The 67919-nt window shown below is 32.6% G+C and overlaps 3 protein-coding genes, 1 non-coding gene and 2 pseudogenes across 6 annotated transcripts; 3 read left to right on the top strand and 3 right to left on the bottom strand.

Moving 5' to 3' along the window:
• Window positions 1-9525: 9525 nt before the first annotated feature.
• On the top strand, window positions 9526-14070 carry LOC125813328 (uncharacterized; annotated as a pseudogene). Its single transcript, XR_007442058.1, has 2 exons — window positions 9526-9753; window positions 12463-14070. The product of XR_007442058.1 is annotated as an uncharacterized LOC125813328 (transcript).
• Window positions 14071-14867: 797 nt separating this feature from the next.
• LOC125813321 (protein RRC1-like) lies at window positions 14868-32014 on the bottom strand. Its single transcript, XM_049492816.1, is given in 17 exon segments — window positions 14868-15405; window positions 16394-16560; window positions 17210-18099; window positions 18102-18329; window positions 18609-18746; window positions 18860-18944; window positions 19274-19332; window positions 19702-19923; window positions 22534-22605; window positions 23068-23180; window positions 24780-24945; window positions 25036-25152; window positions 26088-26237; window positions 26321-26381; window positions 31324-31369; window positions 31513-31648; window positions 31734-32014. Coding segments are annotated over 17 exon segments (2940 nt in total). The 5' UTR covers window positions 31797-32014; the 3' UTR covers window positions 14868-15178.
• A 5066-nt stretch (window positions 32015-37080) lies between these two features.
• LOC125813337 (rRNA 2'-O-methyltransferase fibrillarin 1-like) lies at window positions 37081-40213 on the top strand. The gene is made up of 7 exons (XM_049492839.1): window positions 37081-37170; window positions 37285-37625; window positions 38161-38256; window positions 38348-38425; window positions 38509-38685; window positions 39680-39748; window positions 39896-40213. Exons 1-7 carry the CDS (start codon window positions 37152-37154, stop codon window positions 40070-40072), a joined length of 957 nt encoding a protein of 318 aa, XP_049348796.1. The 5' UTR covers window positions 37081-37151; the 3' UTR covers window positions 40073-40213.
• LOC125813354 (small nucleolar RNA snoR60) lies at window positions 39164-39234 on the top strand. The gene has a single exon (XR_007442060.1). It is a non-coding gene; the product is annotated as a small nucleolar RNA snoR60 (small nucleolar RNA).
• Window positions 40214-43152: 2939 nt separating the features above from the next.
• Window positions 43153-44577, bottom strand: LOC125813330 (E3 ubiquitin ligase PARAQUAT TOLERANCE 3-like; annotated as a pseudogene).
• A 3009-nt stretch (window positions 44578-47586) lies between these two features.
• On the bottom strand, window positions 47587-50634 carry LOC125813326 (protein DETOXIFICATION 35-like). 2 transcript variants are annotated; one of them, XM_049492822.1, is made up of 7 exons: window positions 50317-50634; window positions 49321-49946; window positions 48887-48943; window positions 48569-48807; window positions 48362-48480; window positions 48076-48162; window positions 47587-47783 (listed from the first exon to the last, which is right to left on the bottom strand). In XM_049492822.1, the coding sequence occupies exons 1-7, from the start codon at window positions 50596-50598 to the stop codon at window positions 47688-47690; spliced, it is 1506 nt and encodes a 501-aa protein (XP_049348779.1). In that variant the 5' UTR covers window positions 50599-50634; the 3' UTR covers window positions 47587-47687. The 2 variants fall into 2 exon arrangements, with proteins under 2 accessions (XP_049348779.1, XP_049348780.1); XM_049492823.1 differs by having other exon boundaries at window positions 50340-50602.
• Between the last annotated feature and the right edge of the window lie 17285 nt (window positions 50635-67919).

Genomic DNA, 67919 nt, shown 5'->3' with positions numbered 1-67919 from the left:
GTGGAGTTAGGGTGATGGTACTCGCGCAGAGGCGAATCCAGGATTTCAAGAAAACTGGTGCACCATTGCTTTAGAATTTCATTATTTTTTTTTGAAAAAACGAGTGTTATTAGTTACTAAAAAAATTTGAAGTGAATTGTGGCTGGCTGGGATTGAACTCAGGACCTTGGTGTTAAAATCTGGCTGTCAAACCAGTGAACCATCCAACAACTTTAAGAATGGGTTCAACAAGTGTGTATTTAATATGTTCTTTAATAATTATACAAGTAATATATCGAGTTTAGTCGGAGGACCACGGGTTCGGGTGACCCAATTTTTACACATAAATTCGCCACTGTACGCGCGGTCCCAACATGTGGTATCAGAGCCCAGGTTCGGGTGTGTCGGAGTAGTGGACTGCGTTTTGTGAGAAGTTCCCGATGTGACAACAAGACCAGAGATCTGCAGGGGTGCCTTGTGTCGAAAGTCTTCCTGGCAAAGTGGTGGTCCAGGCGGCGTGTCCCGTTATGTGATAATGGCGGTGCAAGATGATTTGGCAGATCAGATGGTGTGACCTAGTTGAAGGGGAGGTTACAAATTGTGTGGTCTTGGTTTGAGGGGAGGATTGTTGGGTAACAAACCTATCCCACATCGGATGGAGAAGAAGAAATGTACCAATATATAAGTGCTCACCCAACTCCATTAGTATGAGGCCTTTTGGGATGTGCCCAAAAACAAATCCGTGAGGGCTTGACCCAAAGCGGACAATATCATACTAATGTGGAGTTAGGGTGGTGGTACGCGCGGTCCCAACATAATTATCATTAAATGTTGGTCACAAGTGGTAATTAACTAAAACTATAGCTATGATGACTAATTAACTGGTATATGTTTGTTTAACCATGTAATTTTTCGTCATTAGAACTTAATTTATACTATTAGATAAGATAATAATTTGTGATGAAAAAAAATAAGAGATTAATCAAAGTAAAATAATCGTTAAGCCAATAGCAATAAGTTGGATAATCCCAACTTAATTAGTGTATCCTCACTTTTTAATCAAGTATTGTTGTTGAAGTGTATCAATTTGTTTAATAATACTCTTTCATATTCATATTTCAAAGATATATTCAACTCCTATATTTTTGTCGAATTTGAGATTATATATATAGATATATAAAAAAACTTCAATTTTGAGGAAAATAAAGATGATACAAAAAAAACTCAATGAAAATATGGAAGAGCCTTACCTGAATAGAATGCTGAAGAAAGGAAAAGACCTTTAATGTGTACAGAATGGTGCAATATAAGTTGATGAAGATAGACATCTAAACAGAGTGAAGTGTAAATTGTAAACATAGGAGGAAGATACGTAGTTGTAATATGGAGAACTGAAAAGACCAAAATACCATTTAAAGCTATGAAACAGACATGTTGAAACAAACCTTTTCTAATAAAAAGATTTAGGAAAGCTAATAATAAATTAGTTTTCCTTAGCCATAGTAAAAAATAACATGTTATTTTCACTAACTTCACTGATTTACATTTCAAGGACAATAGCGATCAGACCTCATTGAATGAATAGGCTACAAGTACTAAGACAAAATTCACAACAATAAGTAAGTGCACGTTATTGGCTTTTTGTCAAAATTAGTTTACCAATACTAACTATATCAACAAAATATTTTGAAAAACAAAAATGAGTACAAGTTAATTTAGGAATTTCTATTAGGGATAATATTTTTTTAATTGGAAAAATGCTCATTGAGGATTTCTAATTTGTTACTTTAAGGAAGCCATACAACGGCAATCCGTCTTATGTTAGTAAAATAATGACATTGTAAACTTTGTTATATATAAAAAATTGTTGATCAAATCATGATTATTTTAATTAAAAATTTAAATCGTCAATATAAACATAATTTAATCTTTGTTAAATACTGAAGCGTGTATAATATTTAAGATGAGGGGTGGGGGTGGGTTTGGGATCATGTAACTCATTAATTGAAACAAGTCTAACAATTTGATGATTAATTCAAAAATTAGCTCATAAGGCGAGTTACTCAACACTATATAAGAGACCAAATATGCACAATTATTGTGGGAACTTAACATAGAAATTGCATGTAGGCTAAAACATGCATTGATGGAACCATGTCTAATTAAGTTCTAATAAATGGAAACCAATATGTATGTGAATTAATTGCTTATGTTCAAAATAAAAGAGTTTGCCAGAGATAGCATTGAAAATATGAGTCTTAGAATGAGGCAAGACAAGTAGCTAAACTTTAAGGTACAATGCATCTAACTCATGAATGAGTGTTAGAGCAAATAAAGAAAAGCATGACATTCCAAATATCTTAACTGTTGACAGAGAAGATGGGATTGTGATTTCCTGTATATGTGATGTTTTTGGTAGGGATACCTACCCCTCACATTTTTATTTTATTTTATAAAATAAACAAGATGGTCGAGTTTAATTCAATTTCAAAAGACTGACTAACTTATAAGGTGAGAGTGAGTCAATACGATACGAGAAGACCAAGTATTTCATCTATAGACGACTTGGGACTACTGATACACTACTAAAAAATAGGTCAAAACCGATTGATAAGATCAATTTTAAAGGAAAATTGATGGACTCTCGATTTTGCCTTTGTCACTTTCGTGAAATCAACAGATAAGGTCGATTTTTCAAAAATAAATACATGAAAAGATGTAGCTACTTGGAATCAAACCCATGTTTTTCTATGACTTTGGACAATTCTACCACTCCCACCCCATGCTCTTTGATAAAATTTTATCATCGTTTTTATTTATACTTTGCACTTAGAAACCCGAAAAACCCGACGGACGTTCGTCGGTTTTTTATTAAAAAATAAATTATGTTTTTTTTGAACTAGCTCTATCTGTCGGGTTTCTCATTAATTTTAGTAGTGACATCTTTGTACGCCAAAAATTGAATATCTGAAGCATGGACAATATAACATGAGGGTTCAACATCAGGTAAGTCAGGAATTGAGATGGGTCTGATGAAGATATCATGATAAGAAATTGACATTGGGAAAGCTTAATTTAACCCTAAAAATATATCTTGTGAGGTGAAAATTTTCATAAAATCATATATAATATACTTAAATCTTTTTTCAAATACATATATCCTCTTTAATTAAAATATCTTGTTAAACTTAGAGTGGCTCCACACGCTTATAACTATGTCTTTCAACATTATGAAGATGACTAATCGAACTAATGATGATAGACAAGTAGCAACAAAAAAATTGCTCTAAAGAAATAGAGATCATGAAGTTGAACTTCACATGATCATGTTAGCAAGTAACTACAACAAAATGTCCAATAAAACACAAAGGGTGAATGTGCTTTTGTCATAATAAGTAAACCGTATAAATCAGTGTTTAGTACTCTCGATTCGATAAAAAAAAAATTAATCATGAGATCGATGATCAAATTATCCAAAATCACATAAGGAGATCAGATCTCATCCCACGAACAATGTGGCAAACTCAATATGTTCAACATGTATATATATATAAAGTACAAGTTTGCAATTACTTTCCACACAATTGATAAATACAGTAACAACTTTATAATTATTGACTTGAAACTCTGGATTATTATATATTGATATTTGATAGAATCATATATATATATATATATAATGCATCTGATGTTTGCATGTGTATGTGAGAGTGGAGTAGAAGACAATTTGAAGTAGAAGTTAAAGTGGAATGAATGAGGACAAACACATAAGGTAATGGCAAGTTGTTGACAAATGTTTTAAAGGGATAAACTATGAATTGTAGATAGTAGTAGAAATGTACACGAAAGGGGTTTAATTGGGAGGATCTAACGGCCACCTACTTGGAACATGTGATATGTTGGGCTAAACTTTAGTGTTGTAGGACCATTTACCCATACTCCCAAACCCCAAAACCACACACAAAAAATCTTTTAATAGAGTTGGTATGAATATCGAACATCAGATAAAAAAATCAAAGATATAACTTGACTTTCAATACATATATAATCGCTCGATTAAAATTAGTTATAAGCTTACTGAAAATAAATATTTATATATCAGCTGATTATTATTTTGATAGACGACTATATATATCACGTAAAAGTTTCCGCAATAAAGATAGTTGACAATATGATAGGCTAGTTTTCTTGAGGATACATGGAGTCCCAATATTGCAATTGGTGGTGGCATGTCTTCTTCACTTGTTGTCATGGACCCCCTAGCTATTTAACCCTAATAATTCTATAGCCTTTTTTTATCACTTAGCTTTCTAACCATCAAAATTAGGTCTTGCTTGAAATCTTGATCATCCTTTCTTTTCACGTTAGGGTAGGGGCAAATCCAATGTTTCCATACTAGTTGACGTCCAACTCAATATAGAAAATCTTTTAATTTAAGTTATATAATATATTATTACGAGACAAAAAAAATTGTACTATCATATCATATAATCACTTAAAAATCATTCATATATAAATATTTTTAAAATATGAGATTTATAATTTTGAAAATAAGATAAATTGTTTGTTAAGGTTACCTGATAGTGCAAAAATAATTTAGACGGAGAGTTTATGTAATATAAACTCATAAATCTTACTATAAAAATGAAATAGGTTTAAGTTATATTCACCAATAGTATAACAATGTTCTTGCACTATCAATGAACTTAATTTATTATAATGGGTTACTTATTGTTTGTTTTAAGCTATTAACCAATATTTTAAAATAGCAATTACCTTTTAATTATCACCCCTTTTCACCTTATATAGGGTAGGGGCAAATTTAATTTTTCCATACTAGTAGACACAACCAATACATAAAAAACTTTCCGTATAAAATCATATAATTTTAACAATATTAATCCAAATAATTTAAACTCTAAAAATCATTTACTTTAGCATCTATATCTACTTATATATTAGTGAAACTGCATTGGCGGTGGAGCTAAAAAAATTATTAAGAGGATTTAAAATATGAAAAAACAAATACATCAAATTTAAAAAGTCAAATAAAGTTCAACTTCTACTATATATAAATAAAAAATATTTTTAATCATATATAAATTATATAATTTTTCACCGATCAAATTGATAAACTCCTCAACTCTATCTGACTTCGCCCTTTGAGATTGTTAGTGTGAAAAGGAGAGAGGTGAAAGGAACTAAAAAAGAGTGAATAATTATTGACTTTATTGTTGATGTTGAAGTGGATTCACACTTCGTAATTTCCCACGTATGACGGTTTTGCCTAATTCTTCTTTATCTATGTTAATTAATTAACAATCATTATCTTCATCATTAAACAATAAAGATTTGGTTAAACATGAAAAGGTAAATAGCTGAAAAGGCTATAACTATAATGTAAAGCTAATTAACTTCTTGTATGGAAAAAAAAAGTTAATGTAAAAGTTAAGCAAAAAGTTATTATTATTATTATTATTATTATTATTAATTGAGAAGCTTTTGCTTTCACGTTTCATGACAAGGAAAAAGGCAAATTGGCACTGTTTGGTTTATTTTATTTTTCATGAAAAAAGATTAATAAATACGTAAATTACTTAAAAAGTGGGGGATAATTTATTTTTATTTAGTTTAGAAGGAAAAAAAAAAGAGAAGAGGGTCATTGTCTTAAAAAAGAGAAGAGGCAAGCACACGAGGGCCTCCAAAAAGAACCAAAATTTAAAAAACAACAAAGATGGGGTGGTTCCCCGCACGTGTATTTAGCTTCCCTTATAATGCTCTCGATTAAGTTATTTCGTAATTATAATTTTGAGATTAAAATAATTTATCTTCATAAAGGTGAATTTAAAATTAATTGTATACATGATATAAATAATAATGAACATGTTAACATATGTTCAAGTTAAACGAATTTATTTTTTACATTTTTCTTGTAAATAATTTATATTTGGAAATAATATTATTTTTCCTTAATTAAGAAATAAAAAGGATGGATTACTCTTCCTTAATTAGAGATCTTGTGTTCGATCCCCAAATATGGAAATATCTTTGGTAGGAAGCGCTACCCCTCAAATGGGACCGTATACCTACGAATATGAATTAATCGGATTTTACCAAATACTAGGCGAAAAACTAATAAGAAACTCTAAATTTTTGAATATTTTGATTATAAATTATGATTCATAGTGTTTAGATATATTTCTATAAATATTGTACATTTCATTTTAGAAAAATAAAAATCGATATGGAATTTATATTAAATACTAGATATAAGGTGTCTGTGCTAGCACGGGCCCAACATATGTTACTTTTTTGTTTTAATTAATGTGATACAAATGTAATTTGGAGCCATTCAAAATATTTATATTTTTAAAATGATTTTTAAGTTATTAATTATTGTAACTTATTGTACTCTCTACGTAATTTTTACATAATATATTTTACTCTCTTTTTCTCAATTTATGCTGCACAAGCGGAATTTCCAGAGTCACCAAAAAAATTTAAAATATTTCTTTTAGGTATTTTATGATTTATAATATTTCTTATGCATTATTCACATAATATATGTTACTCCCTTTATCTTAATTTACGTGGCACAAGTAAAAATTCGAGAGCCAACCAAGAAAATCAATTATTTTATATCTTAAATTGTAATTATTTTGATTTATAGTCATTTTTATGTAATTATCAAATATATAACAAATTAAAAAATGAAGTAAGACAAACAAATTGACACAAAGAAATTTTCAAAAGTATTGCTTCTACCACTTATTGATATTTAATAATAACAATAATAATTAATTTATCATTCCTAATTTTTTTTTGAAATTTTATGAACAAATTCTTTTAATTTTAATATTGTGATTTATTGTTCTTTTTATGTAATTATCAAATATATAACAAATTAAAAAATAAAGTAAGACAAATAAATTAACACAAACTTTTTTTTGAAGTATTGCTTTTAGCCACTTATTAATATTAAATAATAATACTAACAATAATAATAATAAATTTTATTATTTCTAAAAATTTGTTGAAATTTTATGATCAAATTATTTTTATTTTAATCTTGATAAAAGACAATGTTAAATAAAGAAGAAATAGTGGGGGATGGTTGGGGACGTGACACGTGAGAGAATTAACTTGGTTGGATTATTGTGTGGTAAAGAGATGACATATGCAAGGGACACTTTAGTCTATACACTCAAAAAGTATTCATAGTTGCTATAGTAAAATTTCCTTAGGTCCAATTATATTGCTACATTCTAATTTCTAAGTGAAATGACTAAAATACTCTTTAAAAGCTAAGCAGGTATGTTGACAAGGTGTGTGCTTATTCCCATTTATAAAATAGTATATATATATATATTATCTTCTCTTTCTTGAATTTCTTTACTCATCTAGTTAGAGTCTTCTGAACTGGTTGAGTATTCTTCATAGATTTCTTCAAAGAAATCTTCACTATCAATTGATTTTATTGATTCTAGATCTGAATCAATTTCTATTCTATCAATTTTTGAAACTTTAAAATAAAAAAAAAATAAAAAATATATATATATATAAGTAGAAGTTAACTCACAGTTCACATGCTTTGAACTTTTTTTTTTTTTTTCATAATATACGAGGAGTAATAATGTAATTTTGTTATAGCAATTGAAATTATGCTAGTGGTGGCTAATGGTTGAATATTTTATTATAAAACTCGACTAATCAGGCATATTAAAAGGAACCATCCAATAACTATAACATCACAAATTATAATTCTAATTTTTATCGAATCTTTATATTCAATTATGCCCTTTTTTTACTCTTTTAATTACTAGTTTACTACAGTATATATGAAATAAAAGAGAGAAAAAAATGCTAATCAAGCAACTAAGATTAAAGACATAATATGTAAACATGACCATTAACTTGGCATCAGCTGATAACTATGACCTTTAACTTTGGGTGTGCACAAGTAGGCACTTAAATTTGTATAAAATTGAACAAATAGACACATTCGTCCTACATGGCACCTTACATGAAAATTTTGTGTCTTATGTGGCGTCCTACATGTATTATGTCATGTAGGACATGTGTGTCTACTTGTTCAATTTTATACAAGTTTAAGTGTCTACTTATGCACACTCAAAGTTAGAGGACGTAGTCCGTTAAAGCCAAATTAAGGGTCATGTTTATGTAATATGCCAAGATTAAATAAAGCGCTTGCATCCTTTTTTGGCGCATATGTTCATGGAGATATTCCAAAAGTGAGTTGGCTAAAACATATTCCCAGCGCGTTACTGTCGTAATTTTTAATAATAGAATTATTTCAAATTATGTTTTATTTAAAATTTTAAGATTAAATTATTATTTTTTATATTATCTTGAATTGTTTTTAAAAAATATAAACACCCTATTACGTAAGAGAGAATTATTGAAAACACTCTTAAATTTGGCGCAAATTATTAATTTTATCCCCGAACTATTGACAGTGTTAAAAAAACACTCCTTTACTTGACTAACTGGACTTAAATACACCTCAATCGCGTAATATGAATGAAATACACTCCCTAAATTCTTATCATGTTTAGGGGTGCTTTCAACATTTCTTTCGTTTTTTATTAACAGTCTCATACTCCTACAAGAGTTTGAAATCATTTGTTATGTCATGTTGCATATCAAGAGTGCATCAAAGTTTAGTTAGTCAATAATATGTCAAGTTTAGAAATGTCTTCAATACTTCTCTCTAAAAAGAATGACAATAAAATAGTTAAAATTTCTTCTTGATTAATGTTTTCTAAAAGAGGGTGACATACGAATTACGATAATTAATTTAAGACTGAAGAGTTAGAAAGAAAAAAAAACATAATACATACCTTTTAACTTGACCTTAATCGATTATATTCATCAATTTTGAGTGTGCATATATACATATAGAAAATTGAATAAATAGCTACACACGTTCTGCTATGTAACAAATCACATATCACATGAGATTTTATTATGTAAACGCATATATCTACTTATTCACATTCAAAATTAAGGCACATAAATATTAATCAGATCCGTTTATATACTACGTATGAAAAGAAAACTAGAAAGCAAACAACTCAGAGATCACGACGGTCACGTGATCCGAGTGAAAAACCTCACGCGGTGGCATACTCTTCTGTCACCCAAAACAACATCCCCTTCCTTAAATGCGCATCCCTGGCGTCAGTTTTGCCATTAATAGCCAAACCTATCTATCTTACGCCGGTTACATAAAATGGCATCTCATTAAATTCAACCACAACTCAAGGTCATTTTCGTCATTCCATCTCTTCACTAATAATTCCAACATTATCCACACCCACCCCCTCGCCCCATCTTATACGTAATATAATACCACAGATCTTTACTTTAATGTTATTTTTGACCCCACTTTCCCTACATAATTACAAAATAACAGCTAGAGAGAGACTCTACTCTGTTTTTAATTTTTTTTAATTAAACTTTTCCTCTTTCCTTCTTCTTATTAATAATAAATAAATCGCTGTCTTTTCTCGATTATTGTGTTTCTTCTTCTTCGAATGTCTCCTGATTTCTTTCTTAATTAGAAAAAAAAAAAGTCCGGCGGTTCAGTTACCGGAAAATCTATCATTCTTCACCGGAGAACAGAATTTGTATTTTTTTTTGTAGTTTGTTTTTTCAAGGATGAGTAGCGTACAGAATACTGTAGATACTGTAAATGCTGCCGCTTCGGCTATAGTTAATGCAGAGAGTAGAGTTCAACCATCTACAGTTCAGGTATATGTAATAATTATGTAACTGTTTGTTCCATACTATGTACTGTTACTTGTAATTATAGCTAAAAGGTAAAAAAGTTGTTTTTGTGTTACTTTTTATCTTTTTAGTTTGTTTGTTTGTAATGATTTGATGCAAATTTCATGTTTTTGTGAAGTTGAAGGTATAAGCTTTTTTAAAAAAAATAAAAATTAGTATTTCTTTTTTTGGACTGGATTGGAGATTTGGTGGTGTGACGGTTATCAGCTAAGATGATCCGAAATCATGAAACGAAGGGGGGAAAAGGAACAGATCGGGTAAAGAAAAGGAAGCTGGTGAAGAAATGATTATTTATGATCGCGAATTATAGTTGTGCACATTGATATAAGATTTTGGGGGAGACGGAAGAGCGTTTCGCGGTGATTAGATATGTAAAATTCAGTCCATTGTGAAATTTGTAGCTTCATTTGTAAATCTGTGACCTACAAAAGCCAGTATATTTGTTGAAGGTGATTAGAGAATGGACAAACATGTGGAAGGAAAAGCTAGAGAGAATTTGGATTGTGTAATGGGAGTTCTGCTGCAATCCTCAGGCTTTTAGGGAGTTGATTTCTCAAAAAAACTCTTGCTTTGTTGAAAAAAATTGGAATCAGGAAGAAATTGACTTTTCTGGGATAATAGTTATTAGTTGAATGATCATATGTGAAATCAACCGGGCTTTTAGGATGTCGATTGGGTAAAGATTAAGAAGTACTTTTATCACCTTTTTAGCTAGGATCAACTGGTGGGTTGTGTAGACTGTAGAGAAGAGTGAAGACTTTTTCAGCATCTGGGTCCAGTTTTGGTGTCTCCTTTTTCTCTATCTCGATAATCATTTAACTTTTAAGCAATAAGCAGTTCTCTTTCTCCTCCGTGATTCTTGGTTCATCGCCTATTATGTTACCATCTGTAGTGCTGGATCATGTGATACAGATCAAAGTCAACGAGGGGAGCAGTGCCATGAAAAGAACATAGCATCCAACTGAAACAGCATATTTTCAAACCTGGCTTTAATAGAAGAATTGTTTGGATAAAAGAGAATTCTCTTTGATTCCACAGTTGTTTAACAAGACCTACTGCCCTTTGAAAATAAGTCTCTGATTTGAATGTTTTGTTATTTATCTGTAAAGAAATCATGTCTTTTTGCCTAGAGGATATTATATGGGGTTGCCATTGTAACTTCCAGGGAAAGGTTGTTGAAATTTATAGGCTATGTCCGTAAAATAGGAGGAAGATTGAGGAATGAGGAAGTATTTGGTCTGCTTTGTCTGCATCACTAGGTTTAATACAATGTTTCGGAAAATAGTGAATAGGGCCTGCATCATTACATTCTATTGCATTAAATAATTTACTGAGATTCTTTTTTAAAGTTTCAATTTAAGATATATATTCATACTTGTAGGTATAGGTTTTCTACTCCATCTTTCTGATATGTAACCAGCTTCTGGGATTAGAAACGGCCAAAAGAAAATGAGAGTTTGCTTACGAAATATCTTGAAGCCGTGAGACTAAATGATGGGTTAATCGAGGTCGGAGCATAGTAGTTGTGATCGAGTCAGTGGAGAGAAGTAGTAGATTAGGATTTTCCTTGGAACTAAACTACTTTGACAATATAGCAGTTCTCTGAATGTTGTACAGTAAGTCAGTAACCACCTCTTCCTGTTCCACTAATTAATTATGATACCCCACATAGCTATAATTGGTTATTGTCTTGACGCCATATTTATATTCTGAATCAATGCCGAAAGTTCAATTGATCTTCTTCTACCTTGTGGGTGTTAGTAAACTCTATTCCATGTGGTTGTGCATTTAGGCAGCTTTTCAGCTGAGAAATTGGTGCTCCACTTTTCCTTCAAGAGTTCTTCCTACGGCTAAAGGTCTCTATGTTGCTAGAAAATTGAAACTGAAATACCATCAAAAGTATAGAGTGACTTATCCTTCTACATAAATAAACAAAAACTTATCCTTGTGCACTTGCTAGACTGGCATTTGCATATGCACTTTTTACTCTTGTTTCTTATTTATACAAGTTATGATTAGGAAAATGAGGCTGCATCGTTGTGAAAATGGTTGCACTTAAGTTGTGCTATACGACATCAACGTGCATAGTGTTTTTGAGAAGGACGAATACCTCTGCACCATTGCTTGTTTTGAGCTATGAGAACAAGAAGTGATCACTGACGTCATTTCTGATGTCCAAAGGATGTATTTCTTTGGGAATACTAGCTCTACCCATGTAATAGATGAAATTGCCCAAAAAGTAGAAAGAGAGGATGTTGATAGTTATGAAAAATTGTAATTGGCCAGTTCTGGGGCACCTTTTTGTAGCCAGCTATTACCATCTTTAACAAGCCTCTTTGGCATATATATTAATCCTGACTAGAATTGTTCAGAGATAATTTAACTAGCAGGGATTTATGTGCTTGTTGTAACATTGAGTATTAGTGTTTTCTACAGTTTGGAGTCTGCTTGTCTTTTTCCTATGAAGATTGAGCAGCGTGAAATTTATAGAACGTCTAGTTTGAAATTCTACTTGTATTCTCTTCACTTGCCTTCTCATTTTGGGTTAACTGACATGGATCTTACCGTGCTTGTTACAATGCTGAGTCTTACAGCTGTCTAAATGTGTAAAATTGTGCACATAATTCTCCTTTGAGGATTTATTATTCACAAACTTTAACTTTTTGGTTCCAGAAGAGAAGATGGGGAAGCTGCTGGAGTCTATACTGGTGTTTTGGTTCTCACAAGCACAGCAAAAGAATTGGTCATGCCGTCCTTGTTCCTGAACCTGCAGCACCTGGACCTGCTGTTCCAGTTACTGAAAATCCAAACCACTCAGCCACCATTGTAATTCCCTTTATAGCTCCTCCATCTTCTCCTGCATCCTTTCTTCCATCTGATCCTCCTTCTGCTACCCAGTCACCCGCTGGATTACTCTCTCTCAAATCCCTCTCTATCAATGCATATTCTCCCGGTGGGACTGCGTCTATTTTTGCAATTGGTCCCTATGCTCATGAAACACAGTTAGTTTCCCCACCTGTTTCTCTACCTTCACTACTGAACCATCTACTGCTAATTTTACTCCCCCACCTGAGTTGGTGCATATGACAACTCCACCTTCACCAGAAGTGCCTTTTGCACAGCTTTTGACATCATCACTGGCCCGCAACAGAAGATATAGTGGGTCCAATTATAAGTTCCCGTTGTCCCAGTATGAGTTTGTGCCTTATCAAGATCCAGGAAGTCCGGGTAGTAATCTAATATCTCCTGGTTCAGTAGTATCAAATTCTGGCACCTCCTCACCTTTCCCTGGAAAATGCCCTATAATTGAGTTTCGTAAGGGGGAGCCTCCGAAATTTCTTGGTTATGAACATTTCTCCACTCGCAAATGGGGTTCAAGGGTTGGCTCAGGATCATTGACACCAAGTGGCTGGGGCTCTAGGCTAGGTTCTGGAACTCTGACCCCAAACGGTGGGATTTCAAGGCTAGGTTCTGGTACTGTGACTCCAAATGGTGGGGAACCTCCTTCCCGAGATAGTTACCTTTTGGAGTACCAAATCTCCGAGGTAGCATCTCTTGCTAATTCTGATAATGGTTCTGAAATTGGGGAAGGTGTAATTGATCACAGAGTTTCATTTGAATTAACTGGAGAAGATGTCCCGAGTTGTAGAGAAAAGGATCCCGTCATGTCACATTCGCAACAGACTCTTCCAATGGATGTCTCCAATTTGTTAGCCAATGAAATGAAAAGCGGTAGCTCTATGGCCGAAGAAAAAACATATGGATCGCCTAGGAAAGCTTCAGAAAGTGGGGAAGATCAATGCCATAGAAAACACCGGAATATTACCTTTGGCTCAAGCAAAGATTTTGATTTTGACAATGTGAAAATAGAAGTCTTGGAGAAGGACAGTATTGACTGTGAGTGGTGGACAAGTGACAAGGCTGCTGGGAAGGAATCAGGTGTTCAAAACAACTGGACTTTCTTTCCTGTGTTGCAACCGGGCGCCAGCTAATGCTTGAGACTAAAGGTTAAAAATCAATGTTAAAACACACCGATGTTACTGCTTCTGGTAATACTATAAACGAGCTGGGAATGCAATTTTCAGGCATAGAATTCTAATTGCAGCAACCTTAGCTTTAAAACTGAAGAATTGTGCAGTAATTGGTGTTTAATTTGGTGCTCAGATAGTCAGTCACCTGAAAATATTCCTTTGAATAAAGGACTTTTGTATACACCATAGAATATGTTTGAAAAGGAGATGTAAATGATTATTATTTCTTAAAAATGAGAATTTCTCACTTCCAACTTGTTTATGGTATCAAAGTAGTGATTGGTGGTAATCTATTACTTACTAGCTTCGTGTTTTAACTTGGGAAAAGGAAAATAAAACCGCTGCATAGATCTCCCATCATTTTGAACAAGTTCATACACTATCTATAAATGAATTGGGATAATTGCAACACATCCTTCTTTGGTCATCTCCTTTGCACAACCAGAGTTGTCATGTCATCTTCCCAGCCTCAGAAACTCTTCGTTCATCCACCTATGTTCCTCCTCGATCACCCTTAACAACTTCTAATTTCAATGTGAACTAAAACATGAAGATGAAATCTCTCAGTTTCCTCCTCATCTTTTCTGGGTATGTTCATTCCAGAGTTCGAATTTTGGGTTCTTTTCTGTGGTAACTTCTTTCCATGACGAGGCTTGGACAAGCTAAAGCATATTTGTAAAATGTCTATTTGAGTTTCTCCGCTTCAACTGAGAAGTTGGACTCTCTCTATGAAAAGAAAAAAACACGATATACCAAAATGCATGGTGAAAATCGACTTCCAGGTGCAATTGCTACCCAGATACCCTGAGCATGGTCGACAAGTTGGCTTAATCTTCCTTAAGGCTACATAACAAAGTAAATGGAAAAACAAATTCAAGAATAATTTGAGAAGATGAACGTTCTACCTCATAACCTTTAATAACAGGGGACACAAGCATGAAGCAACTAACAATACTATCTCAGACAGTACATTAATGTAAAGGAGGTTACATGAAAACTAGGAACCGCTAACCGCTGAAGTCCAATATAGATGGAAGGTACAAAATCTCCAGTAAACGCATTAGCAAATGCAGGAAAAATCTGAAGCATAAAGTAAGATGGAGTTACAGCCATTCATGAGATTCTCTGCAATTGTACAATTTGCTAGACCATAGAGCTGAATACGGAAACATTGTTTTCTTTGTGTGGCGCAGAGCATAGCGAGTACCAAAATAAGAGGACCTTACTTCCAGGGGCCATTGAGGATCATCGTGCAACCTTGCCACCCAGCAAAGATAAAATGCTCAAATGCATCTCTACCGAGGAATGATAGTGCAACTACTCTGTATTTATGGTCATTTTGCACAGTGCATATGTATTCATCTGGCCCGTCTCCTCTCCCTAGATTTGTCTCTATCATGATCATCTCTCTCCCTACTTCCACTCTTCCTTTCCCTATCACGACGCTTTTCCCTATCACTATCACGGTCTCTGCTGGAAGATTTCCACTGAGGGCTTCCACTTCTGCTCCGACTGCGCTGCCGCTTCCTAGAAGCTTCACGAGCATCGTCTCTTTTCTCTCTCCTCTCCGAAGATGACCTGCCTCCTGTTTTTATGAAAGCAGAAATATGAGACGATTTGAATACAAAAAAAAATATCAATAACATAACATAAGGTAAAATTGTTATTGTTGTAATAAAAGCTGCCTGTCCAGTATCCTGCTCAACCAGATATCCAAGTCTTTTTTACTTTCTTTTTCAATAACCTAGAAATCTCCAAGAACCAGCTAGCACATAGTACAATGCTCAGTGGATATAGGCCCACGCCTCTACCCTTCTCTACTTGAACACCAAACTTAAGTCTCATCAAAGCTCGGGCTCGTGACATGCGCCTAATCCATACAACAAGCTACCACTAAACCTAATTCTTTGGAGCACCAGATACATAATCTTCGCGTAAATATGATGATGACCAACTCTATCCAGCAATAAGTGATTCATCTTATAGATGCCGAGAAAAAAATTTGTTAAAAAGGACATTGCATCTAAAACATAATACTGTGACAGCAAAATCCTCACCTAAGTGCTTAAATGTGTGATATGTTATTCGCCTCGTTACATTACAATTTCTTGTACTAACGTCTAACAGAAACAGTTTAGGAAAAATATAGTCTCCTAAGAAGCAGCTTAGTAACCTATGATCCAGAGAATGTCCTCATAGTGTTGTTTAAAGCAGTAAATATTAATTTTTTGAAATTGAAAGCAGTAAATATTAATATGAGTAATAAAACCAGACTGCTTCAGCTATTCTTTACTATAAAATGAAATATACATCAACAAAGGATCTGAGAACTGATCAAAGCAAAAAAATTCTAGGAAAAAAACATTGTAAACAAAAAAGATAGGATTGAAGTATGATACAGCAGTATAAAGCTAAGATTTGACCTGCACATGCAATTAAATACACTTTACTGCTGTTTATCAGCTTCTTCTCTTGATTATTCAACGAAATGGGAAATCACAGCACTAAATGTTGATCTATTGGATTTAATTTTAAATAAATACACGGACATGTCAAACTATTTAGAGCTTTACCTTTTTTTGATGTATCTTCGCTGAAATTCAATAAACCATATTCAGATTGTAGGCATTGCCGATGGATTTCAACTTTCCTCTCAATTTCATCCGGACTTTTTATTCCTTGTTCTTCAAGAGATTCACGATATTCAATCAATGCAACCTCAAGACGCCTCAGCTTTTGCCTGATAAATTAGTTATGGACCATATCAAAATCCAAACAGGAGAAAAACGGAGGCTAGCAAATTGAAAGCAACAGATCCCACGCATGAGGCATAGAATCCCACAAAAATTTGAAACAGAAAGAGAATCTGCAGTATGGAAATAGGGAAGTATCCTAAGCTCCCAACACTTGGCATATTAACATCCCTAATCCTAAGAATATTATGAAAGTCAACATGCAGAGTCTTTCATTTCGTAAAAGTGCACCCTCGTATCTTTCCACAGGAAAACTACTAAAATCATAATGAAGAAAAAAGACATCCATTTGCTGACCTTGAGAGGGTGGGGAGGTATGAAATTCTTTCTTGTTTTCTGGCAGATCAAACTAGAGTAGTTTCTAACTTTTAAAAAATTATCCTTCAATGATTTGAGATACAAAAGTTAGCAGGTAAATTGTAGTAATTTTCATTAAGTTCCTAATCTCTATGCTTGTAAGCAAATGAAGCTTAATCCGACAACAATTTCACTCCGAAGTCGTTCATGTTGATCCTCCAGAACCCAAGGAAGTATCTTCCTGAACTAGGGAAGTACTGAAAGCTAAATGGATGACAAGACAATAAGTAACACCTATCTTCGGAAATAATCCCACAAGGAATGCTCAACTGCCCATACCTCAACTCTTCGTTCATTCCACTTTCCGGGTATGCTGAATTGCTTGTGTCCGTTGTAAGCTCTGCATCCTTGATCTTGCTAAGCCCATCACCAGCATTCTCACTTCCAGAAGATGAATATGTCAACCCCAGGTCCCTAGAACTTCTCTTTTGTTCATCATCACTTTCATCATCCTCTCTGGCCCATTTAGATGTAGGCAAAATTGTCTCACTTTTGCCCTCACTGGAAAAGTCAATTGAATTATAGTGTGGAGCAGAATTTGTTTGGTGTGAAGATACAGACTCTCTTTGTTTGAGTTGTACGTCATAATCCACTTGACTGTTCCGTTCAGAAGGAGCCATCCTGTCCAACTCAAGGTTGCTATCTTTCCGAGTACTGGGGAACCTAGCAGAACTTGAATGGCTTGCAAATTTCAAATCTTCATCCAGTTCATGACCCCTCTGCTTTTCAGCTTCTTCCAGATAAAGTAACCGAGCAACCATCATTTCCCTACCGCCTACGATAGATAAACCATTGTGCCTGCATCGTCTTTCTAGCTCAGTAAGTGGAAGGCTCAACAGTTCCTTCATCGCAGCTCCTTTGCCAATTGCCAAAGCACCATCTGGGTTAATTTTGCCGCCATCACCTGCATCATCAGAGCTGGTCCTTTGTTCCACGTCAGGTGCATCACCACACAGAGAATGGAAGGGGGTCACACCAGAGTTCCCGGTTCGGAGAAAGGTAGCTCGTAAACCATTGACATAGGCATCCGAAAACAAAAACCAATCAGCCCATACTTGAAGCACTTTCAGAACTCTCTCCTGTAACGTGTAAGGAAAAATTAACCACACATTAAAAAAAGGATACAAAAGATGTAGCGAGTGCAGATCAAATGTAGGTGACAGGCACAGCTTACTTTAAGTGCCTCGGCAGTAATTCGCCCTGTTATACTTCGATATAGATCATTGAAGCTTTCCATTATGTCTGGTAAAGAGGCTTCGAATTTGGTGCGATAAGCAGATGCATTCTTCACAGGAGCACTACTATTATGAAGAATATCAGAGACAAGCATGAGCCTAGAAACTTTTGTTGGTATTGGAGTTTCCTTAAGTGTCAACGACTCTGTCAAAACTTCAACAACCTGCAAATTATAATCAGCAGTGCAACTGTGTTAGAATATGCTCATTAATGAGAACCATCCGAAGTATACATGTAACAGATCATGCCAAATCCTTATTTTAATGCTACAAGACAAAAAGATCAGCCAAAACAAGTGTAAAGGGGCAACAAGAAGCATTATGAACATAGACACAACACAGTGCAAAATCAGCAGTTTTGCCTCTGAAAGGTTAAATATGAAAGAAGAGCTTCATACACAAGTGAGCTATTCGACTGCTGCATGAAACCAGCTTAAAGTTACCTCTCCAGCAGCATCAGCGTTGTCCAAAGAAAAACCCATTGCTGCTTTTATTTGACTTCTTTCTAGTGTCAATGAACGGAGCATATCCTCAAATTCATCCCTCTGAGCATCAGTCAATGTCCGTTCAACCTCCACTCGCTGAACAAGGTATAGTAGAAACATCAATCACAAAGAAACTTTTATTCAAGTTTCAAAGTCAAAATCCAAACTCTTAAATGCCTTGGAACAGAAAGCTAATCAAAAGGGCATACCCTGCTTCTTCCAGCAGCATATGTGCTCCCAGCTTCTTTTTCATGATCAGCTCCTTTCGGTGTTGGTAGAGAGGGTGGTATCCACCTGCATATGTGAATTTGTTATATTTGAAGAAAGAGCACAATATTCAAGGAGAACTTCTAAAAAGGCTGCAGGACTTCATCAAAGCCTTGCAGAACTCAGCAGCCTTCGCAAAAATTGAATGATAAATTCTATTTTGATGATTTCATTCTTTCACAGCAAGCATATCCTCAGGGAAATATCGGTAGAAGCTTCCTAAGAAACTGACTTAAAAAGTGTTGCATTCAGGATGAATGACATGCACATGCATCAAATATCTGATACTTCAGCAAGAGGAAAGGTAAATATGGAATGTGTAATGAAAGATGATATAAGTTGGAACAATGCATTACCTCCCACTACCAGTTATCATGATGAAAGGGACTGTCCTCCATCGTTGAAGAGTATCTCCCTGTTTTTTTTTAAATAAGGAAAGAAATTTTTATTAGTGAGGAAAGAAAAGCATGAGAGGACAAAATGTCCAAATTCCTGCAAAGGGTATCAAATGAAGTATTTCACTTATTGATTATATCACAAGTACAATTAGTCATATTGCTTTGCATAACATGGAAAGAGAAACAATAATTGACAAGAACAAAATTCTCGTCAGTTACAATTGCATGAAACTATTGGCATTTGCCATTGAAGCATTGTTTGAAGTATCCACGCGGATTGTAGAAGTGGTCGATGGGGTTATGTCACGAGTACTATTAACTCCATTTAACAGGAAGAAAATAATTGCAGTAACATTCATCCAGACTTTACAGCAGCAGCAAATTACCTGAGCAAAAGAATAGAGCCTCCAAACGTAGTAAGTATGCTCCTTCGAGCCAAGCTCAAACAAGAAACTGAAGAGAGGATTTCCACGGCCTCGCTCCATTATGGCTTGTTCAAAAGCACAACCTCCGTCGAGAACACACAGAGCCATTGTATCAATAACATGGCGAAGATGATCATCCTCTGGTGGAATAACCATAATATCAGGTACATTTGGAGTGAGAACCTGCAGAACCAAAAAAAGCATCAGATGAAATAGGAAAACGGTGCTTAATAATCATCTTCATTATAGATTGAAGATACTCAAGAATGGTACATGTTTACAAAAGGACGCATCAGAAGACAGGCCGATTGTTATATCAGTCAAGTTTTTCTAGCTAACTTAAGGCCCTACAACTTATCAGAATATCTATTTTTTTGAAACTGAACTTATCAGAATATCTATTGAAAATATTATCAGGATTAGTTATCCCGGGATAAACAATGAAAATGACTAAAACACTCCTCTCAAACCCTTTCTACTAAATAAGGTAGATTGTATTTTTGTAAACAAGCAACTTCTTAGAAATTATGCAATCCATGTTAATACAACAAACCAAAAGATAACTAATCATGGCACTAATCTCAGTATAACTAATCTTAGCATAACATGTCTTCAAACCAAACGACCCCTATATGAATACATATATGATATAACCTGTTTGGATTGGCTTAATTCTAAGCCAATCCAAACAGGCTCTTAGTCACAGAGAAAGAGGAATTTCAATATTGAGATTTTTTTCTTTTAAGATGTTTCTTAATAGAGTGCAAATACAGTATAACTTAACATAAATTATACAAAAATCTCAATAGTTTTAAAAGACTAAAAATTTTTAAGTAACAGGAGAAAAAGATATATAAGTAAGATGCTAGTAGCAAAATAGATTAAAAGCTGAAACTTAATTTATTCGAATTGAAGGATAAGAAGAATTCTTTAAATATTTGATATTATAAAAATGTTATACTTTATAAATTCTAATAAGATATTTTAAAACCACACGAAGCGCGGGGATACTACATAGTATTAAATAGTTGATAAATATTTTTTTCGGCAGGAGGAGGGCAAATCTGTATCATTTCAAATAGGTTAAGGGGATTTTTTACTCATTAAGTGGAAGGAGGGGTTTTTTGACCCAATAGGTTAAAAGGAGGGCAAATTTGATCCAATAGGTGCAAGGCCGCATTTTTGAACCATATCTACTATGTTAAGGGCATTTTTCCATTCGTACAATAAAAGGTCAATCATACTAACTTCATTTTTTTTAATGAAGGTATTTCATTAAAAAGCATCGAGCAAGAATTACAGAATAGACAAAACGGCTCACAGAGGGCCTAAGCAAAAGTTGTTAGCTCCTTTACAATCTTCAATCTAGTACTAGAGACTAGAGTTAACAAAGTCAAGATATTGTTCAGTGCTAAATACAGGGGTTAAATTAACCCAACTGAATAGCATAGGTAAACATTTAGCTTTGAGAGAGTGGTTTGGAGTTGAGATCCCATCAGAGCACATACGGTTCCTTTCAGTCCATAAACACCAAAAAATAACTCCAGGGATCATCCCTTCACCTCTTGTAGGCCACTCATATGGAATGCGAAGAAATTTCTCAATCTCCTGCTATTGCAGTCCTGTAAACTTTTCTTATAAGCATGTGATTTCCTGGCTCTCTCATCGCAGATGGTCAAACACTATAGCATCCCTGTTAGTTACCACTCTTAAGTAAATGTTTCCTCTGGAGTGGCTCCAGCACGCCACTTGTCTTCCCAAAACCGAATACCCTTGCTATTACCAATCGTGAATCCTAGACTGTAAAAAATTGTTCTTCCACAAACTAACTTCATTATAGTTTGTCACATCTCCAAAGGACCATCAATTCTCTAAGAATCCATATTTAACAGTTATCAAGTTTCTGATCAATACATTCTTCCTAGGAAAATCTCCATGACTGCTTTTCAAACAATTTCATATTGAACATTGATAATCTTTGTATCCCTCTTCCCCCGATTTTGTGTCCATTAATTGCATCCAATTTTCGAAATGATACTCTTTCACTCCCCCCCCCCCCCCACCCCTTTTCTTCCCATGGTAAGTCCCTCATAATTTTTTCTAGTCTACCTAATGATAACATGAACATTAGCAACAAAAAAAAGGCCAACAAATTATCTACAGATTCTTGGAATTTAGATCGTTCAGCACTGATGAGTTTTTTGCCGCATAAATTGTTTAAATGAGTTAAAAACAAGCCTCAAAATGCATACTGAGAATTTGTTAACTAAAAGAAGTAAATTCAGACTTGGTACAAATAAAATTCATGTGTTCACCTAAAAATCAAAATGATGAGCATAAATTGGCAGATTGGTCAAAAACTCAAAATCCTTCCTACTCATAGCACCCTAGAACAGAATTGTTCACAGCTAAACACAACTTCTTTATAAAATTGCACTTATTTTGTACACTCTCCTCCATGTTTCTTGCCAAACAGGAAATACAGATCAGTCCTCTTTGAGGTAATAAAAGTCCGGGTTTCCTCTTCAGACAGTCTCCTTTTTTATTCAAAGAACAACATACAAAGTAAAATTCCTATTTTATAGATAAAGTATAAGGCAAAAATTATAATTTAAAACGAAGATGACAGAACCCTCTCAAATCTACTCCAATAGACCTAAACTCTGAACATTTTGCTTCACTATCATGATATCTTTCAATAACACGGTAAAGAAGAGCTATAGAGATCTGATAATTATCCCAACAAAGAAAGAATGAACAAGGAAATATAGAAAGATCAACTAATCATCATACCAACTCAGAATTCTGGCCTGAAACAGTAGTAACTGGAGGACCTGATGGACCCGATAAGATAACAGTTGCACCCTGAAAACCAAGAAGATAGACCTCTTGAATAAGTACATGAGCATAAGCTGATATCATAAAGAGAAACCGGGAGGTGACAATAGAAAGCATCTCAAGCATGCTGAAATACAGCTTTAACAGAAGCTATTACATGGGAAACATTTTTTTGATGAAGACTATTACATGGGAAACATTTCCAAGGAAAAGGGTGAGATACACCACTACAGGATGTCTATACATATCATATCAACAAATAAACATGCAAGACACAACTTATTCCAACATGAACACATGCTTCATCCCATTGTCTTTGTTTTTAACATGTATTCAACTGATCGTACAATATTTTAACATACATAACTCATCAAACCATTCACTCTATCACTTATTGATTATTAATACACAAACTCCTCGACTCAACCATTTATCAAATTCTTAACATGTATATAACAGAGCATTGTACTCAAAAAATAATAGACAAACCTCCTTACTCCTGATAGCCATATGTCCTGGAGGAGGAGCAGGGAGTGCTTGAGAAGGCAGAGAGACAGATTTACCCCACCCAATCTTCAACTCATATTCATAAACAATAACTCCTGGATAATATTAACATGGTTTAGATATCAAAAATACATTCTTGCAAAAGATACAGAATATTAAGCAATAGAGCGAGTACACACGGAATAAGTACACATGCTAGCATCCCCATGCTCACGACTAATTAATTTCCAACTTCATGCCATAATTTACATAGGCCATGGAAAAGACACTTATGGAATGAGTACATAGCTGAAACTAGAGGAGGCACCACGTAAGAAGCAAAGTTATTGAAGGCTCAGTTGAGGCGCTTATGCCTGAAGCTCAGTAAAAGGCAGGTTACGTGCTTTGCCACACTTAGGTGGTGTTTTAGTCTCAATCCTCACATGCTAAGACATACACCTCATCACTATGACTTTGCCTTAAACAGGACAGCACTTAGTTATAAATATAGCTGGTAAACTATTTTATTAACTGTTCAAAAAGGTTCTGAACGAATATTTAGTGATCAGCAATTAGATATTATAAATTTAGTACAAGAAAGATAACCATATAAGTTATACTACATTTTTTCCTTCTAAATCAGATATATAAAATGGTTTTTAAACTTTGGACATGATTTTTACTTCATATATTTTGCTTAATTATAGTTTTTTCAATTCTTTAGTCCAAATAATCATTGTTCGTGTTTGTAGATCTTTTTCCTTATATTACATATATATTTATAGTTCTCTCTTCACAAGCGCTTTTTCATTAAAGTCGATACTTCACTTGTGCTTTGCACCTAAAATCCCAACAAACTTTAGCGCTTAGCTTTTTTAATATATATAATAGTGGTGTCTGGGTCAGCTTGCGCGCACCTCAACTTCTGCGGTTCTCTTTTGACTACTTCGTGAAGAAGACTATCGACAAAACAAAGAATGTAAAATCACTGATCAAAACCTTGTTCCTTGTGCATATCCTTCTATTACCAAATGTATATCTAAACAAATAAGGAATCAGAATAGACCCAGAACAAGGAGAGGAAATCCAAGAAAAAGACAAGGATGGAGACAGTCAACTGGAACAAATAAGATCAGCAACATTTGTTTGCATGTTTTGATACAGAATATAACAGCCTTGGCTACAGAATTTTCCTCCTTTCTTCTGCTTCATACATTTATGCATTGTAGACTCCACATGTATGCTTTTCTTTTTCTTTACAGTTCGAAATTTGAATGGGTCTTCTCCACTTAAATACCAGTCTTTCTTTTGCGGCAGGGTTCGAACCCGCGACATGAGTCTACTGTACACATCACACGTTGCGCTCTTACCACTAGAACAAAGCCTTGGGGGCAACTCCGCGTGTATGTTTTTTAACAGACATATATCCTATTTAACTACTTACTGTCATCTTGAGGCTACTGACCACTTGTCATTGAGGATCCTATAACTCTGTACTTTAAAAAAAACATACATAATGTCAACTTGGTCAATCACTAAGAACCTAATGAACAATTCCTAAGCGTCTGAGGGGAAGGAAAAAAAAAAAAAGGGGGGGGGGGGGGGGGGGTCAATAGAAGTGCTCTACAAAGAGGAGCAAGACAATCACACTCATCAGACAAAAAAGAACAGATCAAGAAATAAATTTACATTCAAATCAAGAAGATGAAGCTAACCTTCCATCTCATCCTTTGCAGCCTGAGCATCAGCTCTATTCATGAAAGCTACAAAACCACAATTCCTCTGTCGCCTTCTTTCCTCTTCAGTCCTTGGCCACATTATTTTTACACTTGCAATGGGGCCAAATCTCCCAAATGTGCGCAAAAGAAAATTCTCATCAACCTGCAAGTAAATAAAATAAATAGGTATCACACAAAAGAAACACCTAAAGCAAAAAAACAATGATCTCAAAATTAAGAACAAGAACCTTACCTGAGGTGATAGATTTCCTACGTAGAGATTTGTCGTTTGTGGGTCTCCATCATCAAATGATCCAGGCCTTCCACTAGGATCAAAGTCATCGGGCAGTTCATCAAACCGACTAGATGGCTGAGGAAAGAGTAAGGTTAAAGGATATACAAATATCATCATTATGACACAACAAGATGCCATATCAAACCTCCATTTGGTTAGGCATAACATATTTTAAATCACTATTTTTCCAAGTAAATTGACAAATGATCATTTCCTAAAACATTTTCATGTGTAGACCAGAATTAGACATTTGAGCCATGTTCTGATAGTAGAGGGCTGGGATAGGCCTTTGGGCTGTTTAGTGATCCAATGAGTAGCAGAGCAAGGAGTCTTATATTTTTGTGGATGAAAATGATACAGTTAAAGAAAGGATCATCAAAGATGTAATTGTCTTCCTCCATATAACATATCCATAAAGGAAAATCATCTTTGGATGCACACAGGGTAACATAAAAGAAATTCATCTTAAGATGGCCAAATGCCTGAATGCATGAAAAGATCATTTTATGTTTCAGATCCCAGATGTTAAGAAAGGGAAATGAATCATAGATGCAAATAGTATGACAAATTGTGATAATGTGATAATGTGATAATATCATAGATTCATAATTGTTGAAATTTTGCTCTATTTCAGAGAAAACTGATCGTGCTCACTCATAGCACATCAGCAATTACAACAAGATGTGTACATGTAACATATCTTGTGTACCTACTCTAGAAGTGGTAAAGCAATCTTCTAAGTAATGTATTTAACTTCTCCAGTTCCCACAAAAGATTCAGATCCAAACATCGAGAGAACATGATGTAACTAACTGTCTACAACTTTTTTAATGCACCCAACACTCCTTAAGTTTTAACGCATTCATTCTAAATAGAAGCTATTACAACATACGTTATCATGACTTTTGTCAAATCTTCTCGGATCTGATTCATGAATTCAAGAATAGAAAACAGAAGATTAAAACAAATAATCGGAACATTTTTTCTTTGCAGATCGTAAATCCACTTACAGCAGAATTTTCAGTATGACGATCACGCCACTGTTCACGGTCTTGGTTACGCCTTTCCCTCATTTCTTGCTCATGTTTCAGTTCCTCCATGAAATTATCAATGTTCCTAGCCTTGCCCTTCTCTTTTTCTCTCGGCTTGTCCTCCTTCTGCTAGAAGTAACCAACATATTTAGAAATCAACTAGTTACAAGTTTACAACTCTTGCACCAAAGAGAATTCAAACACCCACTAACCTTCTTTTCATGATCTCTTCCCTTAGTTGCCATAGGAGGTGGTAAGAAAGAAGGCACATACCTGCAGTTCACAAGATACATTCCAGAATCTTTGCTACCAATAATCTTATCCTTGAACAGTGACAGGACCAATAATTTAAAAGGGGAAGAAGGTAAGAGATAAAGGATTAAGGAGACGTGATATTACAAGTAAACCGTAAGTAGCACCACATGATTACCACCCATGAGTAAGTACTATTTGTCTATACAGAGCAGCAATAAAGACGAGTTAACCATTAACAACACATTAATTTGCACCAATATAACCCCAATTAAAGAAGAAAGAAGCCAGTGATCAGCACATTTAATAACAAGCAAAACCTCTTTTAATCAATTCACTGTGTTTCTTCTTATGGGCATAGAAAATTTATTGTTTTTTAACCTATTCTCAGATGTAGGGATATATTATCTTCCCTCACTACACAATTTTTTAAAAAATTGTTCACTGAGTATTTAGGTAGATAGCAAAACCTACCGCAGGATCCGATGGGAACAATAAGGACAACATGGAAATACCTCCAACTTTAGTAGTTAGTTAGCCTTCTCAGAAGAAATACACAGTGAATGCTATACTACACTAAGTGGCCATTTTGTAGCCAGACAAGGGACCAAATCATAGCGAAATGAACTCAAAATGGGACTAGATTTCATATGCTAATTTGCTCATTTTGATACTAGTTTGAGTGTAAAAGGACATCAATCCAAGGTTACAGAACCATGGGATAAAGTCTTAAAAGACCATAATGCATTTCTGTGAAAGTAGAAATATGCGCAACCAGGTGGCAGCCTAGTGGTCAGTAAAGTTGGTGTTGATGATGATGAAATGGAAGAAGGTGAAGCTGTTGATTTATCGCTTTCTGCAAAGACAGTCTCTTCAAGTTGTGGATCAACCGGCAGGAAAGATCCTTTAGATTGTTACTTACTGCAGAACCCTAGATATGGGGCACGGAAAAGCGCTAATAGAAATTTGCATGATGTTGCCATGGATATTTTGAAGGATCGTGCAGTAGCGGCTTTTCCACGGTGGGTGTACAATGCAGGGCTCCCCCTTAATTGTGTCAATTATACAGGCTCCCCCTTAATTGTGTCAATTATACAGACACTTTTGGAGCCTTCATTGAGGCCTTAGACCAATTTGATCTACGAATGAATCCCCCCACTTCTCATGAAGTTAGAGGTCCTTATCTAACTAAAGATTAAAGAAGTGGAAAAAGACAAAACAATTGTGGAGAAGGCATCGGGTAGAATGGAACAAGTTTGGATGTTCTATTATGACAGGTAAGTGGACGGCAAAAGCTGGAAAAATGATTTTCAATGTGCTGGTGAATTATCCAAAAGGAAGCTTATTTCTTGAATCCATTGATATGAGTGACTCGTCCACTGATTCCACCAAAACGTTCTCTTTGTTTCAGAACACTATAGAGAAGGTCAGAGAAAAGAAAGTTGTTCAAGTTGTTACAAACAACACACATGAAAATGTTAAAGCAGGTGATATGTTGAAGAGAATGTTCTCGTTCATATATCAGACTCCATGTGCAGCTCATGGTATATATTTGATGTTCGGGAATATTTTCAAAAAAAAAGAAAACCTTCTCTACAGGGTACATTTTTACATTGCTCAAAGGCCTTTGTTATTAAATATGAGGATATCCACAAAACAAAAGAACTTGGTGAAACCAGGCAAGACTATATTTGTTGTTGTTTTCTTGACCTTTGCATAGTATGCACATGCAAAAGGACAATTTGAGAAGCTTGTTCATTTAAGAAGAAGAATAAGTTAGCAAAAAAAGTTATGGGGAAAGAAGTTGCACGCATAACTATTTCTTATTGGAGTAATGCTTTTTATACTCTTAAAATTGGTGGTCCCTTGATTAAAATACTTTGTTTGGTGGATGGAGAGCAAAAACCACCAATGGGCTATCTTTATAAAGCTACAGATAGGGCAAGGAGGCTACTCAAGCGTCACTTCTTGACAAGCAAAAATATGTAAAGGTATTTGAGATCATTGATAAAAGGTGATTGGATCAACTTCATAAACCTTTGCATGCAGCTGTGAATATTTGAGCCCATCGCTATCATTTTTTATTTATTTATTTTTTTTATTTTTATGACAAGGGAAACCCGCAGCCTCTACCCTTTGGGTGAGCACAGGGTAAAACCCGCTCCTATGCAATAGCTCGCAAACCACACAGGAGAGGTAACCCGCACTAAGCAAGCCCGGTGCGACGAGCTCGACCTAGAAGGCAAACCCCTAGCTTTCGTTGGCAAGGGATTTCAAATTTGAGACCTCCAACATGGAAGTCCCAAGCCCAAACCACTGGGCCACCCCGAAGTCTTGAGCCCATCACTATTATGATAACTATAAGAAGGATTTACACGAAAAAAAGTGTGGAAGGGATTCCATGGTTGTGTTGGTAAGTGGGTCACCGATAAAGATGTGCAAGATACAATAGCGCATAAGATTAGTACTTACAAGCTAAGTTGCACGGACTCTAGAGTTACAAAAGCTCTCCATCAAAGTTCTAAGTCTAACTTTTAGTTCATCTGGATGTGAGGAGAACTGGAGCATGTTTAAACAGGTAAGAACTAAGAAGAAAGATTTAGTATATTAGGATAATTAAATTATCTCCACAACTTATCTGCAGATTCATACCAAGAAGAGGAATACACTAACCCTAAAGTACCTTAACAAGCTAGTGTTCATAAAATACAATAGAACATTGAGTCGTCATTATAACACTTGTAATGTAATTAATCCAATTCTTTTGGACAGTATTGATGATGCTAATGAATGGTTAACACGAGTCCCTCAAAATCATAAAGATGAAGCAATTTTTTAGGGAGATTCTAATTTCACTTAGGGTGTTGTTGTACTTGTGGAGGCAAGTGGAGTTGGGGAGAACCATTATGGTTTAAGGGGGAATAACTCAAGCTTAGATAAGAGAAGAAAATAACTAGCTACAAGTTTATCCCTAGTAGATGAAGTTGAAAGTGATGATGGAGTTGAAGAAGATGATGATCAATATAATGATAATAGAATAATACAATATTTTGACAACCTTGTAGAAATAGAAGAATCAGAATTAGATGTTGACCCATTAATAGCTTTGATTTTGTTTGTCCTATGGTCTGTGGAGGATTTGGTCATATCTACTTTTTAGTTTTAAATTTGAACTTTTGTTTGTAAATATAGTCTCTATTTATTTTGGTCGTTTTTCTTTTAATTGTGTTTCACTTCAATGAAGCAAAGGCATTGATCTTTTTCTCGATTCACACTCTTCAAAACACTGGGGAGATAGAGGGTCACCTTACCTTAGAGCCCTGAGAAAACTCTAACAGACGTCTCATTTATCAAGATAAGAGAATCTTACTGTTGATATACAAAATTTTATCCACTTTCTCCATTTATATTTGAAACCCATGTTTTCTAATAGTCCATCAGGAAATCCCAATTAACATGATTATAGACTTTCTGTCTGTCTAACTTAAATAAACCTTGATCCTCTTTGTCTTCTTCTAGATCCAAAGCCTCATTCGCTATTAGTAGTACATCTTTTATTTGACTTTCTTTGAAGAAAGTCATCTTGTTCATATCCACCAGCTTCCTAATTACTTGTTTTAGTCTTGACGCCAACAACTTTCCTATAACTTTGTAAATGCTCCTAATTAGACTAATTGGCCTAATCTTTCAACTCTTTCACACTGAACTATTTGTCAATCAATGCACTATAAGTGGAATTTACACACTTAACAAAATATTCACGCTCGTGAAAGAGATCTCGAGCTATCATTACTACTTCCTTGATCATCGTCCAGCCTAATGCCTTATCTCCCGCAGGTGCCCTTATTGCTTCCACTATTACTCTCTTCAAAAGCTCTTTGGAGTAATTCGCTTTCCTCTCAATCTAGACATGGACATGCAATTCCTCATCCCCCAATTTGGTCTCCGATATTGGGTTTCAAAGTATAAAGACTTGTAGAATTATTTCATGTAATCATCATTCGGCTCTTCTTCTTTTTTTTTGATAACCGAGAAATCCGTCTGTGAACCGCCGCCCTTTGGACCAATCACAGCCTTCTAAACTCGGTGGATAATGGGTCCGCCCCTCTACCCTTCTCCACTTAAATATTGGACTTCGCTTTGCATGGTGTGGGGCTTGAACCTGCGACCTAAGTCACAAATCCTCCACCTTTTGCCACTCGAGCTAGGCCTTGGGGGTAACAACATCATTTTAAGATAGCATTGGAGATGTTATTGTTTCTTTTTATTAAAAAAAACTAGTAATATTGTATTCCTCCACATTAAGGTATGTTGGAGATCTCCAAAAAGGTAGTAACAAGCTGAATTAAGTCTATATCAAGAAAAAACAGTTACACATTTATTTATTTTTGAAACTGGCAACTTAAACAAACCAGTTACACTAAGACCCGCAAAAGCACGTATACCTTCCTCAATTGACAAAATGTTTTTATACTGACACTTGAACAATAGGGTTGTTATGCTTAATACTAAACTTGTTGAAGAGATGAAATACAACAAAGGTATCTATTTGTATCGGAGGTTGAATAGTTCTAAAAGAAAAAATAGAAAGATGATCATCAAAATTTTGTTGAAATTATTCGTATGGAAATTTCCAGTGTGATCAAACTCCTAATGCAGTATTTCAAGGAAAATTTAGTGACCCCAATCTATAATTGACTTTTTCATAAGATATTGCCCTATAGCAGATAATGGAGGCACCAAGCTCCCTCTCCATATACACATAGTACCAACATAATTATCATTTGAAGGTAAGTCAAAGGAAGACTGAAATCAAATATCTAAAGAGACTAACTGACACAAAACAACCTGGAAACATATAAAAGCCTAATAAGAACAGTGATGATCATCATGAGAAACTTGGTATTCAGTATCCTAAATTACAGTAACATTGCAACATGGTCAATCAAAAGCATTAGTTTACCTACTTCCCTTCTTTAAACCTGACCCCTCATCTTTAGAATTTCCACCTGCCATCCTCGAATGAATAGAAAAGGTCCATATGTTTAATAATTTGTTCATGTAATAAAAAAAAGTCATATTTTATTTGTAAGAATTAATAAAACAAGAATCACAAATATCAAACATATATAGATTCTTGCAACGAACGGACCTTGAGAATCCATCTTCAATTTATCATTTGGATTGATGGTTCCCCCTCTAACAAATGCCTTGGAACCTGGTGTATTGTCCGCTTGGAACGATTCCACAAACTCTTGATACAGACGAGCTGTTTCATCCTCTGCCCTCTGCCAGCCAATACAAGACATACATAGTGAGCTAAATGGGAAATCGCCCATTTCCACATAAAACTAAAATTGCTAAAGCTCATACCTTTTTCTTTGCCTCTTCCTCTTCTCTATGCTTCTGGAAAGGGGTCTTCTTCCGAGCACTCATCTTCTCACCAGATACTACTTCAATTGGAAAGCAGAAATTTGGGTTTCGGTTCAGAAAAACATCAAGAAGAAAGTATTATTCCAACAATTAACTTGAACGGCACTCCTTTTGTTCTTCCAGAGTTTTTCTTTGATGAGATTTGTTCTTCCAAAGTTTCTACTAGCCACAAGGGTTCTTCACCAGAAGAACGGCTCAACCCTAGTGGCTTTAGGCCCCAAAAAAAAAAAAAAGTCCTCAAAATGATTTTTGTTTTTGCTTTTTTGGTTTTTTTTATGATGATTGGATCGGATTTCGCCCACCTTGATTAATTCTACGGAACATATGTCATCTTTCATCCGTAAATGTTTTATGCATGTATTTTCAAAAATTTAATATTTTAATAAAATACGATTGATGTGATTATAATTAAAAGTCATAGTAAATTAAATTGTATTTATTTTTTACAACTTAATTTGTATAATTTGCTTCAATTTAAATTATTCTTGTTTTAGCATTAGTTTTGTAAGACTGTCTTCGATTTTTTAGTGTCTTCTTAAACATTCAAGCTCGAATCAATTAGATCTATTTAATAAAGATTTTAATTTGTAACTTTGAATGTCTTCTAAAACATAGTTATCATTATTATATTGATGATTTAAACTTATTTTTATAATTAAAAGTGTTATAATATATTATACAAGTAAAAAATAAGATTTTATTTAGCATAATCAATCAGGTGAAGTCTTAAGAATATATCTTAACACCCTAAATTTGTTAAGTTTTATTCGGTGTACACTTAAACTTTGCATTGACCTAATTATCTCATTCAATTTGATAATTTGATAGTCAAACCTCATCTATCTCCAATGGCTCATGGATGTGCAACACATGCATCGTCATATGATTTGATTTTATTTTATTTTGGTTGAAAAGGGTTTCTTCATATAAAAAACTAAGTAGTTGTTACATAGAAAGTGCTTGCACCATCTGCTACTTGGCGATCAAGGATATTAGCATCTAGGTTAGCTAGGTGATGATTTGGGATCGTTCTCTCTCCATCAGGGGCCATACTAATGGCTATTGGAATTCAAAATACTTAGATTACCATTGTTGCTAGATTAGTACAACTTGATAAACAATTATATATTCTCCAAGGGAGTCATGTCACATAACTGCTTTTTACCATGGTAGAGGTTTCATAAAACGTCAATTCATTTGTAGTGGCTCTTTTGGGACCTCCAGTTGCTAATATGTGAGCCACATTATTCCCTTCACGATAGTTATGTCGAATTCGGGGATTCCCTAGTCTCATCAAAGCAGACATGCATTCATTAACAATATTAATAAATAAGGGCGGGGGAGAGTCAAACATTTAATCACCTGAGTCGCATCCGTTTTAGTCTTAAGGTTGTGCTTAATTGCCAGTAACAGGCCTTGGTGGAGAGCTTGCAACTCCATATGGGTGTGGTTTATACCCATACTGCACTTATAAAAATCATCAATTCAAGTGTTTTTGTTGTTTCTGAAAACGCCACATATACTATTATAAATTGATTTGGGCATAAAAGCTCCATCAAGATTGAATTTGATGTCATCATCATTAGGTGGGTACCATTTAATCATGATATTGAGTACTACTATTGTTTATTTTTTTAGACTCAATTGAGTACATAAATTCGAAAACTCTGGATATCATATTAGGGATGTGGATAGGTCTAGAGAAATTATTGAAAAAATTTCGATTACAGCTAAAGCAGATATATCAAAAGGCGAAATGATAGAAGATTCCCAAGCGAGAAGGGGATTTTCCAAGATAGGGTTCCTATCTTTGAGTCGGGTATGCCGAAGAGGACCTGGGGAAGGAGAGTCGATATTGAGTGATGACCAAAAGGTTAAAGCAACGGGGCAATTGAGAAAACCATGCTTGACAATTTCTTCCTCCTGGCCACAACTTTTACAAGTATTTGAAGGGGCAATATTAATTCGATGAAGGAGAGAGTAAGTCGGCAGGCGGTTGTGATGCCATTTTCAAAGGAAATTTTTTATTTTCCCAAGTGTATGGGTTTTTCAAATCCAATTGCACTCTTTCAGGGTCTCGTGGTGTGGAAGGATAATTTTATAAGCCGAGGAAGTGGAGAAAGTACCATTGGTATTAAGAGCATGGGAGGGGAAATCAGAGTTATTAAGGCCATTGGTGCGAACAACTGACATAATACTATCAGTAATATCATCGAGGAGCACAACTGAAGTATCGTCGAGAATTCAAGTATAATTGGTAAAAATATCACTAACCTTCTTGGTAAGGTCGGTCTTATTGATGGGATCATAAATTAAGGATCTAAGATTATTATTAAGGGGAATCCAATTAAAATCCCACATGTTAATACTTTGACCATTAACCAGGTTCCAGAAAAATACCTTACTTGTAGATGTCTCAGCCCTCTTTCACATTTTTCCAGATAAAAGAGCAATTTGATAAGTTGGTGCAAGAACCATATTTTTGGAGTAAACAGTTTGCCCATATATGGTTTCAATTAGAAAATAGTCTCAAAGCAAGGCTGGTAAGGGAGATTGCTCTTTGCAACAACTCTCCTAATACCAAGCCCACCTTTCGACTTAGAATTGGTAACTTGACCCCAATTAACAAGGTGCATTATCTTTTTCGTAATGATAGTACCCTAGAGAGAAACTTGTTGAATTTTATCAATAGTTTTGAAGTTTTTTTAAAGAGGCTAAAGTATTGCATAATGTAACTAGGAACGGTGTTCAAAGTGGCTTGGATAAGGACTAAGCACCCAGCCGGATTAAGAAAGTTCGTTTTTCAGTTGGCAAGCTTGGAATACATACTGTCTAAGATGCGCAAATAAATATAATTGATATAGATCCTTGACAATAAAATTTTGCTACAAATCATAATTATTGAATCAATAGTTGTGCTTGGTTAATTGCTAATAAACTATAGCAGTTTATGAAATTTTCCCTAAGAAAATGCGTAGAAATTTTTTGCTTCCCCAATATTGGATATAAATTAATTAATTTTGCTAATGAAGTAGGAATTTGAGACATTTCAAAAATACTGAAAGAATATATCTATTCAATTAGTCATAAGTTTTTCTCATAAATAAAAATTATACGTGTTATTCAATTATTCATAAATTATGACAAACAAACAAGAATTTGTACTGAATTCTACTTATCATGTTAAATCGATCATAAATTATGGAATATTAACAAAAATGTATGTATCATATTATACAATAACTATTCACATTTTTCCCTCCGCTATATGAATAGTCATTCTTACTATTAACAAAATTAATATTCTACACCTTGTTAACTAACTATGTGTTATATTACTTTCGAAAAAAATATAATTGAGTACGATCCTGATCATATTAATCCATTGTAACTTTCAATTCAAAATATAGATATATACTCAAAAGTGGGACTATTAAGAAATAATATAAAGTATATTCTCTTATTATAACTTGGACTTGAGGTTTAAGCAGACAATTGTTGATGTACCTGCTTCAACAAGAATATTTATAATAAAAAATATATATTGTCTTACTTTAATTTAATTAATGCACATTTTAAAAAAAATGACAGGACTCACTTTAATTAAGCCCTTTAGTTTTAAATTTATTTTTCTTTAGTTATAGTTTATTTACTTTGAATGTGCCATTGATATTTGTAAAAAAATTGTAATTGTATTGAGCAAAAAATCGTTGTTCGATTAAGAAAAATACTTAAGTTATGAACATCGCAATGACCCCTCTCACATTAGGTTTTCGAGGAAAAAGATATGATCAACTGCCATATAAATATATATAATTTAGGGTAACTTATAAAAATCTCACTAGTTTAAGAGCTAATTACTTATATTCACACTAGTTTACAATTTTACCAATTCTGATACATGTATCTGACACGTCCAGATACGTCCAATTATGTGTAACTTAGATACATGTGGTCAAATATAAGTGTAATTTGTTCTAGATACATTGTATTCAAGTGGATTCACATGTATCTGACTCTATCTTCTCTTGCCTCTCTCCTATATCGCTCACCACTCACCTCTCTCACTCGTCTCTCTCCCTTTATCTAGTTAGATTTGCATGTATCTCAGAAACTTGCTTTTCTCTCTCCTATCTAACTCGTCTCTCTACCTATCTCGCTTGGCTCTCTCCATATTTTAGCGTATCTTATAGCAAAAATACATATATTTAAGTGTAACTAACTTAAAGTTATTAATTGGTGAGACAATATGTAATTATTTCAAACTATAGGAAGAGTTTATAGATATGATAGAAATGTTTTTCTAATTAAAAAGTTTTTCCTATAATTTCTTAGAGCAAAAATCTAAAGTCATTTAATCGTCAACACTTACAATTTATCAATATAAACAATTATTAGGTACTATTCTACATTTAATTAGCTAATTTAACCACATAAATATATATATATATATATATATATATATATATATATATATATAAAACTTATTTTAGATAATTTTTTTTAAATTATTTAATTAACACCACTTAACGAAAATAATTTTATAGATAAATATTGAACTTGTGCACATCTTGAAATTTTCGTCACTAGTATCATGAGAAACAAGACTTGATGGTACTTAAAATTCTTTTAGAACAAAAAGTGCAGTTTTTACAATATATAAATGAAAACGCACATAAAAATGCTATATTAATAAAATATTACCATTTATAGTAATAATAACATTTATAATATAGTTTTAATACATACTGCAAATAATAGTTTATAAAACACATATAATATAATTTTATTGATGTATAATACATTTATCACATATTTTAATACAAATATAGTACATTGTATCAATTTTTTACCAACAAACATAATATATTTCAAAACACTTATAATACATCTATATTGCATGCTTAATTTACTTTTAATACATAATGCATATTTATTATAGTATTGCTATGTAATACTATAAATAGTAATAAATAAAAGAGATTGGCTGAAGTCAATAATTATTTATTAAAAAAAGTATTGCCCAAGTAATTTTCCACATATAAATTAAGAATAGTCAGTAATTTTCTCTAAATTCTACATTTCATCATCAATTCAGGATTGGCCCATTATGAAAGCATATTGATTTGCTAATGGAAAAAGGAGTTGGCAAGTTTCAGCCAGATCGGCCCACTATGCTTCATATTTACGGCCCAAGCCCATCTGAGCACCCAACTAGTTCCTCTCGAAAAACCCTAAACCCTGATTAGCAGTATAAAATGTCCGCTAGACTGTAACTTCGACATTCAGCATTAGGGTTTATAGCTCTACTTGATAATTCTTCTCTGCTTCCATCATTTTCCAGCAGCAGCAGTAGCCATGGTTGCACCAACTAGAGGTATGAATATCTGGTTCTATGTAATTACTTCTAATGCTTGATTGTATGAATTGGGTTGAAATAAGTAGTAGTTGTATTTGTTCTAATATATGGCTTGTTTACTGGCATTTGCAGGTCGTGGTGGTGGTGGATTCAGGGGTGGTAGAGGAGATGGAGGAGGAAGAGGAGGACGAGGTGGTAGAGGAGGTTTCAGTGGTGGTAGAGGAGGTTTCAGTGGTGGAAGAGGGGGTTTTGGAAGTGGAGGAAGTGGGATGAAGCGAGGAGGTGGTAGAGGGGGTAGAGGAGACAGAGGTGGAGGAAGGGGACGTGGAGGAATGAAGGGTGGTAGTAGGGTTGTGGTGGAGCCTCATAGACATGGAGGCGTGTTCATTGCTAAGGGCAAGGAAGATGCTCTTTGTACTAAGAATTTGGTACCTGGTGAAGCTGTCTACAATGAAAAGAGAATCTCTGTTCAGGTTATAACCTTTCTTTTATCTTTAGGTTAGGTTTTTTACTGTTCTGTTTGTTCCGTGTACTTCGTTTTTTTTACCACTCTTGGTACCAAATGCTTGCAAGGTTGAGTCTTTCTTAGATGTGCATCACTTAGTGCTAGAAATTTGGTTATTAAGTGGATCTGAAAGTAATGTTTTGTTCATATAAATTACACGCAACTTGTCTTAATGAATTTAAATGCAAGTCCATCTAATTGATGTATATAGTTTATCATAGTGTTTTTGTTCTTGCTCGTTTTCGATGGAACAAGAAATTTTGAACAACTATAATGATTCTGTTGTTGTTACTGCGCCCATATTCCCCATCTTGTATACTACTATTGTGTTCTGTTCCGATTATCATCCTTGATATAACCATAAAGTATAAACTTTTTCTTTATCAAAAAATAAAATAAAATAAAGTATAAACTTTTTAACTTCTGTATGTCAGAACTTAACCCAATTCCAGAGTTTGTTTAATGTACACCATTATTGACTTGTGTATTTATTATATTCTTAGAATGAAGATGGAACAAAGGTTGAATACAGAGTGTGGAATCCTTTCCGTTCTAAGTTAGCAGCTGCAATTCTTGGAGGAGTTGATGATATCTGGATTGTAAGTTTGTCTCCTGTCAAATCATGAGCTTTAAAGTAGTTTTCTATGTTTAGAGAATAACACATTTCTTTCCATGTTGAATTTGTTCCAGAAACCAGGTGCTCGTGTCCTTTACCTGGGTGCTGCTTCAGGAACAACAGTATCTCATGTCTCAGACCTTGTTGGTCCTGTAAGTATCTATGTATGTGAATTCATTCATATTTTGTGTTGATGGCAGTGCTGGTTTTTTATTAGATGCTCATATCTTTGCAGGATGGGGTTGTATATGCTGTTGAATTTTCTCACCGAAGTGGAAGGGACTTGGTGAACATGGCTAAGAAACGTACCAATGTTATTCCCATTATTGAAGATGCTAGACACCCAGCCAAATACAGAATGTTGGTTGGAATGGTGGATGTGATATTTTCTGATGTTGCTCAACCTGATCAGGTCTGACCTTTTATGACTGTTGATGTGCAATAGTATTTTGCTGTGGCATATGTTTTTTGATACCATTTTCTCTGTCAATGGAGGTTGACTGCTGTGGTTGTATATCTCATTTACTTGATGACTTGATATTGACTTGGTATCTTTACTTCAATGAAACAATTATGTTGTCCATCTTTTTGGTTGAGTCATAATGTCCTTCAATGAACCTGTGCTATTGTTGGCTGGTTCTCTGTTCCTTTTAGTGCCTTTTCATAATTCCAACTTCAATTTTTTTAAGCCAATTTTTAGATGTTTATTTTCATGTTTTCTTAATCTTAATTTCCCCCCAATCTTTAGTTGTTTAACTTCTTTTTTCTTGAACTTGAATTTTTTTTTCTTCCAATTTTTAGATGTTTATCTTCATGTTCACTTCAAACTTTTTGAAAATGCTTATTTGTCTATGAAATTTCTTTTCCTTTTGGTTCTATACCGAACTGATAGGCAGATGATGATTTACTCGGATTCCCCTTCAAGACTTCATGGATGATGTTAAACCGAGTTTCTGATGCTGTCTTATTTATTTGTAGTTTGAAATATTAGCTTCAACCTCCAGTACTTTCTTTGTTCTCAGTTTTTTTGTTTTTAATAAGACGAAACAGTACAATGTTGCTGTGCTTCTTTTTGCAGGAAGACCTTTTCTGATTTTGTGAATCTGAAACTCCTATTTTCTTCTTTCCCAAAACATCACTTGATTCATCTTACAATTAGTTAATGAATCATTTTGTGTATTTTATTTTTTCTTCTCAAACCTATTGTCTTTTCCATATTATGAAGAGAGTAACTCTGTAGATATTGTATTTGTGGTTCTAAAGGCACACTGCACAGATATTTTAGCCTAAAACAGGGGAGTTTGACTGTGTCTCTCTAGGATTTCATTTCATTGTTGCCTGGCAGCACAGCAGTATGATGTGTATGAATTCTATTCCACTGTTTAAATAAACTTTGTTGTTCACAGGCAAGAATTTTAGCTCTGAATGCATCATACTTCTTGAAAGCTGGAGGTCACTTTGTTATCTCAATCAAGGTTTGTAGCCAATGCTCTTGTCATTTTAAGCTGATGCAAAGATATTGTTGGGAGCGTATCAATTTTAACTTGGGGATATAGAGCCTGTTTGTTTTTTTAGCTCTTCTTTTTTTCTCTATTGTTTACACGTCTCCTGTATTTTTCTAGGCAAACTGCATTGATTCAACAGTGCCAGCGGAAGCCGTATTTGCTCAGGAAGTGAAGAAGCTACAAGCCGATCAGTTTAAACCAGTGGAGCAGGTTACTCTAGAACCCTTTGAAAGAGACCACGCTTGTGTTGTTGGTACCTATCGTGTACCAAAGAAGCAAAAGGCTGCTGCCTAGAAAATTTAAGCTTATGATTTTTGTTAGTTAATGTTTTGTAGGAGGTTTGTTACAGACAGTATTGACACACTATTATATTTGATGGAAGTGTAATGGAATTTTGATTCTCTAAGTTATTGTTCATATGTTTTGTTTCTCTTTCGTTTTGAGTTTGTCTTTATTATTACCTGCTTGATTTTGACTAGGCTTTGTCTATGATTCGATTGGTTAAAAAATGAACTTCTCGAAATTGTGCTCATCAATTTTGCTATAGGTACTATTTTTTTTTGGGTTTAAGTCATCTATGGCCTCTTGAAATTGTTTTGTAAGACTGTCTTCAATGGTAGACTTTTTAACTCCAATGGTTGATTTTTTTTCTTCTTGCAAACTCAACAGGCTGTTTGTTTGCAAATTTAACAGGCAGTTTGTTTACCAAAAATGAAAAAAAAAAGAAGCCAAAACAAAAGACAGAAATTTGAAGTCTTAAAAATAATGGGTTGAAGAAGAAGAGCTTGTACATGGGTTTGAGGGTGGATTTTTTTTTGTGAATTAAAAGATTAATGTTTAATTAAATTAAATTTTCATTTATTTAGTCAATACATGCCAAGTGTCAAGAAAGTAGGTACAAATTTACTTTAAAAAAATAAAAAAAAATGTATTCACGCGCTCATCAGTAGTGAGATACACTTATTTTACAACATCAACATTTTGTGTTTAATAGGTACATGTCTTGAACAATTTAGGTGTTCAATAATCAATAATAGGTACAAGTCTTAGTTCAGGTGTCTAAGTGAATTATGCGGACAACTTTAAGGGGCCGTGGATGACTTAATCTATTTTTTTAAGACAGTCATGCAACTTATGTGTATTGTAATTTGTTGAGTGATTGGTAACTTATTCTGTTTTTCAACTAGTAGCGTCTATAACTTTATCAATAATAATCAGTCACATAGAGGTAATCAATAAATTCAATTAGATTCGGAAATTAAAATGTCCCAAGTCAAATTCATAAAAAGCTTCCTACCAGAACTTAGCTAAACTTTATATAAAGAATTAACCTATATCCTACATGACCTATATGCTGTCTACTTGGCACAAGATTACTTGTAAAAGTTGAGGCAAATAATCGTCAAATGACCAAAGAGAACAGCTGAATAAATTGGATGGTACCAAATCGACAATACGTTCCAGTGAAGACAGATTTCTCCATTTTATATGTGAAATATATGGTTAAACAGAAATCAAAATCACCACCATAATTGAAAAAAAAAAGAAGAAATCTCCTAAACTATACCACGAGACAATTATTAGAACGGAAAAGGGTCAAAATTACCCCCGAACTATATGAAATAGACCATTTATACCCTTCGTTATATTTTGGGATAAAAAATGCCCCTGCTATTATCCTAAGAGACCACAAATACCCTCAAGAGTTGACACCCCAAATTTTTGTTGACGTGGCAAGCCACGTGGGACTAATCCTTCCACCTAAGCGTTGCCAACTAGGATTCACTACAAAAGAACTAGATCTTTAGCGGCAACAACAGCGTCACAAAAGCTCAGAAAATCGTCACTAAAAGTTTTTAACATTAAATTCTAATTTTGTGTTTTTTTCTTCATTGTTTTTAAAAAACCAAATATGATATCGATTAAGTAGGAGTTTGAAGACACTATATGTTTTATTTTTATGTCATAGGTAAATGTATAAAATGTACAATGATGCATTATATATATATATATAGTAGGAGATTTGAATCGAGAAGTAATTTTGATTATTTTTCGTAATAATATTGGATGTTTTTAATATGGATATTGCAAGTTATTTATTTTAGAAAATTAGGTCGCAATCGAAAATTAATTATCATATTTTTTTGTTGAAAAAATAGGTTTTACTAGTGAATGGTTGTTGGAGCCTTAGTCGCCACTAAAAATCACTCATAACCTTTAGTGGCAATATTTTGGGATTTTGTGGCGACTTTGTCACCACTAAAAGTCAAGTTCTTTTGTAGTGAATCTTAGTTGGCAATGCTTAGGTGGAGGGATTAGTCCCATGTGGCTTGCCAAGTCACTAAAAAATTAGGGTGTTAACTCTTGAGGGTATTTGTGGTCTCCTGGGATAACTGCGAGGGTATTTTTGATCCCAAAATGTAATGGAGGGTATAAGTGGTCTATTTCGCATAGTTCAGGGGCAATTTTGACCCTTTTCCGTTATTAGAATACTTACATCTAACAAACTCCAACACAACAAGAAAAAAAATCTGACTGACTATCTGTTCTTTCTATCTTAACTTGCGGCTTCTTTCATCAAAGATAGGTGCGAGCTAGTTTTCCCAACTGAACATAACAATTGCTACCCCATTAACACTAACTACATACTCCATCTAGATGATGCATTCAACAAAACAAATAATCAAGGAGGAATTGGGGGGACAATTAGAAATATTTCTGGGAACTGAAAAAATAAATACTAACTTTGCAATTGGAGCATAAATTATAGCCTTATTGTATGGTTTAAGGGTGTAACCAAACACAATTTAACAACGTTGACGATTTATAAAGACTTTTCTATGAAGGCCACACGCCCTTGCTCCAATTTACTTCATGAATACAGCCACAGGAGATCGCTCCACCAAAGGGGGAACCCCCAAATTAAGAACATAACAAGTTTGCATATTGAAAACCATTATGTTATATGTATATAAGTGACTAATGTTTTAGCTTACACCTAATGATTTATCTACTGATACTGATATATCATCTATCTTTTACCAATAGCATTAATAAACTACAAGTAGAATAGCTTTAATTTCTATTATATGTTCATGATTTACTAGAATGTAAACAAGCCATATATATAACTGAATAAGTGTCAAATTGACCAATCAATTATGTCTCATTAAAAAATGATATGAATTAGTAAATCAGAAAAAGAGACCAGAAAAAATAATTCTGATAAACAATGTTTGAATTTGAAAACATTACAGAATGTGAATGTTTTCATCCCTCAACAACTAACTACACTAGAAAACTGATCAATGCTCATCTCGCGCTTCCTTTTCAAACCTGCTTTTCTAGTCTCATCATACTGTCCTCTAAATGTGCTATGTGCAGGATAATAAGCAGCAACTCCCCATTTCATGTTTACAACATCAACATCACATGGTTTCTTCTGCTGCAGTTCATCGACAGACTCCCCTGAAGTCTTTGTGGCCACCTTCAAAGCTGAACACAATTCTGATGGGAATGAAAGGGTATTATGTGCTGACACCATAACTTGAACTCGAAAAAGAGGAGCACTAACTCCATGCTCTGAACTACTGTTACTGGACTCCGACAACATTCTGTTTACTGTTTTCCTTAGAGTGATATTAGGCAAGAGTGCATCAACAACTACATTTCTAGTCCCACAAACACAACTAGAGTTGCACATTATATGGTTCCTAATGCATTTATCACAAAAACTACTGAAACAACATTTGCTTGCTATAACTGCATCTTTCATCAATTCTTTACACAATGGGCAATAGAACTCTCGTGGTATATCTCTAAAGGAACTCTTCATTGAAGAAGAGGATGCAGACGACAAACCTTCAACACCCTTTGAAGATACAGCCTCATTGGTCTTCAAAACTCCAACACTGCCACCACTTGGGGCTGCTATCAACATGGAATTCGGTAGAGGCTTCACTTTCTTCATGTCATAACTGTGGTCACCATTTGTAGGACAGTGCTGAATATAATGTCCAGGCACATTGCATCGATGACACACGTATCCATAAGGTGGTTTTTTCCATTCCATTTCACCTCGACCAAAACCATAGCCATTAGAGAAGTGTTCAATGTCTGGTGTAGCAATTACATTCTTGATCTTAGTGTCTTCATCATGTTTGCTACTAGTGGGGGCACTTGGCACAGGATTATCTGATTGAACAGGCAATATTTTTGGAATGGCATATACATCATCCCCAAAATCATCACATTCAAAATCTAGACAACAATATTTGGCTGAAACAGACTCATGACCCTCCTCTTTATACACTTGCTTTGACTCAGTAAGGGATGGAATTACTATGGGCAAGAGAGGTGGTCCAGGAATACGACGAATCAAAACACTAGTATTTTTAGCAATCAAAGCCTTTTCATCAACATAGTGTTCGTTACTTTGTGAATTGGTAATAAGAAGATCGAAATCTTTACCCCTACCATAACGCTTCGATTCAAATATTTTTAATTTCAAATCCCAAACAGAAATAAATGGATGGACAATCGGAATAGAATCACAATGCTTCGCACTTTTATACTTGAAATGAATTGCCATAACTGAATAACAATTCTATCAAATATATACAACACAGTAACAGATCTAATCAAATATTGAATACAAAACAGAGAGTAAATTTGTACCAAAACAACACTAAAGAAGCTAAATCAAAGAATCTTCAATCGGCACTTGAAGCTAGGGTTTCAAATCCGGGCGAACGAACACGAAAACGCCGATGGTTCAAGACGACAATAGAATCAACCACGAAAACGCCGATGGTTCAAGACGGCAATTGAATCAACCATGAAAACGCCGATGGTTCAAGATGGCAATTGAATCAACCACGAAAACGCCGATGGTTCAAGACGGCAATTGAACCAACCACAAAAACGCCGATGGTTCAAGACGGCGATTGAATCAACCACGAAAACGCCGATGGTTCCAGACGGCGATTGAATCAACCACTGATTCTTCAAAATCAGGAAAACGAGAGCGATATTGAAATTGCGATAACCAACAGCAGGAACTCAAGAGCGGAATTGAAATTGCTTTGCGGAGAAAAATTGTGTATGGAAGGAGGGTTTCTTTAGGTTTATATAGATTTTCCGAAGATGACTTAACGTCTAAGAAAACAAATCCTTTACCAAAAGTAATAGTTATTCTCTCTCCTTTTTATATTACTTAGATGTTGTGGTTAATTTTAACTATGACCACTCAATTAAGTAATTAAGTTTTATTTTTCATAAAAGTCGCTTAATTTTTATTTATAAAATAATTATTTAATAGTTATAATATATATACTTATAAAAAATCTAATATAATAATACCAAATAGATCCAATTGTGAAATTATTTATCTAAATTGGACCACATCCAAACTATTTACTCTTAATGGACCTATGACCCAAATCATTTACCCGCTTACCCCCATTTTCTTCCTTTCTTATTTCACGCATGATGTCAGCATGACATCAACATCACTGCTAAGAATTAATCCTCTATGATACTCCATCGATATATTGATTATCAATATCATATAGGATTGAGCTGAATCCTCTGTGATACTCGATCAGTATATTGATACCCTATTCGTATCACATAGGAATAAAAAATAAATAAGAAACAATTAAGAGAAAATTATTAAAGTCACAATCTTATGTATTAAACTCTAAATTAGTAGAATCTATATATATATATAAATTTATTTTTTATTTTTATCTTTTTGCAAATTTTAAAAAAATTGTATCTAAATTATGATAATTTTTAAAATTATTTTAAAATTAAAATATTGATAAATTGAAACATACATCTACGACAGTATGTACTATACCGTAATAGTACTTATCGAAAGACTGAAACAAACCTCAATAAAAACATTGTTCAGTTACTCATTGATACCATTAAAATATATTTATCTACGGTAATATACTATGATGGTATTAAAAAGAAGAAAAAGGCAAATGCTGACATCAACATGATGTCAATGCACAAATAAAAATAATTAAATAAACAGATACCATTTGAAAATAAAAAGGGGTATGAAAATAATAAGACATATAAGGATAAATATTTTACTTTTTGGGGTATAAATATTTAATTTTTCTACCTATTAAATTGATATAATCGATCGTGACCCTTCTATACTTGTCGAATTTTATTTGATGTATATCTAAACTTTGTGTTGATTTAATTACCCTCTTAATTTTGTAAATTAATAGCCACAATCCCTTGAATCTGACATTCCATGGATGTGTGACACACACCACTACGTGAGTTTTTTTTCCTGGATTTCTTTTATTAGAATAAATGTATATTTTTTATTTTTCTAAGTTTACTAATTATTTAAATCATCTTTTCAGGGTTAATGTGGTTTTTTTTAAAGCTAGAACAACGATATTTTGATTATAATTTTTTTATTTGGCTAAAAATAATGATATTCTTATTAAGGTCCAAAAAAGAAGAAATGCACCGTTAGAAAGAATAATTATTGCATCTAAAACGAAATAAATAAAATATCAATAAAATATTATATGTATATTTAACCTGAAAAGGAAATAATGCACAATTAAATAAATTGTCTTTGCACGAAAAACACACATTTTTTTTCTTTTTGTACTAAATACTTGTTTTGAATTTCATTGTTTTAGCTAAACCTTTCTTAATTTGGCTAAAATAATTAAATTTTCAACTAAGCTTTGTAAACTTGGGTCCAAGAAAATAAAATATATATTTGAAACAAATAATAATTGTATATAAAAGAGAATAAAAAAAGGAAAATTGTATATAATAACAAACTATTAATTCAAATTAAATGTTCTAACCATAGTTTGATTTAATTGTACCCCATAGCAAACTGTTGCTATTTCGCCTCTCTTCCTGGTGAATCTCGCTTGCCACTCTCATTCTCGCTGGGCAGTCTTGCTCGCCTCTCTCGCTTTTATACAAACACAAATGTATAAAATGCGTTTGTGCTTGTATAAGCAAGAGAAAATTGTATATATACATATATTTTCGTTCCCCTCTCTCCCCTCTTCCAGATCTCACTTGCCACTCTCCCAGATCTCACTCGCCACTCTCACTCGCCTCTCTCACTTTATACAAACAAAAATGTATACATTGCATTTGTGTTTGTATAAAGTGAGAGAAAATTGTATATACAAATACAAATGCATATATTTTCGTTCTATACACTTATGATTATACAAATAGGATCTTTCCCTGCCCAGTTTTCTTTTGTCTTTCTCTCTTTCTGGCTTTATACAAACACATATTATACAATTGATTCTTTTTGTATGTGTATACTGAAACAAATTATACAATTGCTTCTTTTGTATATATGTATAGCGAAATAGTCATAGCAAACATAAAGTTTGCTATGGAGCACAATTATGCAAACTATAGCTATATGACTATATCATACAAATATGATTTTTGTGTTTGCTATATGTGAAAGTTGCTCTAAAAAAACACATTCAAAATAAAACATGCAATGCATATTAAGAAAAAATAATAATAGAAATACAATTGAAACAAATAAATCTTTATACTGATTATGTGGTAATTAATAGTTGAAAATATTCACTTGAAAAATGGAGTTTGCGAATCCAAAAGTGTAAAAGTTTGGGTCCATCAATGTGTGAAACATAAACGAGCCTCACACAGCTAGCGTTAGTGTAAGGCAGGAGAAAGAGCAAAACAAACAAACATCTTAGCCTAATGTTCTAAATTGCAGCTACATTCCTATTAAAACTAACAGCCCCCACTCACAAGTCACAATGTTAGAGTATATACTAGCCTGGTCTAGTTGTCATTAACTGGTTAACAAAAACAAAGATAAAGGCCCTTCATCCTCTGATGTCACTGCAAAATCTCACTTTTATGGTAAGGCTTTCGTAGGCTCTGGAATAAGAGTTTCCTCAGCTTCAAAGTCTTGACCTCCCCACTTGCGTAGGCGCTCTGCCGATTGCTCAACCTGCATTTCATTTTCTTATTATTACACATGACTTAATCATACCGAAACGCAAGGTTCAATAAAAATCAATAGTGTAACTAGTATTGCTTCATCTGCAACTTTTTCAAAGAGGAGGATAAAAAGAAAATTCACCCTTTGGGCAGCGACTTTCAAACAAAATTCTTACGTCGTCTATAGGATAATCATTTTACAGAGGACGTGCAGCTAATACTAACCAAGAACGAAGTACACATTATCAAGCATGATTTTTTTTGGAGTTTAGTTGGATAAAATCATCAACTGTTTCACTTACCTCTTTATTCCAATCAATTCTATAGAGTACAAATGAGAGTAACAGTGTCTGCAAAGCAAGTCCTGCTATCATTCCTGCCCATAGTCCCTGCAAGATAAATTCATAATTGGGATAAATTAAATTTCAATCATAATTTTTTAGGTTCAAAAAGGTTACGAGATGCTAAAACAAGGTGTTTCCTACTCATCACCAGTAGTTTCCTATAAAAAGATGCTTATAAATGCCGAGTGAGATTAAAATTTGATGTACTTATCATATGTAACTTTCGGAATGAGAGATTATTTACCACAACTCCATAGTCAGCCACATAACCAAGCATATATCCTAGAGGAATACCAAAAACATAGTATGATCCTAAATTGATATAAGCCACTAAACCTTGCCATCCACCTCCTATAGCAACACCTGTAAAACAATATTTGCCACAATAAGGACTACATAGACGAACACACTTCTAACCATAGAAACAGTGAAGTTGGAATAAAAGCAATACCTGATATTACAGGCTGAACACTGTTAAGAAGCATGGTTATTCCAAGAAGCCAAGCAAGGTCTGCAACGGCTTGTTGCAAATCCTTGCTGTTTGTGAAAAAAATAGCCAGATGATTTCTTACGGCAAGTACAAATATCATGCAGAGTATCCCAATGAGGAGTGATTGAAACACTGTGATATATACACTATATTTGGTAGCCCTGGGATGTCCTAGCCCAAGCTCATTGGAGACTCGAACACTGAGACAGAGACAATGCATTAAAACAAACCCCAAAATAAATGTAGTACATTTTTTTACAAGCTTTTACACTAAATTACCTTATGGCAGCATTGATTCCAATGAATAACATCTCTTCCCATCCATCAACATTCATACTGAAAGACGAAAAAAAGAGAATAAAATGATTGATGCACGTTTGATAAAAGGAGCTCACGACACTTTCATCTTATTGAAAGCTATACACTAAACCACAAAACTTGCACAGGACAGTTAAACTTAGAATTCTGTGCTCTAAATAATGTCTGTTGATAAAAGTTGTAGCTTCACTGTCAGTGAGCGTTAAAATTTATTTGAATGGGCTTAAGCATTGAGCGGTTAATGTCGATATACATATGCAAAAATGAACTTTTACCCATCTGCCTAAGTCTTGTTAGACAGAGTTCTCGGCACATTGGTTAAACAGGCGAGCTGCACGCAAGTTGGCTTTACACTGCCGTTATAAAACAAAAGAGAAAAAAGACACAAAACTCACCAAATCGAGAGGGATCCAACAGCAATAACTGCATCCTTGAGATGTCCAGTGAGTATAATAATACTCATCATGTACCACATTTCAAGACATAACATGACAGCTGAAGCAACTGAGAGTCTAACAAATGCCCAAATCTCATTTAATGCCGACAAAGACCATCCCGTCCATCCATCCTTACACCAAACAACCACATAAACAAATTGAGCTATTGCGTCCGCCCAACCTGTAATATTAAATGCTAACGCTGCCCCATCTGTACCCAAATTGAATACATATATGAACAGCCATAGCAGAAGAGCATGGAGTAAAAGATCCACAAAACCAATCCAAGCCACCACACCAACTTTACTTTGGGCTTGCAAAAACTTTGAAGTGGGAATAGTGACCGCCAGTGAATACAACTCGGGGATTGACAACAGGGCAAATTTCCCAGCAAGAACAGCCATTTCATGTTCTTGGCCTAAAAACTTAAGTAATGGAGTTGCAAAAATATAAATTGGCAACAGAAGGAATGTACTAAACAATAGAATAAGCATCGACCGCTGTGTGTAAATCCCAAGCATATGTATTTGCCCATCACCAAATGCCTGTCCACACAGTGTCTCCAGAGCACTCCCCATGCCCAACTACACAAATTTTACAACAAATTCCCAAATAAGAAACTAAAATTACAAATAATCAGTAGCAAAAGGAAAAACAGAGAAAACGATCCATGAAGCCGAAAGAGGAGGGGTAAATTTCTCAAATGGCAATTCAAGTTGAATAAATTATGGAGCAAAGTGACTTTACTTTGTTTTGTATTACACACTCATTCAATTGTGCGCTATATCTTAGAAAATCATTATTGCCGGATCATGCACTAAAATTCACCGGAAATTGTTGTCAGCATTTTAAATTCTACTCTAATTTATATTCCATGTTCGGCCCAAATAAAATCAACAACGAAGGTTAGAAATAGGCATTTGGATCGAGCAGATATAATATGAGAATACGAACCATGAAGCCGAAAGAGAAAGTACCAATAACGTTTTGAGCAACAGAAATAGCAGAGAGCTCAACAGCACCAAGATGACCACAAAAAGCAACGGTAATGGAGTAGGTCCCGTATTGGCAAAGGACATTGAAAGCAATTGGGCCTCCAATCTCCCATAGCTTCACTGTCTCGATCCAGAGTACAGCCCACCATTCTTTCAGGCCTTTAACCGGTCGGTAATCACCGTCGGGCCCAATGAGCTGGTGGTGGTTGCCGGAGAAGTCATGCAGAAATGGCGTTTCCATTACTCCGACGTTACAATTCTCCGCGTTTTGCTTGTATTATATGTCATATTCAGAAAATGGTAAAGAGAGAGAAGCATTAAAGTGTGAATGTACCAAAGATGGAAGTTAATAGTACAAAAAAGGCAACGAAAATATGCCAAAATACAATTTATTTTATAAATAATCGGCGGCGAAAAATGCTCCGCGCCTTCTTTACTTTGGTTTGGTTGTTTTGAAGTAGTGGTCCCTTTTTTCCACATATGATGGTTTTCAAGTCCGTTCAAATTGACTTATTTTAACTGTTTTATAATTAAAATAACTTTTGAAATGAAATGTTTTTATATAATTACAAGTAAATTTAAAAATAGAAAGAAAGTAAAAATAAAAATATGATAAAGCATTTATATGTGTTTTAAATAGTTTTTTAGTTCTAATTGAATGAAATTCACCAAAGTTTAAGTTTTTCAAATACAATTAAAGAAGTCAGAATCTAACAAAGATTAAATAGAAATAAAATCCAATACCATAGAATGTTGAAGAGAGAAGGAAGAATTCAATTGCCAATAAGTTAACGAGAGAAATGATATTTAAATAATGGACAATCAAAGCTATTTAAGTTTTGACCTCCCCACCTGCGTAGGCGCTAACCCGATTGCTCAACCTGCATTTACATACTACTAGATAGGTATGGCCTGTGCTCAGCACATGTCCAACACTTATATTTTGAATTTTGAAGTGTTTTCATTCATCACTTTGGCTTTAGTGTCTCTAATTTTCTGTTTTGATGGTATTTGACAAATTATCAAAGCACATAAAGAATTGATTGCTCGAAATTGCCTGTGCACAGCACGAGCGCAATACGAAAGACATTTTTGTTGGCTTCATAATTACATCTCAATTAATTAAAAACTTAGAAGTTATGAGTAACAAAAATACTTCATACTGCAGTTATTTAACGCTATGTTCCTTATTCTTCTCAATATTACAAAAGAGAATGATAGTATACCTTAGCCTTCTTTCCAACTCCTATTCATTCTTGTATGTTTTATTTGTCTATTTTGACAAAACTAAATTTATAACCTCATCACTTTTACACTAGGGAATGCATAGCATAAAATATTGCCCCTTTTCGCACTAATTTATTACATAGAAATGGATCACATTGAATGGACCAACACGAGTAAGTAAAATTGGTAACTTAGCCCCATGAGAGACAAAACTTTCCAAAAAAAGCTTAACACAAAGTTATCAAAGATCACATATAAGTATAATAATTGAATATCACTCACATAAAGTACAATTATTTGGTCTTTACACAGGTTTCAGTTTTATCAAAAAAAATAAAATTAAGAAACAAAAAATCAACAGCTATTAAGGATACATGTTGCGTGGTTTGTAATTTCCGGACTACGTCAATATTTAAACTATGCACATAAAGTTTTCACTGTTGGTTACTGATTGAGCCAATGAAATATAATGAGATAAGAATCTCTAGAGATCTTTCGTCTCCACTTACGCTTCTTGGTTGAATCAACTGTCACTTCTTTCTCCAGAAAGCTAGCGCATCAATCTTTCTTATCAACCACATTGTATCATAATCAATTCTCTTCATCCTTCTACACCTGCTATTCCTTATTTAATCAAGAGAGTACGATGACATGAGAAACTTTATATCTGAAAATGCAAAATTAAGAGTGAAAATCATGAAAAATGAATTTAAAAAAGAGTGGATAAAATGAGTCACCAACCATGTGTTAGAACCAAGAGATTAAAACATACAAACACCAGAGGTTTGTTCACTTCTTCACGCGAGGAGAAAATGGTTACAAAATTTTAGTTACATTTCCAACTCCTCATGTTTCTACAGTTTCTTGTCTATACATGACATAAGCTTAGCTTTTTTTTTTTTTTAAAAGTATGGCTCTATGATTCAAAAAAGGTGTGCACGTAAGTTACTTGAATGGAAAATTAGACTTCAAAATTCAAATAAATCCTAAAGCATCAAGACAAAAGCCTATGCTATGTGGGAGAATTCTATTTTTTTAAGTGTTACTGTTCCAATTCTTAAAAGTGTTTTTGTTATGAATCTTTAGGGAAGGATCGAGTCACAGGGCGATATATAAATCAGCTCGTTAAAGGGAGGCTGAAACCTTAGAGTTCATTAAAAGAGAGAACTCCGATCTTTTCAGCTCTTTAAAGGGAGACATAAACCTTAGAGTTCAATGGAAGAGATAACTCCGATCTCTTACTTTTTGCTTAATTATGACTTACTGATTTATTCATCAAAAGTCCCTTTAAATAGGAGTCTTATTACATCAATAGGAAGTCTAATTCTTATGAAAGTAGGAGACCTAAATCCTATTCCAAACTTATAACTATAACTTAACCTAATCCTTATGAAACTCTAAAACTAAACCCTATTTTAGAATAATAAATAAAGCAACTAAAAATATAATTAAATACTTAAATTAATGACTTCCAACGCATCCCTAACAGTTTTCTACAAGGGCAAGGAAAAAGTGATGAACTTTATGAGGAAGGAGAACATCCATAGTATGACAAAATTCAGATTTAGAACTCATTTTGTCAGCGCTAAATCATCAAAATTAAAATACTGATAATAAGAGGAAAAGCTTTTAAAATTATGCAAAGATGAAATGTTTAATCAGAAAATAAAAATAAGAAGTCAAAAGTAAAGGATAAACTTAAAGTAACCATGAAATGCTAGACACAAATGCGAATTGTAAGTTATCGATTCACTTGATCATAAAGGAGTCTCGTAATTATATGATGCCCAAAATGGAGTTGTCATTCCTTGCACTGAAAAAGAAAAAAAACACTTGAAACTTAAGCCTCATAAAAAACAAACAAACTTTGAATTGTTTAAAATTTACAAACACTACAACAACCCAAGCCAAAATATATGTCTGTTTTAAGGTTGATCCTAGTTGTTGATTGTGATTTGACATAGTAATAAGCAAGTTAACACTTTTTATAAATCTTGGACAAATATGTAAGTTTCTGAACTTGAAAGTGATTCATAAAGACATGATACCAAATACAATATAAGACAAAGGCAATATAGTTATCTTCTAAAAAAATACAGCCAATATAACTATTCCTAAACTATTTCATTAAGTTGAATTTTTTCAAAATAAAATAAAATAAAAAATCAGAGAAGATTTTCACAAGAAAAAATATCATGACAAAATTGCCAGACTCTAACCCAATGTAGACGTCATTGGCTTCTTGCTATTGCAAACGACGGGTCCTCTGACACTTCATATATTAACCAACATTCAAATCTTTTTTCAATTTCATGTGTTATAACAAATAAACAATAGAACCTAGTTGCTTCTAACTATCAATTTCTCTATTATTCTGGCAATACCTACTTCTCTAGGAATTTTCAAATTAAAACCAACAAACTATTATCGGTTAAAGCTAAATGTTTCAATTATCATGCTTAACTGATAAAAAATGAGTTAGTATAAAAGAATGCATGCAACACTCACTGGAGATACATAGATGGCGAAAAATTAAGGAGATTGTCAAAAGAAGTTCAACAATCAGAGAGAGTATACACAAATTTTGAACAAAATTCGCAAGTTCTATTTTAGCAGTAAGTAGTCATGATTAGTTTTTTATTCCAATAAGGACCGTTAGGAGGAGGAAAATTTGAGATACCTTACCTTGATCAGCCTCTGTGTTCATTGAGTCTAAACTGGTCGATATCCCTTTTTGTCACTTGCGGTTAAAAGCTAGAGGTGTAAAACAAAGAGAGTTTGCCATTAAGACAATGGAGTTAGTTATTTATGCAAAGGTTGGGGAAAATGAGATCTTTAAAATCATAAGCGAAACTAAAACATGAACAAATAAAAAGAAATACATAAAGAGTAGCAAAAAGCTTAATACATGTTAACATGAGAAGTGCTACCATTCATCAATGAGGCAATGTGACAACACCAAGTCTATTATACGATTCTAAACATTCAATAGAAAAACCACACATGCATACTTTATTACATCTTACTACAAATAAAAAATGAAGAGGAGAAGAATGAACAAACCACTTAAATGTATAGCAACTGAATATGTTCGAACAAGTGATTGCACGCATAGTCTCCTAGTGCGATAGGTCAATGAAATTGTTACAAAAAAAGAAAATACACTCCGGGCGCAATCACTTGTTCGAAAGGCGGAAGAATTGTATGGCGAAGAGAGGCGGCTCGACAGGGAAGGAATGAAAAATTGTCAAAGATGATCTTTGTAAATAGAACAATGGGCTGAATAGCTAGAATAATTGATCAAGATAGATGACAACACTTTTCTCCCCCTCTTTCTTACCGATAGAGTAATCTTCTCTTATGGCTTTCACCCCTGCCTGTAATTAGAGAATTAAGCCCATTTCTGATCCATTCATTCTGCAAGTAGGGAGGATCCGGAGCGTTATCCTACATATCCAGTTGCTAGAAACTTTATTGGTCGGATCATTCTCTCATTCTTTAATATGTAGGGATAGGAATGTAGCTTAGAACACAAGCAATACCTCACATAATATTATTCTTGTGAGAAATATAAATGCCTGCGAAGTTAGAAGCAGGGGCGGAGCTAGCCTTCTTTTAGTGGTTCATCCCCCTTTGGCGAAAAATATTACTATTTATACACGGTTAAAAATATTTTTTATGTATATATAGTAGATATTGAACCCCTTCGATTAGTTTGTGTGTTTAGTTCTTTAGATTTTGAACTACCTTATTAAAAATCCTAGCTCCGCCACTAGTTAAGATATGACAAAACTCTCCAGAGTGTTCTCCAATTTCCAGTGTTCGAGCCCACCTTGCACTACCCTCGACAATGCACCAACACAAGTATCTGATAATTCTACCCACCAACCTTAAGCAAATAATTTTTTTTACCTATAGTGTTTTTTGTAACTCCACTGGAATTTGAACCTTCATAAAGGTATGTTTTTCGGTTTTGGGGAAAAATGAAAGGAAGCACTAACTTTTATTAACGAACACATACATATACCCAAAAGGATTGAAATATTATTTTAGAGTATTGAAATGGAAGAAGATAGATACACATATTTCAGAGACTGAATTTCAGTTCATACAAAATGGTATGAAAATGATAAAATTGAAATAAATAAATATAGTGAAAGATGATTAAAAGCTTACCAAACATGAAGATTGCTGGTGATGGAATATGTATTTTCTCTTTGAATTTTTGTCAAACACCTCAGCCATATCTCTTATAATTTTCAAAATATTTATCCTAATCTAGTTGGTTCATAGGCTTCCGAGCTCATCTTGATAGTAAATACCAACAATTACCCAACTCGAGCTTCATGAAGAAGAAGAGCAATGTGCCTATTTCTTTGCTTGACTCATCTTATTCTATTTTTATATTTATTTAATATATTTTAATATAGAAGTGAGTGGAAAGAGAGAGAAAGCTCTAGAGGGAAAAATAAAGATAGAGTGTGTGGTTTGGTAAAAAAATCTAAGTATGACGATTATACATTACCCTTGAAAATATGCATATTTACAACTTTGCCATTGGTCATCACCCTCTTCATGCTTCTATATAATATAGATAGAAATATTGTATGTAATGAATTTGATAAAAAACAATAAATTTGGTGAATATAAATGGTAAAAAGAATGAATTTTAGTGAGAATAATCGTTATATGAGTTATAAATGGTTTAAAAAATTAATGATATGAATTATAAATTTTATTTACATATTAAATAAATGGCTAGTAAATATATATAAATTAAATGTCGCCTTTTTTTTTTACAAAATATATACTTGTGGGTCAATTTTTGTATTTGAAAAATCTCAAATTATGATTTTTGGAGAATTTGAGATATCATGAGATGAAGTCAACATGAAATAGCATGTCCAAATGCTGATTTCATCTCATAATATGAAATCACATGACCAAACACCTCCTTAGTATTTTTACACATACCCAAAGTTGCTTCCCAAGGAAAATATTTGATAGAAATTTGAACATTTAATTTAGGGAAAAGGGTCAAAATTACCCCTCAACTTTGTTTTATTGATTAACTTTACCCTTACCGTTAAAAGCAAGTTATTTTTACCCCTGCCGTCAATAAACTTAACAAATATACCCCTCCTTGGACGAAAACCCCAAATCAATTGAAATTATCCAATTTCTTTTTTAACCAAAACCCAACCCATTAAACTAAACAAAACCCATTTCCAATCTTCTTCATCTCAGTGTTCTTTCCCTTCTTCTCAGTGTTCTTGGCTAAGTACCCTAAGAACACTCACAATCTTTATCATAGCTAACACATAAATCCTACATTGTCTAACAAAATCAATGAAAAAGACCTGATATTTATCATTCAACCAACGAACGATTCGGAGATAATGTATGCAAATCGGCTATTTGTGCACTTACCACACGTGGACCCCTTCTCCCCCACCCCTCCACAAAGAACATTCGTCATCCAACCCAACAAGACGCATCGTCTTTGTTCTTTTCTTTTTTCTCTTTTGGTATTGGTGTACAGAAGAGCGTAGAAAGTTCCCAAGAGGATTTTCTAACTGAGAAAAAAAATTTGACTCCATAGAGATCGACGTTTTATGTGAGTTCTTGGAAAGAACTGGAATAGTTTTTATTTTTAAAAAGCCACTCTGTTTTGGGAAGAATTGGAATACATGTATTCAGGGGCAGACCTACAGTGGGTCAAGTGGGTTCATATGAATCCACTTCGCTGAAAAATAATACTGTATATATATATATGATCAGTTTTTAAAATTTTATATGTATATATTAATTTTTGAACCCACTAACACAAGTGTGACCCTTGGTAGAGTGGTGAAAAGGGTTCAATTTTCCCAGCCAGCCCAAGTTTGAATTTCCCTGTTGCCACATTTTAGTTTTATTTTTATATCTTAAACTCATTTCGTGAAAATTTTGGGTCCGCCACTGCACGTATTATCAAATGACTGACAACTCTTGGATGTTGGACATTACATCTTACAACTGCTAACTCAGACTTTGTGTGCACATAAAATGTCTGAGGTATGGATTTATGTTTCTTTTATTTTGGCAGATTTATTTCTTTATATTGGGACTTGAAATTCCCACATATATTTGACACAAAAGAATCAATCTTAGAAAAGAAAAAAACGCATTGCTATTAATGTAACAACCATGAACAACTTCTACAATATATATATATATATATATATATATATATATATATATATATACTAGATATGGGACCCCGTGCCAATATATGTTATTGTTTCTGTTTTAATTTATGTGGTACATATGAAATTTGAAGTTCATCAATTTTTTAGTATGTTTTTCTATATTTTAAGTTGCTAATTATTTTTATTTAGAGTATGTTTTACGTAAATATATTATAAATCACAATAATTAACAAGTTAATATAAAAAAAAACTTATAAAAAATTCATTGACTTTTGAAATTTCATTTGTATCACATAAATCAGAGCGAGTAATATATATGAAAATTACATACAACGTACTATAACTCACAATAATTAGCAACTTAAAATATCTATATATCTATATTTCTCCCAATTTATGCGTTATAGATGAAATTTTGAAAGTTAACAAAAACTTTTTATATGTTTTCAAATATTTTAAGCTATTAATTATTATGATTTATAATACTTTTTACATAAAAAATTATTTATATTAAGTATAAAAGAAAAAATTTTAAAAAAGGAAACATAAATGTCAGCAGGAGTCCAATCTATGTTAATTTCTATGTTTTAATTATTGTAATACCGATTGAATTTGGAGAGCCAACTAAATTTTTTAAAGGATTTTTTTTATAAATTTTAAGTTGTTAATTATTATAATTTATAATATTTTTATTAATTTTAAACCAACATATGTTTTTCTCTGTCTCAATTACATGAGACATATGGAATTTGGAGAGTCAACTAAAATTTTAAAATATGTTAAGTTGTTAATTATTATACCTTATAGTACTATTACGTGATTTTCAAATAAAATATGTAATTTTTTTATTTCAATTTATATGTCATTGATATGATTACATATATTAAGTAATGAAGAATTAATGTGTAAATTATGTGACACCTATGAATTTTGTAGTGTAAATCAAATTAGTTATATGATTTTAAAAAAATAAAGCGGTTAATTATTACAATTTATAATACTTTTTATATATTTTATAAATGATATATATATATATATATATATCTTTATGATATTGATATTAGTATTATAATAAATTAAATTTTATTATTTTTAAATTTATGATCTCAATTGTCAGCCTATGCCACATTATAAAATGTTCCAAAATAGATATCAGATTTACAAAAATGTCGATGCCAACTAAAGTAATAAAATAACATCTAAGGGCATGAACCTATATATGTATATATAAAGCTGAATATAGACAATTTGATGTGTCATTTCTCTATGACCAGTATTTCTATTCATCTTTTTTCTCATTTTTTTGACATTTTATCTTTGTTTTGTATTTTTTATTTGTATTTTAAAAAAAAAGTATTTATGTCATACCCGATTAATTATGCCCTTTATAACATCCATTACACTAATATAGATTTAAGTAAATGAAAATGGAAGATGAAAAGATAAAAACTATTCATTTTTTATAACTGTTATAATTATTTAGCCTATAAAATAAAAAAAAATAGTTGAACATTTGTAACAAATAAGAACAAATTTCTTCACTTTGGCTCTTCTTCTTCTGACGATGATGATCAATATATGGTATCAACTTTTGTCGCTCAGATGTCCATTAAATTTCTAGGTCATGTGACTTTTTTAACAAAAGAGAGAGAGAATATCTCATTATTCTTGTGAAGACATTGATGTAAAGAAAGAGATTATGTAACAAAAAATTCTTTTCAAAATAAAAGACTTTTTGAAAAAATGTTTATTCCTCCTACAAGGAGAGAAAAATTCATTGTGGTTGAGAAATTTATAAGAAGGTTGATTAGTGTTTCAAAGGGTAAGAAAAATTATTTGGAGAAAAAATCATTCTATTTATGGAATTCGTATCAAAATAGGAGGAGAACAAGCAAAAATTTATTTTGTGATTTGAAAAGAGAGAAAATTAGATATTATTTCTTTCAACCTCATTATTCTTCTAATTTCTTTCTTCTTTTATTTTGTCTTGATTTTTTGTATCTTTTAATTAAAGTTTATATATATTTTCTTAAAAAAGAATTTAAAAAGTTGATCATATTTAGTTCCTTTCCTCATCAATGCTATTAATCTCATAATTAGTGTTATTTATATTATTTTCTTAATTACTTTTTTTTCTTTCATTTAATTATTTATTTGAAGAAATTAGTTATTATAACTTTATAAGAATTACACATGTATTTTTACATAATTGATTTGTTATTTTTAAAATTTTTGGATCATTCTTCAACTTAAAGTTTCTATCTATATGTAATAATAAAGCTAAAATAGAAAATGTGGGGTGACACCTTCTTAGCAATAGATACTTATTTATTCTTATCAATGTTTCTGACATTTTTTGTTATTTTTTCATTAAAAAAATTGTTGCCTCGATTTTTAGTTTTAGTTTTATTTTTTTAGCATTTTCTAATTTTAAAAGACTGAAAAATTTATATTGAAAATTTACAAATTATAAAAAATGATTTATTTAACTCCTATCATCATCAATATTATTATTAATTTGTTTTACTTCTTTTCTTAATCTTCATTTCATCATTAATGTAATTTATATCATTTTATATATATATTTGTGACATTTCTTAGAAGTTAGGATTACTATTTATTTAATTTTTAAAAATTTTGAATTCTTTTGTCATACTAAATTCAACATGTTTTATTATAATTACATTTAATAGATTAATCAATATGTTGTACGAAAGAAAAGAAAATTATCATTTCACAAAAACAAAGGTTAAAATATAATTTATTATTATTAAGGAAAGATAATATTATTATTCCAATAACCATAACCATATATAATACATTAAAAATTAATTGAAAAGCTGTAAATGGAAAAGGAATCACCATTTAAGGAATCATTATTTTTAAATTTTTGGATCAGTTCTTCTTCTAAAAGTTTCTATCCATATGTAACAATAAAGTTAAAATAGAAAATGTAGTGACACCATTCTTAGTAATAGATACTTATTTATGTGTATCAATTTTTTCTGACAATTTTGGTTATATTTTTCTTTAAAATAATTATTGCCTCGATTTTTTTTTTTAACATTTATTTTCAATTTTAAAAGATTGGAAATTTTATGTTAAAAATTTTAATAATAGAAAAAATGATTTATTTAACTTTTATCATCATCAATACTACTAATTTATTTGACCTTTTTCATTAATCTTCATCTCATCATTAATGTTATTTATATAATTTTCTTAAATCACTTATTTTTTCTTTTTTAACTCTTTTATATATATAAGGTTGGATATGTAAATGATGATGTGACATTTCTTAGAAGGTAAGATTACTATTTATCTAATTTTTCCAATTTTTGAGTTTTTTTGTCATACTAAATACAATATGTTTTTATTATAATTACATTCAATATAGTAAACAATATGTTCTAGCAATTAAAACAAAATTATCATTTCAGAAAAATAAATGTTAAATTATAATTTTATTATGATTAAGGAAAGATAAAGATATTATTTCAATATCCCATAACCACATTCAATACATTAGAAATTAATTGGATATAACTGTAAATGGAAAATGAATCATCATTTAAGGAAAATAAATGTTTGCAATACCATAATAATTAAGGAGAGAGTAAGATATTATTTTAATATCCTAATTTGGAACTTTTAATCTACTACTCAATTAAAAAGAAAATGCATTTAATAACATTAAAAAGTTATTAGTTTAATATTTTTTCTCGTTGTACTAATTCAATTCAATCAAACTTAATTTTAAAGATAAAATAACAGCTTCATTTTAATTGTTATCAATATATTTCAAAAAATTATCGTGAAAAGGCATTTGTTGCACCTTATTTTAATTTTCATATACTATTATTATTTTTTCTGTCATTTTTCAATGAATTTTTATTTCGATTTAAAATTTAATGTTTATTCTTAAAACTCTGATGGTACAAATTAAGGTGGAGTAGAATATAATAAATGATGATTCTTCTACTAAATAAGAAGATATAACGAAATTGAAAGGGTGAAGCTTTTTTTTAAAAATGGATAAGAAATTCTATTAAGGTATCATTACGTCATTATTCAATAAATTTTTAATATAAATTTCATTTGCTGATGCATTTGTTTAGTACTCCCTCTGTCCCTAATTAGTTGTTCACTTTTCCTTTTATAGTTGTCTCTAATTACTTGTCCATTTTGACAAATGAAGAAGAACATTTTTTTTACCTATTATACCCTCAATTAAATGACTAATTAATTTGAAAATTGCAGAACTTTTCATCTACTTCATAATTAATAGGGGTAAAATGATAAACTCACTATGTCATTAATTGATTTCTTAATAAATGTGTCAATTTAAAAGTGGACAAGTAATTAGGGACAAAGTGAGTATTACAGTGTTATTTGACATTATGAGATATTTCTTAGACATTTAAGGAGAATGGTAGACCGGAATATATATTATATATTAAAGGATCAGCTTCATGCAATGGAAGAATTTGTTATTAGCAAATATATTTTAACTTATTTGATAAAAAATATATTCTTCCTCATTTAAAAGATGTAAAATTTGTGAAGCTTTATGTTTTTCACAATCTTCATAATATTAAAACAAATAATAATATTACGATTAAACAACATAGTAAATATAAAATTAATCAAAACTATTTAATTTAAATGATCGTGCGAAGTGCGGCCAAGTTCTCTAATTTAAATGGGTCTACTATAGAATTCCTAGAAATCCTACTTGAAAAATTATGTTAAAAATGGAAAATAAAAAGTGAAATAAATTTAATTGAGAGTTATCCTTCATCTGTCCTATTTTATGTGACACTTTTTATTTCTCGAGAATCAAATAGTTATAGTTTGACCATAAATTTGCGTATGACGTCTTTAATTTTTAAATTTTTTTTGGAGAAATTAGATAAATATTAATCTTAGCTTCTAAGAAATGTCATATCATCATTTACATATCTAACTTTTATATATATACTAGATGGGGACGGCCCGTGTCAAGCACGAGCCCAACAAATTAAATTGTTATTCTAACTTAAGAGTAAGTAATTCCACTACAACGTTTCATTGATGATTTCTTACCTATATTCTGTCGAATTGAAAATGCCACTTAAATCATATCCCCTACCAATGTTGCTCATTCAAAATATGTCAATTATAAGAAAAACAAATGCTAATGAAAAAGCATCAACATTCAATAAGCAAAATGTAAATATCCTAAAGGGTTTTCTTTAAGTAATTAAGTCCTTTGTAGTGGAACTATTTTACTACCAACACTTTATGAAGTTACTTTACTACCCAAAATTAAGTGTCTTAACATAATTTAGCATAATACTGCTACAATACGTATTTAATAGCATACATTTATATATTTATTTTATTTACACCATGTGCAAAAGCCATAAATAAAATGATGATTAAAAAACAATTATAATACATATATATTGCATACATAATTCACGTTTAATACATATTGCAGATTTAACATAGTATTGCTATGTATTGCTATAAATGGTAATAAATAAAAAATATCGCTAAAATCAGTAATTATTTATTAAAAGGTACCAATCTAAGTAATTTTTCCTATTTTTTTTTCCAGCTATTGCTTTACTCAAAAATGATTGTTTTGGCATATAAATGAGAAATAGTATGATTTACATAAGAGCAAAATAAGATGTTGTGAATAGTAGAGGAACAAATTCTCAAGAGGTAATAAAATAGTGAAAAATAAATATTAAACAAAATAGTGAAATTTGGAAAGTGTTTTTATTTTATTTACTTTTTTGAAGAATAATTTTAGTTAATCAATTTTCGTTTGGTAGCATTTTTATGTATTTTTAATATTTTAAGTTGTTTATTATTATAATTTAATATAATTTTTAAATATATAAATTTTATTTCAAAAAATTTAAAGTTATATATTCAAATTCAATAATGAAATTTCAAAATTCCAAACTATTATCACATCACACAAATTACACTGATATGCTTCATCTTTCCAATGCCCAAATGGCAATGACTATTACTACATGCGTCCATTTTTAATTGTCATAGTTTTCTTTTTAGAATCAAAACTATAAAAAATTTGACTAATATTTTATAATGTATTTTTTCATCATATTGATATGTAAAAAAATTGCAATTTATAGGAAGTTTCATATAGTTTTTGAATATCCAAATTTTTTGTTTAAGATATTGAATTAATGTAATTAAATTTAACTTTGAAAATTAGTCAAATTGACTTTTGAAAAACGCAACATGACAAATAAAAGTGAACGGAGGGAGTAAAAAACCCAGAGGATATTAGTGGTAAAAGTATTTCAAGAACACGAAAAAACACGAGGACATAGAAAATGGTAAACTGTTAAACTGATGAATTGGAATCAATTGAACGTCAAAAAAATCTAGAGTTTGAGGTGAGCATCATAATATGACAGGTATACAATTGCGCAAGCAAGTTTTAACCAAAAAAAGACAGGTATGCACTTTAGCAATAGTCACTTATCATTTAGCCAATAAGATAATAGAATTCTTATATTTGTCACATGTTTAATATACAAATTTTATAACTTGAATCATCTTCCAGTATTGTTATAGACCTAATACCTCCAAAATATAAAAACAGTTTGTATTTTCAAATACAACACAAACATATTGTAATTCAAAATTTACAATGACCTGGATCTAGCTTCCTAAGCTTAGTAGCCAATCCTCTGCATCTCAATAACCACAACATAGGGATATCTGGAGATATCTTGAAAAATAGGTCAATACAAATCAACTAAGAAACTTGGACTTGAGAGAGAACTGAAAAAATAAATATTATGAATCACAAGTAAAATGATGGACAATGGTTATGTACAAGTATAAGAAAAACTTATATATGCGTCTAAGACCTTCAAATATACATTTATACAAATGTACAAAAATAATAAATTACACACATAATTTTTCTTAATACATTTGGGCGGATAGCTATTTTTTAACTTTGACATAATTATATATATTTTTTTCTTTTTACTATGAACAACTAAAATCACAATTTCACAGCATTGTAATTCTAAATGTTTTCCAAGATATCACATTTCATTGTGTAGTCTCTCATAACATGGTCTTGCTTCTCAATACTTAATAGGAGAAACAGAAAAGTTGATAAAAAAATATAAAAAGAATGCGACAGAGAAAATAAACTTACCTTGACTTAAAATGGGAGAACCCGCAAGAATTGATAATCAGAAAAATCATATGATCTAGGGCTTCTTGAAAAGTAGATCACCGACTTTTTTAGCGACTGAAGACTATTTTTATACAATACCAATGATATATTGGCAACTTTGCAATTAAATGATAAGATTAGAATGAGAAATCACGCTTGAATGGACGTTGCAATAGCATTAAAAGAAATTTAACAGTGGCATCCATTAATTAGTTGTCTCCTCTTACGTATGGTTGGCTCTTCCTGATCTAGCAGTCATGGGATAACTCAACCATAGAAAGAGGGGTTCGACATGCCCGTAAATGAATTCTTGATTTTGATCTCTAGTTATCTATGTTTTCATATGGTCTATTTCACCCGAAATTTGATAAACAGAAAGTGACAACGAAGATAAACTACCTTGATTAATGAAGGTACATCTGATGCATGTTAAAGAGCAATAATAGCCGATTGTGGCTCCACTTACAGGCTTAATCTTGTCAGTGAAATACTCTATGGCTTATACGTAGCCACATAAAGTGAAGGGTGGTTAGTTAAACACGCTCCAATGGAAAATTATAAAGTAAACAATTTTTTTAGTATATACAGATCAAAAGTTACTTTTTAGACATGTATATTAAATCATGAACAACCTTAACAATATTTTCTGGTTTGCCAATGGACTTACCGTGGCTCCTTCAATGAGAGGAACCCTACAAACTGCGGATTGTAAATAATCTAGGGAACTTGACACTGTTGAAGAATGCTGCTTTTCCATAGAACCCCATGCTTCTAGTAACTTTATCTGCACAATGCATCGTGAAAAAATCATACCTTTAATTGTTGTGATGATTTTTGTTACTGTATGACCGATATTCATCAAGGGTAAATCAGTTCTTAATTGAGAATGAAGAACAAAACTCAATTTCATTTCCATGTTTTTCCTCTGTAGCTGCAACTTCTTTTGTACCACAGATGGTCTCATTTTCATTAGACAATCCCAAACATATACTAAGTTTGCCTAAGAGAAAAACCAAATAAACAAGGTCAAAAATTACTTTTTATAGATAATGTATTAGTAAAATTTCTGACTCCGCAACTGACCTCAGCTTGTCTACTGAGTTGTGATGGACTGAATCAGCTCTGGTATTTATATATCTCCACTACAACAATTTATTATGAAGTATCCTCAAATGATGAACGCTTTCCGTTATGCCAGGACTAAGAGGAGATGCTGCACCAGAGAAAATTTCTTACCTTTGAGCATTTCATGCCCCATGCTAAGGAAATTCCCAACACTTTTTCCCTTCGAAAGACTCGTCGGAGGCTTCATATTCGATGTAAAAATTCCTCTATTCTGCATCAACACAGGAGGCGAATTCGGCCTTCCAAGAGACAAAGCCCATTTAGAAGTTTCACTGTTAAGTGAAGTAGCAACCCTTTGTATTGGATTATTGAATTTCAGTCTTAATTTGGGAGACTCTGGCTTCGCAACACTGCAATCTGAACTCCATCTTTGTGATTTTGATAACAAATCTTGCATATACTTCGATGGTACTTCGATACCAGACTTTCGTGAACTTAATGTTGGTGCCATATATGATGGTGCTCCAATATTTCTCCCAAAAACAGGGGAATCAAAACTTTCGTACAATACTTAAGATAAACTGATAAATTTTCCATGTTCAATGCAACGTAGAATATTACTTAGTTGTGCAAAATTTTATGATTGTAGAGGTCATATGGTGGTTGCAATCCTTGTTCCATTCTTGAAAAGTATTACCGATCAATTTTTATTGTAAAATTTTAATTAACATCAAAGTGAAGAACGATTTTCATTTCATAATTCGAAACAACCGCACTAAGATGAAGCATCAAATGTAAATTGATATAAATAACTGCTAAGATCAACTAAACTCATGTGAAGTTGCGTCAAACAACTTAACAGAAAGTGGCATATTAACTTACATGTAAATCTAGAACTCTGAAGTAGCATATGATCGCCCCCGCTACGCCACACCTAATTTTCCTATCTGCTGAGTGTCGGAAATAAATGTTGTCTCTGAGAAACATGAACTAGCATATATGACACTATAAAGCTGTAACTTGTAAGCCTGTGAAATGGAATGGTTATATAGTTACTAAAGTAAGGTAAGATTTTTATTTAATATAGTAGACGTCAATACAGTAAAGTCATTTGCTTAACACAACTACAATTTTTTAGCAAGAAAAAACAAATTAGCTTAAAACAAACAATACAAACTCAATTCAACTATTATCAATACACAAATAAAATGCTCGAAAGAAAATATAACAAAGTAATTGATATTCATTTGTCTTGTTACATTTCTTGCCCTATTAACTTTCTCAAACATATGACATATGTTTCCAAGGTTTTTGATTATAATAACATTGTTGCGTGCAAGGTAATATAGGACTATAGAAGAAAGTCTAGTACATGTAAGAATTTATTATATTATAAGAGAGCAAAACTTATTAAAGAGTTCTTAAATATTTGAATCATCAGTGATCCTCTCTTCTTTTAAGACTTGGATTGAAAAAATCAGTTTGAGAATAGAAACATTTTTTTAACAATTATTTTACCGAATTTTAGGTTTTAGTTCTTATATCCAAACGGACATTGAAATTCACACAACAAAGGAAAAAATCTCATAGAAACAAAACGACACTATCTCATCAATCATAACAACACTATATAGAGTATTTGAAATAGTCTTTCATCAATTCTTAACTATCATAATAAACTGAGACATCAAATCTAAATAGATGCAAATATCTACTAAAATCAGAATTTCAGGTAATCTAACAGAAAGTGGCATATTGACTTACCAACATGGTTATTAAAACGGATCAACATATCTCTCTTGTAGTCTTATTTCATTTATATGTTGTTACTCTCTTGGATACCATTATGACATCCTATTC

This window comes from Solanum verrucosum, unplaced genomic scaffold (genome assembly GCF_900185275.1).
Source record: "Solanum verrucosum unplaced genomic scaffold, falcon-dt-bn FXZP01000189.1, whole genome shotgun sequence".
Classification (NCBI taxonomy): Eukaryota; Viridiplantae; Streptophyta; class Magnoliopsida; order Solanales; family Solanaceae; genus Solanum; species Solanum verrucosum.
Note: the sequence above shows the minus strand (reverse complement) of the source record. Positions and strands in the feature narration are given on the sequence as shown.

Coding starts and splice junctions, on each gene's coding strand:
- LOC125813337 (XM_049492839.1), top strand. Junction 38,257..38,347: donor GAGTTGATGATATCTGGATT/GTAAGTTTGTCT, acceptor AATTTGTTCCAG/AAACCAGGTGCTCGTGTCCT. Junction 38,686..39,679: donor ATGTTGCTCAACCTGATCAG/GTCTGACCTTTT, acceptor TGTTGTTCACAG/GCAAGAATTTTAGCTCTGAA.
- LOC125813326 (XM_049492822.1), bottom strand. CDS start 50,598: ATGGAAACGCCATTTCTGCATGACTTCTCCGGCAACCACCACCAGCTC. Junction 48,481..48,568: donor TGTTCAGCCTGTAATATCAG/GTATTGCTTTTA, acceptor ATTGTTTTACAG/GTGTTGCTATAGGAGGTGGA. Junction 47,784..48,075: donor GAATTGATTGGAATAAAGAG/GTAAGTGAAACA, acceptor AATGAAATGCAG/GTTGAGCAATCGGCAGAGCG.